The sequence below is a fragment of the Strongylocentrotus purpuratus genome, unplaced genomic scaffold (genome assembly GCF_000002235.5).
Source record: "Strongylocentrotus purpuratus isolate Spur 01 unplaced genomic scaffold, Spur_5.0 spur5_scaffold_4, whole genome shotgun sequence".
NCBI classification, from domain to species: Eukaryota; Metazoa; Echinodermata; class Echinoidea; order Camarodonta; family Strongylocentrotidae; genus Strongylocentrotus; species Strongylocentrotus purpuratus.
The window spans coordinates 25,665,360-25,736,924 of NW_022145610.1; the positions used below are offsets into that span (position 1 = coordinate 25,665,360).

Genomic DNA, 71,565 nt, shown 5'->3' on the forward strand with positions numbered 1-71,565 from the left:
CTGCAGAGCCGGGGGGGGGGGGGGGGGGGGGATCGACATCAAGGTGTTTTCCCCTCTCATTTTCAAGTGTCACGTAGCTTACATTTTCAGATACTTTATTTCCTGACTTATTTTTTAAAAATATTTCTGACCTATTTCGTTTCCGCTGTTGGTCATCTCTCCTTCCCCCTCACTTTATATTCATTTCTGTTCCTTTCATTTTTCGATTTCTCTCCTTCTTCTCCTTTCCCATATGTCATTCGTACTTTTGTAATTTTAAATAAATGTTTCTTTCTTTTCTGTCTCCCATGGTGTCGACAGCAAAGTCGACAGTTAACACAAAATTGTGGGCACTTGCCCTCCGTCCCTTCAACAATGTCCCTGTAAAATGTCCAAAATATTACCGCAGCATCATTCTACTTATTCTATTTATTCCTAGTTAACATGTCATAAAACTGTCTCTTTTTATGTATCTTTCCACAAAACAGCGCCCAAAGTGAGACACAGCATACTTTTTATATGACATTATGACTTATGATTAGTATAGGCACAGCCTCGAGAAAGACACGAGAGGATTTGCGGTGAGTGTCGAAAGACGATTCGCATTTCGGTTTGTGCTCACTTCAAAAGTGACACCAACAGGTGTTAGTGACATGCTGTCAAAATGATCTTTACTATAAATTATATTAGTTTGTACTGACGTCAGTTTATTGATTTTCATATTCAAACACGTCCAAAATATAATAAACAGTGGCTAGGGTCTGATCAGAATTGTGAATTGGGGGAAATGGGAGAAATTTAGCATTTCCTTGTGCATTTGAAGTTTTTTTTTCCTGGGGGGGGGGGGGGGAGGGCATAATCGGCTCGTGCCCCTTGTGAAACCAATGTGACCTACATTGAATGCACAAACGTATATGCCTCCTACATGGGCTCTTATTTCCCTTTGCAAATGTTTGACCCAAAGGCATAGATCTGAAAAGAAAATTTGCATCTTAAACTGAAATATATCAGAACCTGTTTCGAAATCGTGTTCTTCAAAACGAATCAAATCAATAGTAAATATGAAGAGACCTAGGCCTATATACTAATGAAATCAATCAATTTCCTTGTGTGGACATTCTTCTCATTTGCTTTTAACACATTGACTACTGGAACCTGGTGGTCCCTGTATTAAGCCTATGGGAATGTGAGAATCCAGTAGTCAATGGGTTAAAGGGAAAGTCCACCCTGAAATTAAGTTAGTTTTAATAGGAGTAGAAAAATGAGAGAAACAAGTCAGTGAAAGTTTGAGCAAATTCCGATTAAAAATAAGGAAGTTAGGATTTTTGAAGTTGTGATCAATCAAACACAAATTGGCAACTCTATGACGTATCATGCGAGCTCAACTTCCATTTGCTCAGTACTAAAAAAATCTAAAATTTTCATTTTCCCTCAAGAAAAATTTCAACCATACATGCACCCTAAATATAATAATTGCAAATATGTTTCTATACTCCCCCTGCAAGGAACAAATATATATTCCGTCATCAATAACGAAGAAAACATGATTTTATGGAATATTATGCACAAAGCAAATGAAGGAGAGCTCGTATAATAAGTCACAGAGTTGCCAATTTGTATTTGATTGATCACAACTTCAATAATTCATAACTTTCTTATTTTCATTCAGAATTTACTCAAACTTCCACTCACCTGATTTTCTTATTATTCTGCCTCTATCGAAACAAACTTATTTTGGGGGTGGACTTTCCCTTTAAGTATATAAAGCCTAATGCTCACAATTACTCATGCTCTCTCATCAATGTTTACAAACATGAAATCGGAAGTGAGGGATCGACGTAGGATGAGGATGACGATGAGGAAACAAAAAACGTTTAACCTCCTTCTTCGTACGGGCCTACCAAGCCCCTGACAATTTCCGTCACCATAAGCGGAGCAATGAAACCCTTCCGGAATACGGAAACTCAGTAGTGTTGGTTTAGCCATTGAAGGGGGAGGGGGGGTAACGGACTAATAAGGTAGATCAAATCTGGTTTATATCTTCAAATTCTTTACCTTCTTTTTCGTACCTACAAGCCGGGCCTTGACAATTACCGGCATCATCACCGGAGCAATTCGGAAGTGACCGAACACTCAGATTGAGAGGCGCGTATAGCGATGGTCCAGCCATACGGATAGGGGGGGGGGGGGGGGTACTTATGTCGTGAGGAAGGGGGCATCGGACTCACAAGGTAGATGACATTAATGTGAGAATATACAAGGACATTGGGTGAGGGTGGAGGTGAAAATGGGTCATACCATCTTCTTTTGATTATTGTCTTCTCTCACTCTCCCTTTCTTTCGCTCTCCACAAGATAATTAATGATGTTCCTAAAATTACCTCAAGGGCAATTTCAATGCCCTATTTTATAATAACCCGTGTAAATCATACTCATGTTACGTAATATATCACTCTTTAATGTTCACACATTTCACTAAGTGTTGTACAAGGCTATTCAAATTGGAATTTCGAAAGTCCTCACTATTGTGTTTCTCTTTCTCTAACTTTACCCTTTTCGCAATTTGGAGAGGGCACGTGCCCCTGCCCCTCCTTTTGATACACCCCAAACTCTAAGCACGTGCATTGCACGAATCTACTAGCCAACAAGACGCGATGTCGATCGCTGTGTCTTCAAGGCTGGGCGAAGTTGATATCGAGGTGTCCAATTTTTGCAGACCATCGAAAATTATTCTCACTTGTATGAGTCAGTGGTTAGTTAATATACTTCAATCTAGAAGTAAATCAGGTCGAGGTGGAGTAGCAATGTAACACACCTGTATATTAACAATTAAGTACTTCCGGTCGTACGAAGCTTTTCGAAAAGGAAGGGTATGTTGTAATTAACCAAAACATGTGTGCACATAGGCTGAAATCTCTCTACAAACACGAAGGGGCAACTCTTAAATTATTTAATAAGCTACAAAAATGATTAAAAAATGAAAAATACTGTTATATTTTTAAAAAGGGTAATCAGCTAATTCCCTGCACATGTTTACTTATTATTTTTTTTTTTTTGAAAGGGGTGCGATCACATCCACTTCACCCCTACTTATTTGTGAACATGAAAGTTCTCGAGAAACAATTATACTTTCTTGGCCTAGTCGCCGTGCGTGTCCTTGTAATGGGCCTCAAATTATTGTTAATGACTTGGGGTTTATGAATCATGCGCACGGCTCTCAGGGCATCATCTTGCCAGCGCCACCGGGAAATCTTTTGGAGTATTATTTGCCGTGGAGGAAAACATATATTCAGAGAGATTTCCTCCTCCCCTTTTCATCCTTCGGTCTCCGAGCATTTGATTCCATTTAAACACTTTAAAATATGACAGCTGGTTATTTCGATATTTCTTCTTAAATGGACAAATTAATGAGACGCATATGCATTTCAAAGACGACATAAAGTCTCAGGGGATTCAAAATGTGTAATTTCAAATATTTACCTCTTTTACATGTATATTTCTATTTTATGAAATATGTGAAAGCGGTCAAAATTCGGACACTGCACTAGCTCGCTAAATGTAAGAAATATCAAATCAATGACGTCAAGAGAGCCGAAAATAGCTGGAGATAGTCCCCTTGCGATTGCAACCCTGTGTCAGACAGGTAGAAATTGTCAGCATAGATCTAGATAAAGAGAAGTGAATGTGGACATCGCACATGCGCAGTGCTATCTGTTTCGATGTTGAATCATCAGCGAACTGATAAACCTTCACGAAACTGAAAAGGGGATGTCCCCAAAAATGTGCTGCGGCTTTCACAGCTCATTCATTTAAAGTGACAAGGCCTTCACGGTTGTTTGCTTGTGGGTCAGATTAAAGTTTTCAGTAACACTGAACAGACTTTAACTTGTGTACGTCATCGTCATCATCTCCATCTTAACTACTTGATGGTGGTATATGACACTTTAGTCGAGTTTACAGAGCTTTATTTTGTCGGATGTTTCTGAACGAAAGTTGAGCTAAATACAGTTGTTTTTAAGACCGGTTGCATCGCAGTTAAACGGGCTCTACCTTTCTTTAATCTGTTGGATGAAAAGTTTGGATTAATAGATTGAGATACCATACAGCTGCGATTGTGGATCAGAAATAAACCTCTGATATATACATTGACTCTTCCTCAAAAGCAAAGCACTCTTGGAAATGTTAAGTCGATATTTCTGTCATTTCAACTAATCCCTCTGTATTTCAAAAAGGTGTGTTCCCTGAGGTGAAGACACTTAAGATTAACCAATGACGTTATTGAGATAGACAGAGAACAGTGAAATTATCTACCCCCAACAGGCAACGGAATCAATTTCCCGCCAAATCATCGCTCATTTTTTTTGCAGACGATCGCTGTGTGTTAACCCCACGTGCTGTCATCGGGGATTTGGCGCGACGGAAGAAGTGTAAACGAGTTAGCCTGGAGGCTTAAACTCAAGATGCAACGAATAAGCTCAAACTGTTGATCCGTTTCACACCGTTATTGACAAGGTGAACGACGTGACAGTTGGAAGTCCTCTTCGTGGTATTTGTTCGACTTTCCTTTTCACTGTGTAAATTTTTGTGACATTTAGAAGCATTTTTAGAGATTAATTTGATGCCAATGACAGACTCTTAGATGATTCATCCAACCTCCATCAGGAATACATTTCCGTGATCCTCTGCATCTTTTGCTACCGGGTATCATTCCGCGTCTTAGCATCTGAACCGATAAAATAAATCCTCTTCAATCCAGCGACGGTTATTATGGAATGTTGTGCCGACGGACAAATCTAAAGATCACCGAGCTCTGACGTCAATCTCATGTTCACCTCAACGAATTTACTGCAACATTAAATCAACAAAGATCTATGATTTTGATTTCTAATGATGATTTAAGAAGACTGTGATTATAAGGGACGTCGACCCTATATATTTCCGAGTAAATTGGCTGCTCTTCATATCTTAATATTGCTCGTTGGCAACAAAATGAGTCTTTTTGATGCAAATAACACACTGGAATTGGAATCGTCTTTGGAATGACGCAACGCGTCTAGAACTCATAGCATTCACGTCCTCGAGGGTATCTCCTATTCTGTATGAAGAATCGAGTCTTGGTCTGGCGCCTCTGATTGGGAAAAACTGCGGAAATCAATATACAAATTTGATTAATTAGAGTAATCACAGATTTTGTTCGTATCTATATCAAGAGGAAGCGTATAGTTCTCGTGCGGTCGTTGAAGAAAACGAATAACTGTCCAAACGTGCCAAAGACTTCAGTACTATTCTGGAAGGACCTTGATACTTTTCTGGAACGGAACATCGTATCAGTTTTGAAATTTTGTTTTCATTGAAAAAAAAGAAGATTGTGTACAGTTTAAGCTCGCATGGTCTAGTTGCCGAATATACCCTCTCCATATATTATACGCAAATACAATTTGTGATTACCTTATTTTTGCGAGGCCCTCGACAACCGATAATTTGAAACCATGGGGGAAGAGGTGCGCTCTGGATGTGTTGATGTCTTTGTGAAGGTCTTGTGCCTCATTGTACTCGTAACACAAAATGCTCTCATTGATTATTACCTGATCCAGTTTGGAAGCGGGACTGGTTTCAGACGAGGTTATATCTGGATCATCTGTGACAGCCTGGTCTTGATCTTCTGGGCTGTTGCCTTTGTGATGGTTCGAATCCGTGCAAAACAACCCTATCCGGAAATCCCCAAAAAGGAAAGGCATATACCACAGGAGCTTCCCTTTGCATACTGCTCGTGGCTGATATACGCCGGGGTACTCATTGCCAAGTTGGTGAAGATCTATAACAGCAAGGATCACCCGCAGATCTTCTGGTGGCTGTCGTCGTCCGACATGTTGACGATCGCCGTCTCGATGTCGGGTCTCATCTTCATGTTACTCGCCTACAGTCACCACGAGGACGTCGACAATGCGAAGTATCGTCTTCAGATACAGAAGCTAGGCACCGTCGTCGGCCTGGCCATATTGGACACCACTGACCTCCTCGATATGCTGCACGAAGTTGAGTCAAACGCAACACTTCCGTTTCATCTACGGGCCGCCATCTTAGCATTCGGGTGCATCTGCATTGTACTTCCGGTGTTTCCGCTCTTCGCGCTGCGTCTCATTGCTGCCAAACGGAGCGCGCACAAGCGGAACTCGGAATCGTGGGAACAGGTCTTCCTTCTGAAGAACGTCCTGTTCATGCTCCTCGTCGACATCCCGTACTTCGCAATCCGATGTCACCTCTGGCTCGATTACGGTATGTCGGCGTCGGTCTTCCTTACCAAGAATCTCATCATGTTCCTGAGGGGAGCTTTCGATCTTTTGCAGGAAGTTAAACTGTGTAGTAGTACGCGAGATAAAAAGAAAAACAGGCCTTTGTTAGAACTCGGACTGGTCGTTCGATTCAACAAGTAGAGAAGCAATCCTTTATGACAACTATGGACACTATTTTTAACTGATTTGAACTATTTAAAAAATCCAATGTATCGGTTTAATTGATTTTGGAGATTTAAATCACTGATGGTTTTTAAGATGATTCAAGAGACTGGACTCGATATGACATCATTTTCTGGTAGAGCCAGATTACCCGAAGTTCATATCAATGAAGAGATATCGATAGTTGTACCGCTAAAAGGTGGGAAAAGAGTCATGTCTGATTGTTTGTGAAAACGGTCGACGGCAAGACGATGATAAAGAAGGAATGTATAAAACAATGTGCCTCTCTTTAAAAAAAAATCTCGTCACGGGAATTTTAAACTTTACGCTAGTGTTAATCTCTATTTAGAATGATATTGACAGTGGTGTATCCAACATTGCCGAGGTGTAAAATCGAGTTTGATCAGACATCAAATTTCGTTTACCATGTGAGGAGCAAAATACCTTTTGATCGAGTTTCATGAAAATCCCATTGAATACAATAGTTCTACCTCAGTTTACCCTCTATTTTTCCTGCTTTATTTTCATATAAAATGTTTCTTCTTCTTACGTTGATTCTTCTGGTTTTCGAAATACTTTTCAAAAATTGTTATGTACTATGTTCCTTGTGTGTTTCTTGTCAACATGTGCCACTGTGTGAATGATTGGGATGTTTAGGTCTGGATGCAAAAGTTAGGCGTGTTACATTAAAACAAAATCTCAACCCCCAAGACAATATGGAAATTGTCTACAAGAGAAAGTCGTATTTTCCGGTAGGTTACTTTTACTTTATATCTATGTATTTTGATGGTTCATTTCAATTTCAATTTTACTTGCCTTGTTTTAAAAGATTCTCTTCAAATTCCACATGTTCATGCATGTGAGATATCTGCTGTTTGATTATAAAACAATATGGAAAACTTTTGAATGAATGCCAGGTTGCCAAGTTTGTTGGTACCCGATATTAGATTTTCATGACAGGGAAAACTCCCACGATGATTGAGCCAAGTGCTATTTTAGATCATGTTTATTACATCAAATTTGCAATTTATATTAAGTTATGATACACATAAATATCAAATGAGCCATCAAAATACATTTTAAGACCATCGAATATTAATGGAGATTGCCAAGAAAATGTATATTGTATTATGTTTGTAAATAGACGAGTGTGAATATTGAGAGAATAAAACTACGATTTACACTTTAGACATTCTTTATTCGTTTGATCATTATTATATCATTCTATAGATGGTTTTAAAGGCATGACTGTATTTTTGTGTAGAGTGATAGATTACATGTTAATTTTCCGCTCGCATGGCTGCTTTTCTTCCCTTTTATATTGTCCGGTTGCCTCTTTCATATCATTCATTCTTGTCATTTTCTGAGATGAGTGCAAGGCGAACAGCTCTATTATATCTTCATTCACTGTATTTCTTAGATTTCACGTTGATATAATAATGTATCATAATTTTTTGATGACTTATCCTAAAGTTTGCACTTTAGTTTTGTTTTCGAAATCTAGGCATTCTGACAGGTATATTATGTGCCGACTGAGAGCCATACGAGCATTATCTCGTATCGTTTATCAATGATTTAGTGCCCTTTTTACTTACATCACACGATGTAAGAAATATTATGCGCTCTGTCCTGAAACTTTACTAATTTGAAGGGGTTAACAGATTAACAAGCAAATCTCCAAACGATGTCAAATCGAAACGAATATCAAGTAAGGATAAGCGAATGGCACAACAGAGGGAGAAAAAAAAAAGTTGGAACCAAAACAAAAAGTCGAAGTGACAACGAGAATATGTTACGCAATAAAAACAGGTTCAATTGTACAGATGCATGGTTTGTGGTTTACAGAGTTAATTGTGGTATGCAAATCTTGGGACAAAGTTATAACCAAATCATCAGGTTCATGATAATCGAATGCACTTCAACATCATACGTGCAGGTGTTGTGAATGCATTATCGCCATGAAAGCTTTCCCGGGGTAGTTTTTTCTTCTTCTAAACATAAGTGCATTGCGTATCAGGATAGTTACCCTCTGGACAATCACCCCGGAAAATTCTCTCCAGAAAACTACCTCAAAGGACAATACCCCCCCCCGGAATGTTACCCCCATTGACAACCACATCCGAGGACAATAACCCCCTTGAAAAGTACCCCCGTGGACAATCTCCTTCACTCCATTGGCTGATTGTCCAAGGGGGTAATTTTCAGGGGGTGGTAGTTGTCCTCGGAGGGTGGTTGTCCTCGGGGGGGGGGGGGGGGGGGTAATTTTCTTGGGGTAATTGTCCCGCTGGTAATTGGCCGGGGGTGGTGATTGCCCAGGGGGTAATTGTCCTAGAACCAGTGCATGGCGTATCCAGCAGAGGGTTTGGCCGGTGTATGTATGCCCCCGGTCTAGTTCTGCATGCTTTTTTTTTTTTAAAGTTTTGACCTTAACCCCCAATGTTTGCGATATATAGTATGAGGCCTACGAGGACATGTCACCCCCCCCCGTCTTCTTGGCAGAGGCAATTGACAATTTTCTGTTGGAAAAAATTGAATTTTCAGAGCTTCATTGACACATAGCGTAAATTGATGACCCTCTAATTTATTGTTACCGTGTACAGAGACCGTCAAACAACACGTGCTGTCTTTATTTTGCATATTAATGTTTAATGTATTTTCTATCGCGATCAAATCTAAGAATATTTTACCAGGTTTCGGGGTGGGGGCGGCGCCTCATGAATCACTTGAAAAACAAATCCTAATTGCTTTCCAAATTCATAAGAATACAATGGTTCTCATTCATTTCTCACACTAGCATGGTCTATAATTCGTATAAGCCGAACCCTTGAAAATTTTAACACGGGACATAAGCCTAATTCACTTTTAAATCCCCGAAACCACCTTAAAATGAAGCGCCCTAAAAATAGCTCATAACCAAATTATTCAATTTTCAGATGCTCACCTCACGGATATGATTGTACTGCAACACGATCCGAGGGCAGTTATCAATCGTCAAGTTTCTTTTCATCTAGGTACCAGTGACCGCTAATAACACCGTCTTACTTATCTGAGTCAATGAAATTGCCGTGGAACCGGGGAGGGGGGGGGGGGGGGGCTTTACTTCCCCACGATCGAATGTCCACACTCCCACCAAAAAGAAGGGAGGCTACAACTCGTACCCCCCCCCCCCCCCACACACACACACACATATCTACGGAGTCGTTAGCTACGTAGAAGCACTGACAAACTTTTATTTCAATATTATTGCAATTTAGAAATATAGAAAAGTGGCATTTGGGGTCTAAATTTATGCCGGTGGCACAATCATGTGATTTTTTTTCTATTTGTACTCGATCTATACTTAAGATATGCCAGAACGGGCTCTTGCTCGGGGGGTAAATACCATTTTTGCCCCCTCCCCACCCTGGTTCCATAGCAAAAGGACCTTTATTATTCATTAACAGTACACATTCTCATACAATAATATTATATAAACATACATGTATACAAAGAAAAGCAATATGCAAACAATAGAGTAAAGATAAAAATAACACATAAAACTTTGAATATGTTTATGAAAAATTTAAAGAGAAGAACAAATACTGCCGTAATACAATTCCTCGTCGGAGTTTCGTTTGGAAATGCCTTTGTGTACTTCCGAAATGCACCGTACTTATAAATCAAGCTGGGAGTGTAAAATCTCTACGGCTGACGAAAAGATACCTCCGATTTATTCGCTTTCCTATATTTAGCTTCTATGATGCGCACTTCTTCACTTTTCATATCTATATTTTCTTCATGGTTAAAGTAATTCAATCAAGAACCGACAAACGGCTTGTTCCTCCGTAATTATTGAAGATAACCTGGACTTCCGACAAAATTACCGCCCTCGTGAGTCCCCACCCAGTGACGCATCGCCTTTCTGCGTAAACCTACTTCTACAAAAGCTTATAATATCAGTTCTAATTAAACAGACAGGGGAAAGCGTGATTATGAAGTGTTTCCGAATGTCTTATATGCAGTTTTGAATTTCCTTTATCACCCCGGGCTCTCCTGGTAGGCCCATTACACGAAAAATATGACATTTTGAATGTTTGATTCATTAACTATGGATAGCACCTGTATGATATCGCGCAGGTGTTTGGGATTTTCAATCCGACTTCTTATTCGTTAATTTTTTTTTCATTTATTTTGAGGGGAAGAGAAAAACAAGAAGATAGAAGTGAGCACAAACATTGAGCAGAATCAAGTGCGAAACATATAAAGAGAGACATATATCTGCAGAGAGAGAGAGAGAGAGAGAGAGTTATGGGAGGAAGGGGGATGCAGAGAGAGTAATATGAGATTAAGAAAGAGGAAAGGGGCAGACTAGAGAGAGAGAGAGAGAGAGAGAGAAAGAGGGAGGGAGGGAGGGAGGGAGAGAGAGAGAGAGAGAGAGAGAGAGAGAGAGAGAGAGAGAGAGAGAGACCGAAACACAAAGAGGCAGAGAGAACAGGAGAAGAAGATGTCTTAGAAAGAGATAGATGGGAAAAGGATTGATATATGAGGAAGAGTCAAGAGTCTGATGGAGATGTTGAGAGGCTAGGGAAGCGCACATTTGAATAAAGTATTTATGAATAGCTTCATATTCCATGGTACACTACCCCTCACTCTCTCTCTATTGCTCTTACTCACAGCATCTCTGACATACTTAACACCACTAACTTATTTCAAATCTTCTTTTTTCTCTCTCTGTCCTTTCTTACACACAATTTACAAGCTGCAAGTAATGGCATCATCTTGAAATCGACCACAATTCATGTTATACCAATCATCACTTCTTCTTTTTTTTCCTTTTATTTGGTACTTTCTCGCTCTCTCTCTCTCTTCCCTTACTTGCAATTTACAAGTTGAAACTTCTCCTTCTCATCTTTCTCCTTCCTCTTATTTTTCCCTTTTCTTCTTCTTCTCTCTCTCTCTCCTTCCTTACTTGCAATTTACAAGTTGAAAATTCTTTTTCCTATTCTTCTTTTTCCTTCTCTTCTTCTTCTCTCTCTCCCTCCCTTATTTACAATTTTCAGGTTGAAAGTAATGGCACCACCTAATATCCATCATAATCCAATGCACTTAAAGCAATGCCTCTCGCCAGACAGGCCTAATCTAATTCATTTCCTGCAATCATTTTCTAACATTGGAACCAACTTTAAAAATGTCCCGAGATATTCAGGTATTTGTACATGTTGGGCAGTTTTGTCTGAGAAAAGCTACAAGCAAAGTCTTCTTTGTAATCTTCTTGTATTTACCAAAACAAGTACATGTAACATTTAAACATATTTTCTTCATATAGCAAAAAAATGAAAATTAATCTTCTTGTATTTACCAAAACAAGTACATGTAACATTTAAACATATTTTCTTCATATAGCAAAAAAATGAAAATTAATCTTCTTGTATTTACCAAAACAAGTACATGTAACATTTAAACATATTTTCTTCATATAGCAAAAAAATGAAAATTAATCTTCTTGTATTTACCAAAACAAGTACATGTAACATTTAAACATATTTTCTTCATATAGCAAAAAAATGAAAATTATGAATTATGAATTTCTGAGACCTTCGGAGAAAAAAACAAAACAACAATAGCAACTATACATTGAATAGTGAATCAAATGCATGAAAAAGAATTGGTTTTTAATAGCAAATAAAAATCAACAATAGAAAATAATACCTAATAAGTGACCATTGGTCTCCCATGGTCCCCTTTTTCTGAAGTTATTAATTGAGAGCTGATTTGATGAGATAACCACCTGTCAGTGACCATGCAGGGAGGTCTAATCCCTCCTGGTTAAACTAGTGCAGAGGAGCATTAAGTGAACTGGCTTTACATCATCTAGAGGAAAAAGATTTGGAATGATCATAGCACATTGACAGGTAAAAAGTGTGCATGGATTTATTTCACCTACTGGTATCATGACTTAAAACTTGTTATATACTTGGCTGCATGCCTCCATCCCAGAGATGGATAAGCATCTAGTGTATTCTATATACTGGTGAGAACCCTGCCACCCCTACACATATCAATCTTGTATAAAAATCGCTGTGTGGCAAAAATGACATCATTCATTTATCATTAAATCATAAATAATCACTATGTAGGTATTCTACAGTTTTTCTAGTTTGTCATACATTTTTTTGAGAAATAATTTAGAAATGTATTTCTCTTCTTACCGTAATCATATTTTTAAATAGATCAATTTATCACTTCATTTGTCCTGCATATAGGCTTCAACAATTGGAAACCAAAGGAAGGGTCAATTAATACTGCTATAAATCTAACTTTAACACAATTGAAGAGACTAGATTACATTATTATCCAACTTCTCACAAAATGTTTGTGTCCTTCAGAGATATGACTGTTGCCACGGATACAAGTCAACATCAACATCACTTATTTGGCACCTCCTCTTTCTTGCTCTCAGTCCTAAACACTCTGATATGAACAGCAGAGTTGCTTCTCTCCCTCGTATCAAAGTCCCCTTCATCGCACAGCGGTTCAATGTCATCCACTAGATCGACGGTGGAAGTGCTGATGGCCACCTGGAGCGTCCCAAGGCTTCGGGACTCCAGCTGCAAAGCAATGTTCAAGGCTCTGTTGATGGCCGCACCAAGACTGTGGATACACACCTCTTTCTCTCCCCCATCAAAGAGTTTCTCACACTGCTCCATCTGGCTGGCGAAGTTGGACTTGCGCGTCACGTAGATGTCGTTCTTGCGCTTGGGCAGCCTGCGGGGCTGACGCTTGCGGATGTTCGCCGTGGAGGGGTTGATCTTCGGCTTGGGCGACTTGTGAGGGCGGGCTGCATCCTTTTGAGGAGCCTGCTGAGCATCACCAGATGCCATCTTGTTCTGAATATTGTACTTTCAAATGTTAATCTTCTGAAGTCAATCTTTCAAAAGCAGCTCATCCACCATGAAGCGTCGATATGAAGATAATTTTGTCGTTGTTTTGTATCTCGTAATCTAATTCACCCTGCATGAAAATGATCGTGAAATATAAAGCAAACATAATGTACGATTCACTAAAAATATGTTTTCTTCTACAAAATGCCCTTTATATCATTTTATGATAAAAGGAATCAAAATTTGAGGCAAACATACAAAATATAAATACATGTATATAATTATACAACCTTAATCGTAGCATTCAAATTTTGAGTCTCTATTACAGAGTGTAAAGAAAATCAAAGGATTTATGGAAAGGGTCTACCTAGTAGTAATTCTTGAACAAAGCAGTACCCTCAACCAATCACCAATCCCCTTTGGAACATAATAGACTCATTTTCAAAACAAATGATTCCATAATGAAATGTGTGCTAGTATTCTTTTCTAAGGAAATCATAACTAAATCAAATAACATTCATTTTTATAATAAACAGAAGCAATGTCTTACCATTAACTCCCAATCAGCATCATTCACAAGCACCAAAATACCAGGCCTCCTGTTCAGATGAAATGTAATAAATTACACACTTAACCATTAAAAGGTATGCACTTATCAAATAAAAACAAAATCAAGACATCAATATCATTTTGCAGAACAAAAAACACATCAGGGCATGTATTGTCACTTGTGATTACTGATTAGCCTAAATATGGCAGGAACATATACATGTGATGTAAGAAGGAATGATGATGTGGAGGGAGAGGAAGAAAAACAGAGAGGGACAGACAGTGTGACACAGAGGAAGAAAGAGAGAGAGAGAGAGAGCGAGAGAAAGAGAGAGAGAGAAAGAGAGAGAGAGAGAGGAGGGGGGGGGGGGGGGGGGGGGGGGGGGGGGGGGGGGGGGAGGGGGGGGGGGGGGGGGTAAGACCACATCATAGCATAATTACTATATCCAGTAAAAAAGGGGGAGCAAGGAGAGTATGTAATTGAACTTAAAACAACATCTCCCTTCAGTTTTCAGTTTATTGTTTTCCATATATATGATACAAATATTACAATATAAAACAATTCTTTGTAATATTAAGAGACTCCAAGTCTTCAACTTTCAAAAGATAAAGATAAATCTTATATCTAAGGAATAAAAAATGTCTCATATAGATTCATCAAATTACCTGTCCATCTATTACAACACCCCCCCCCCCCTTCACGCCCCACCCCTAGCTGTTCTTGCTACAACGTAAAACAAAACATAGGCTTACACTGTATCTCCTTGGATGAATAATTCAGGTCTCTCCTTCAGAAGATTATCTTTAATCCAAACAAGCAACGTTTTGATTGTACCTAAAATCAGAAAAATAAAAATTTGAATGAAATATCAAGACATAAACAACAACAACAATACAATGATAATCTCAAACATCGTTACTCTGCATAATATTAAGATTTGAAATCTATTTTCAATGATAAATAATACTATAAATACCTATATGTTCCATAGAAACTTAGCATTTGTCCATATAAAGTATTTCTTGAAATAAAGTAGATACTCTCACACTGTGTTACGCATGAATGCATGTATCGTTCCATAGACTGGTGTGACTTGGTGTTTTAATTGTCTACTTTATTTCAAACAATACTGTAACAAAGGTAGGATAAATCAAAGAAAGAGGAAGAAAGAATTCTGAAGAACTGTGTTTTATAAACATGAGATACAGTGGTGTTTATTGTTGTATATAAGGTGTTATACAGTTCACATGCTAAGACTTTAAAGGTATTACAAAGTTTTGGTATGGGGTCATGAATTTGGTTCAAATTAACATATTGGAAGCATACGCGTTCCTACAATATTCATTGATCGTTGTCCCGATTGAAATCGAGTCTAAAGTTATGAAATTATAAATAATAAACTCTTTTTGTTGTATATCTCCCTCGCAAGGTCAAGATATTAATTTAGCTATGAAACAATGTTTCTTGACTAAAATCAACCGTTTAGCTATTCCCGTTTGGAAATTATATATCACAACTACATATTCTGAGATTTTCATGGTCGCAGCTACCATTGTACGGCCGTAAGCGCTATTTGAAATTTATCAAAATTTACCGGGAGCACCGGTAAATTTTTATATTCAATTTTTCTTGAAAACAGAAGTGTTTTAGAGGTTAATTTTTTTAGTGCTTATAATACATCCGCAGGGGCACCCAAATATATCAAAATTGTAAAGATTCACTATCCACCCAATTTTCAAAATTTCCCAAAACTTTGTATTACCTTTAATAATACAGTCTACTGATTAAAATCTTAAAAATGTTAAACCCTACATATGTTTACAAAATCCAATACCGTATGTTTGAGAGTCATGTACTACTACTAAGTTTCAATGTTCACATTTGAAGAAACTTACACTTTTTATCACTGCAGTTTAGAACAGCTTCATGATGCTTTATCTTGCCAAACAATAACTCTGCTCCACCGCTGTAAAGATACAGGCAATTCAATCAATATCATTTTCCTTATCTTGAAAAGTTTCAATTTTCATTCATGCATTCAATCATTTGACATTCTTTAACTTAACAATAGTTTGAAGGTTGAAAGAGCAACAGTTCACACAAAACAATGTGCATGATTTGAATCAAGAAAAAGTATAAATACTATACAACTTTAATAGATAATCAATCATTAACATAGGCTGTGAAAGTGTGAGGAAACTTGACTCTTGAGAAGCTTGAGTGATTAGAAGCAGGGTATAGAAATATACAGTTTGATAAATACATTAGACTATGATAGATGTATCCGGTTGATGTCTGCATAGCATGCAGTTTGATATTAGTCCGTCGTTTTGTGCTAGTGTACTTTTGTATCCATTTTTTTACCCGTAACTCCGGCGTGGAGATAGCCTACTAAAACATACCAAAAATCAACTAAATCTTCATCAATTGTTCAATCATGGTCATGATTTAACAGTCGTTATGTTTCTTACCCCTGTGTCAATTTTCTTATATTTTTTGGAGTATTTTTCCTAAAAACGAAGACATTATAACAGGTTTCACAGCAAACCACTGCACAATTACAATACAATTGCATACAGACGAAAGGGTGCGGGCCAGCGTGCGTGAAGTAAGCGACCGTAAACTTCACGCACGCTCGCCGGCCTGCACCCCTTAGTCGTTATGATATGCAATTGTATTGTAAACTGTGCAGCGGTTTGCCGTGAAACTTGTGAGAAAGTGTAAGACTAGGCCTAGACTCTATATTATTATGTCTTTGTTTTTAAGGAAAAATGCTCCAAAAAAGATAATAAAATTGGCACGAAAGGGGTAAGAAACATAACGACTGTTAAATCATGACCATGACTTGAACAGTTGATGAAGATATGGTATTCGATTTTTGGTATGTTTTAGTAGGGTATCTCCACGCGGGAGTTCCAGGTCAAAAATCATATCGTAGGACGTCTTCCAGATCCAGGCTACCTGCACTTGCATCTGGCAGCAGCGGTTCCGAATTCCGCGAGCTCGCGCTCGACTTGCGGCCCCGATGGCCATGCCATGCCATGCCATGCCATGTACGTACAGTGTACATGCGCTGTGGCCTGTGCGCGAACAGTGTTGCCACTACACTGCACTGCACTGTTTTGTTGGCTGCTTTGGGGATCGAATGACATGACAGCGTATAGTCTACACAAATGATATCCCAATTCATACACTTCATGAACAGTATACATATATCATACAATTGATACTCGAAGTTGCAATCGGTATATACATATTACGCTTCAAAATTAGTGAGATTACCTGAATTCAAGCTTCACATGAATTTCACCAATGGGCGCTGCCATCTTTAATTTACGAAATTCACAGCAAGGTGGCGCTGTTAAATAAGTTTGTCAAAGAGATTCGATCATACACGTATGTCCTCCGTAGGAGGACTAGAGGGCCAACTAAAATCGTGACCTTTGACATTTCATAGGTTTTGCATTGGATGCATTATGGGGTTTTGTCCGATTTGAACGACGGTTTTGGAGGGTCAATGAATATTCATGAGCAATGACGTAAAAAATACGCCAATTACTGTTTGTTGATTGGCCATCGACAAAATGTTTTATGTATTAGGTCATGCATAAAACATTTTTTGCATTCCCAGAATTCCCTACGATTTGAGCAAGAAAATGACGAAAAATGGCGGTTGTATGAACTGCGACTTTGAAGTTTTTCAATTACGAACAAGCACACACTTTTCTTTTAAGTGAATTTCTATTATAATAGAAGTTTGTCAAGTACATCTCAGTGAAGCAGAAAATCTTCAGGCGAACATTGACATCGGAGTGATACCCTATGATATCAAGAAAAGTAAGTAAAGATCCATTTTGTGTGAAGGTCTCTGAAATAATTGTGATGTGTTCGTCATTGCAGTGAGGGGCTCTCCGCATTGTCACAACGTATTATTCCATATCCCATCCCATTTCTTTTGTCTTACCAAAGAATATTAACTGATTGAATTAACTCTAATTTAAGTCGTCGACGGTAATATTTTTAGAAATAATCAGGAGTTTACCGTAGGTTATTTCATTACAGCACATCTCATAATTTTAAGTTAGGTTCACAGCTTGATTACCGATAGTAATCAATGGTAGATGTAGACCTGTTGTAGACTGCGCAAATGGCTCATTGCTAGTCCAAGCCGATGCCATTTCGTCGAGCGGTCTATGATTTTCAATTCGCCGGTGCTAGCCGGCTGTAACACTCCACCAAGAAGCGACTGCGTTTCCTGAGCTGGCGCGGCTATAACTTTACAGTGTAGGCTACACTTTAGTCTTACTGTAAAGCCTAGGCTAGTATTCATACAATCATAGCACAATCTAGCCTGAATTTTCTGTCTCTTTCATTCGTTAGCCTCTGATTTGGGTAGAGTCGGCTCCTCTCTTGACTTTAGCCAACCCTACCCAAATCAGAGGCTAACGAACGAAAGAGACAGAAAATTCAGGCTAATTAAGGCATAGACTAGGCCCTGGCCTAGGCTAGGGTCTAGTCTAGATCTAGTCATGCTAGTGTGGCAGTATCCAGGTCCAGCTTAGTTCGGATGTAGGCTAGATAGACTAGACAAGAACAAAACAAAAAGGGTGTCATTTCCTAGCTTCCTAATTTTACCCCCACCCCCACCACTCTTTTTTCTTGATTGTGCTCTAACTTCTAAGTTATGGCACTGTACCTTGTTTGAAATATTTAGAGGAAAATGACATGTTTAGACTTTAGAGAGAAAGTAGGTTTATATTATTTGCGTATTACTAATGTCCGAATATTTACCTTGTTTACAGTAAAGTTTCAGGACTATATCATATATGCTACCCCCTTTTTATTTGGTATGGCATGGGTATTTCTAACTCTAGTCTAAAGGACATGAACTGATAACTAATGCAAGCATTTGATACTATTACTTGCACGAACCTTACTAAGTTTCTGTTTTCTTTTAATTGTAGATCCTATGGAACCAAGAAGCAGATAATGACCACAGAGGTGCAACAGAGACTACCAGTACCTGATCATCGTATGTTATGGTGTAGATCTCAGGAACAGGACACCTAAGTTGAACTCTGGCAAGGTATGTTTGTATAAAGTTCGAAAATATTTAGGCTGTATAACCTAAGGCTAAGCCCATGCCAACATCGCACTCATCTTGGACTAATAAATAATAACTTAAAATAAATTGGAAATACATCTAAACCTTTACTCTTCTCTTCAAAAAAGGCCCTATCAGATAGACATAAGTTTATCATTTTTTAATAAAATTAAAATGCAAGACCTACAAAAAGTGGGGAGGTACTATTTTTGAAAATCCAATATAGTGCAGCAGTTTTAATCTTATTTGATTTCTCCTCTCTTTTTGTTTTTAATATGCAGGTTGTCCCAAGCTGCATGGTTTGATTCCCAGGCTTCTTTTGTACAAGTCCCTAGTCCACCCTCATCTTGAGATCTGTTCCGGTGTCTGGGATCCCTACAACATCTAAGATGTCCAGGACGCTACTTCACAATGGGGACCACAAGAGAACCAGCAGTTTGACTGAGATGATCAGCACCTTTTAGTTGCCTACTATATCTACAACTACAAGGCACTCTGCAAGAAGACTGGGAATGGTGCATAAGATAGTCAATGGTCTCTCCGCTCTCCCTTGAAAATTTTCCCACTGCACTACTTATAGCTACTTGCGCCCTCTATATAGCAAACAATGCCTAATCGGTGACTGTTGGTCCCCCATGATCCTCTTTTTCTTATATTAATTGAGAGCTGATATGATGAGATAACCACCTGTCAGTGACCTTGCAAGGTGGTCTAATCCCCCTGGTCAAACTAGTACAGACGGGCTTTAACAAATCACGAGCAGGAAGTACCATGACATGACCCTCCAGTTGCACCAAGCCAGAAGCGACATAGACAAGTTTGTATTTGCCCAACACTCTGTCCCAAAGTTAATGGAACTGACTTCCAGCAAATAAAGTGCATGATGACAGTCCAGAGAACTTCCAGGGACTACTTCTGATGCATCTACTCTCCTTATCCCACTTAGAAAACATTCTGTCTTCCTCACACCACTTGTAATTGTTAGGCTACAATGCCTTTTGAAGATTACCAGAAGAAGAAGAAGAAGATATATCGAGGATCATGAAAGTAATCATTTGTTCTTTTAAATGTGTGTACATGGAACATAGTTTTTTTATATTTAATCTTAAGTCAAGTTCTGACAAAAATATTAGGGATGCTGAACTGAATAGTAAATTGAAGGGGGGGGGGGGGGAATAAAATGATGTAGTTCATTAGTAATACTGTAGTAATATAATTAATAACATAATAATAATAACAATATTAAAAATAGTAACAATAACGACAATGATCATGATAATAGCAGTAATAATAATGATAATACAGGTACCGGTAGTAGTAAAAACAACAATAATGTCCTATGTAAGATAAAGTACTAATAAAACTCAGTATATACCTGTGCTTTACATAATAAAATAGCATGTTGATATTATTGAATATTTTTTTCAAAATCTACAGTAAACTTTTACAACTGAAAAATTTGAATTCAAGAGACAGCACCCCCCCCCCCCCATCCATTTGTCATCCTTTTTTGATGTCATGTTGGATTTAAAAAGATCTTAATAGAAACAAATATGTTGATAAATGAGTTCATAAAAGTTAATAAATTAGTTAATACTGCTTAAATCTGTTCTTTCATTTTCTTATTTTGTGAAATATATGTGACGATGCTGGTGATTATGATGATGTAGGCACTCTGTAATGATGATGCTGTATGACTGAGGTGAGATGGGGGCTGATACAGTCTTGTGTAGAATTGAGTATGGTGTTCGACCTTTTGATGTTTGTTTATATCTGGCATCAGCGAGATAGATTTAACCATCTTTCCTAATGAGAGAGAGAGTGGGCAAGACTAATGTATAAATGCAGTATAAAAAATGGTTTACAATAAAGATGAGGTGGGGGGGGGGGGGGGTTAAATAAAGAATAAGTCAATGCCAAAATGATGAAAGCATAGGTAATTGGGGTGGGGATTGGGGGGGGGGGAGTGTAATAGATCCTATGGAAATGTCAATATCAGAAGGGGTCCTTGTATTGAAAATGATACTGTTGGGGGGGGGGGGCAAATTAAAAAAAAAATCTGAGGCGACGAATGCAAGAACGAAAAGAACGAGACAAAATTGAAATTTAATTGGGGATGGGGCACAATATGAAGATCATTGAAGTCGAGGTGAGAATGATTCATTATTTAGACACTAAAGATATGAAAATATCACTTGTTAAGTGGGCTAAATGATCAGTGCAATTTGTCAGATTTAAAAAATATTAATAAGTTAAAGTTAATAAATGAACAAAAAAAAAAAAGAGGCAAAAAATGAATTGAGGTACCACAGTGAAATGGGGTCATTATTTTTGCCTTTTAACTGAACTGAATTTTTTAAAATGTACTTGTGGCCCCAACGAAGTGAACCATTAAAATTTGATTACCCCCCACCCCCCCCCCCCCCCCCGTCCCCACACACACACACCTCCCCAACTCTGACCTTTGTTCTACATTTATCTGGCCCAATTAAGGATTCTGTCGATATAGTAACGCATGCGCATTGTCTTTTTTTCATTGCGATAATATGCTAATAGGTGGAAAAGAGCTCATGAATATTCCAAATTTTAATTTAAATATTTTGCGCGCTGCGCGCAGTCCAAAATCCCCATTTCGCTGGTGCACTAAAAATTTGTCGTCTTCATAGGCTAATACATGAAAAGTGGAAGCAGTGTGCACTTTTGACCCTCCAAAATTTCCCCATGGCGAGACGGATGCAGAAGCGGAGTTGAACCCCCCTGAAGTTTGTCTAGAGTACCTATATATAGAGAGTAGCGACATAGGGGGACCGGAATTTGATGGTCACGTGACTCCTGGCGCCATTTTGTTTCACTCCGCAGCGCAGCGCAACGCACAGCGCTTACCGCGACCGTGATATCAAACGAGCTCGAGCTGACAGTCAGTGATTTAAAGAACACGACAAAATGACGGGTTGTTGCGCCTTCGGGTGCAGCAATAAATCAGAGAAGGGGTACAAGATGTATAGGTTCCCCGCAGATCCACAAAGACGAAAAATATGGGAGAACAAAGTGAGCAGAGTGGGGTGGAAACCAACTTCTTCATCTTGTTTGTGCGAGGTAAGTATCGGTCCCATGTATTAATATCGGTGTATAGGTTATGTATGTAAACTTGAACTTGCAGAATAGGCATGCCTTTCTTCTGTCTGAATTGGTCTACAGAATTCAACCAGAACTGAACAGAATGTTTATTAAACCTTAAAGAACAACCGACTTTTAGTCTTAGAATGTATAAACACATGAATGGTGAATAATAGCAAGAATTCAGATGTTATTGTTAAAAAGCTTGAGAGTGGATTCGAATTTCTGGGTTCTTGCACTGCCACTGCCACTGCCACTGTACTGACTACTGGCCACTGTCACTGAAACGTGTCTGCTGCACTCTTTTAAAACAGACACAAAATCACTCTAACCAAGATTTAATTAAAGAAATTGCTAGGTAACCTGATTCAGGGTCTCTTGAACTGGTCTAAGACAGAGTACAAATTTGAAGTTTCAGAGTTGAAAGTGAAATTAAAAAAAAATATCCTCTCACTCCAGTCTTATGAGCTAACTTAACTTGATTGTTAACGTTAGACTGGCAGTAGAGTTGAAAGTGAAATTTAAAAAGAAATGAATATCCTTTCACTCCAGTCTTATGATCTAACTTAATTGTTAACGCTAGACTGGCAGTAGAGGGGCACGGCCGATTTGGGAGACTGAACAAGAGGACAATAAAAACAAGTCAACACCAACAATAAGGCCCTTTTTCTCAGCCAAATTTTTTCCTCTCTAAAATCATTTGTTTGATGTGGGGATCATGACAAAAAATGTTATGAAAACAAAAGTATACAATCAGGTGTAATTTTTCATGAAGAATCTGCCTATCACATTTTCATTTTGACCCAGTTTTTTTACCAAAAAAAATGTCAAAAAAAGTAATTTAGGCAAAAAAAATGAGTTTCAGAATTTTTTAAACAACAAAGATGTTTCGGTCTTCATGGTTCCGTTTGTAATTCACATTTGAAAATGGTGGCTTTTTAGCGTATCCGCATGTGCTGTTGGTGATGCAACAGAATCAAAACTATTTGATGTGGAATAGTGAGATGTCTGATAAAATCTAGGCATTGGTGCTAATGTCTGGGTCTCAACAAAGAGATTCAGTCATACAAAGTATGCCCTCCAAAGGAGGACGAGAGAAAACTGCTCTCCTGAATTCCGACACTAGCCCTTGTTCATATATGATCAAATCTCTTTCTTGAGACCCAACATAGCACCACTGGAGATTTCATCAGAGATTCTGTATTTGTCAGTGTCACTAAGGTAGTTAGTTAAAGTAGATTAGGGGATTTTGTATTAGAGTAATTATTAGTAAAATTATTAAATTTCAGACAATGAGAAGTTCAACTTTAATATTCTCCCAACTGACCTAGTGATGTGAAGGGGGGGGGGGGGTGACAAGATGCAGTGACATTTGTTGAAATATATAGCACTACCTACATTTAGGACCAGGGAGTAATTAGAATTAACAAAATTGTATCTTCTTTTCTGCAGATTCACTTCGATGAATCACAATTTGAAAATGGAAGAGCAGATGGGAAGAAAAAACTGAAGTGGCAGGCAGTACCAACCATATTCTGCCATCGCAGTGTGCTGAAGCCCAGGCGACCTCTGAAACGCCTTCCCTGTACACCAAACGCTGTTAGTGCTACCAAGAAATTGTGCGTTTCCTTTGACCATACCTACTGTATTAACCCAGCCAACAAAACAACATCAACTTCAAGTTCAGGTACGTACTGAATCAATGAATCATTTTCATCAAACTACTGTCGTTATTTTAACTTCCTTTGTCCAAACTACAGAAGGGCATTTCCATGGTTACTCACGTTACATTTAGAGAGATATTGAGTAACCTCTTAATCTCCTGTTCCTGACTATAGGTGTTTAAAGGTAAAATGATTTTTCACAACACTGCACATACATGTATATATTAGAGTAGTAAATGCAGCTTCAAAACTTCAGAAGTTGGTTACTCACATTCACTATTTTGGACCAACCAGTGGAATTGCCTAGAAGACAAAATGTGTGCCTTCATTCTGTAGGATTGCATGTATGCAGTTTATCGAAAGTAAAGGGGAGCATTTTATGAAGAGTCTTGTCAGTGATTTTCACTAACAAAGTTGCTCTCAGCCAATCAGATGCATGGATTTCAGTAGCTTATAACAGTTGTCACTGAAAATCACTGACAAGACCCTTCATGAAACTCCCCAGGACTGTATAAAACATGTGAAAAATTATTTGTCTTACATCATGGGGGGGGGGAAGACTGCTTTTGTTATACTCAAAAAGCTGCATATTGTTTTTTCTTATTCATTTAGAATGTTCATTGAAATCAAATAGATAAATGCCCCCCCCCCCCCAACACACACATACACACAAATAAAAAGATCAATAATTGTCCATTATTGAGATGCTGTCCCTTAAATCTGTTTGACTACAACTAGGGCCTCTTTTTCATTTGTTGAAAAATACAAGTTTCCATGATTAGAAAAAAATTAGCATTTATTCTATTTGGAAACTGGTATGTGAAATTTCCATTAATTCATGAAATTATGCTCATTCATTTCTTGGAGGATTTTGAGGTATAAAATGCCTCTTTTAAGATGTTCATGCTAGCAATGTGATTTAGAAAAGGGATTAACTTGCATAAGTTTGTCTCAAAATGAAGGGTACAAATTACATTTTGTTCTCTTATTATGTTTATTGTAATTTTTTCTCTCCTCTGTTATTTGTTATTCCAGTTGAAGACACTGCCACAGAAGACGAGAACTACCCCACCACATCAAGTGTACCACCAAGTAAACCAAGAATGAAAATGCAAGGGCGATCAAGGCCTTGAAGACTGAACTTCGGAAAACAAAGAAACAGTATAGAGCTATTCAGAAAGCTAAACTGAAACAGGAATCGCGGACAGCACGAATCTTTGGGAAAGATCAGCTAAACGCTATGTCACGACGGGCTATGAATGGGGTACAGTGGTCACCAGCCACAGTTAAGAAGGCCTACAGCTGAGGTTCTCATGCGGATCTGCAGGATACAAAGTCCTATTAAAACTGCAATACCCACTACCATCGGAACGCACACTTCAGAGGAGGTTACAGTACATGTCTTTTCAGCCAGGTGTATTGACGCAGGTCTTTGAACTGCTGAAGCTGAAAGTTGATGGTCTGACTAAGGAAGAAGACTTTGCTGTCTTACACTAGATGAAATGTCTCTGACACAAAAAGTCGAGTATGATGTCACTAGTGGTCACCTTGTAGGCGATGTGACATTGCCAAGACACTGTGGCAGTGCTGACCATGCGCTTGTGTTCATGCTCGGTGGAGTTACCTCTCGCTGGAAGCAAACGATTGGCTATCACTTTACAAGTGGCTCAACAGATGGAACCGTCTTCAAGGACATCATTCTGGACATCATCAGTCGTGCAGCAGACACCGGCCTGCATGTCCAAGCAGTAACAAGTGATATGGGTAGCGCCATCGGGCTATGTGGAAGTCGTTTGGGATAATATGCGGTAAACATTGCCAGACGGTCTACAGAATCCCTCACCCGCATGAAACAGAAGGTTGGCTGTATTTTCTCGCTGATGTTCCTCATTTGTTCAAAAACATCAAGTCAGCTCTAATAAGTGGGCAGAATTTTGTTCTTTCCAAAGACACCGTAGAGCGCCATCATCTTCGCTCATCCATCGTCAGTGATTACCCCTTCATGACCTTGCATGCTTCCAAGAGCACCACGAGTTGAAGCTGGCACCAAAGCTTACCAAGGCCAAACTTGCACCTTCTCACTTCGAGAAAATGAAAGTGTCCAGCGCTACACATGTGATCAGCCATGATGTGAGCAGTGCCCTCATCTACCTTGCAAACAAAGAAAGCAGGGGTGCAGACCATCGTACTGCAGCTTGGTTTATCGAAATGGTGAACCATTGGTTCGAGATCATGACAAGCCGTCATCCTGTTTTGGCCCTTAGCAAGATGAAGCCAGATAAATACAAGGAAACTCTGTCATTTCTTCAAGATGTCATAGCTGTGTTCAAGGGGATGAAGATAGGTAAAGGTGACTGGAAGCCATGCCAACCGGGGTCATCTTGACTACTACATCAGTTCTTAGCTTAGCTGAGGAGCTTCTTGATGCTGGTCACAAATACCTTCTTACAGGTAGACTAACACAAGACTGTTTGGAAAATCTGTTTCTCTGTCGTTCGCCTGAGGAAGCCGTCCCATCCCCACTAGAATTCAAGTTTGCCCTGAAACTCATCAGCACTGCCCAGTTTCTCACGCTGCCACGTTCAGGGAGTTACAGCCAAGATGATGGCGAATTCCTCGCTGATTTCCTGCAACAGGACGTGCAGGTCCCAGAGGAAGTCGAAGTCTCAGGCATCATCCTGTCAGACAACCCGATGTCAGTTGTCTTCCTCCAGCAGAGCGCGCTAGCCTCTACAACCTTGCAGGCTACTGTGCCACCAGTGTTAAGAAGAACGAGACAACTTGCGAACTTGCATGAGTGAGGTGACAGCTGAAGACACAGAAGACACACATCCTGATGCACAGCTCACCATGCTGAAAGAGTTCAAAACTGGATGCCTTCTTCGTGTGTCAGACAAGACATTCAAGATGATATTGACTGTCGAAGCGATGTTCCGCGAGGCTGAAGACAAGCTCATGGATGAAAAAAATGTGAAGAGTGTGCTTCTAGAGCGAGCGCAAGAGCTAACTGAAGATGTGAAGTTTGCAGACTGCCATAACATCAAAAGGAAACTTCTTGCGAAGTTTATCACATCGCGGCTACATTTCTTTTGCAAGAAGCAAACCGGCAATCGTAAGAAAGAATCATCAAAGAAGTTTAATGAACTGGGTAGCAAAAGCATGACAATGAGGAAGCTAGCCGCAAAAGTGAAGTGAAATGAATCAAGCATGCAATAAGTATTTCCATTCTAGTTTTGAACACTTGAAGGGGTGAATATACATGTATGAGGGCAATTAGGCAATGAATATTAACTTTTATTTGAGCTAAGTACACCATGTAGGTATACACATGTACAGTGTATCCTAATACTGGTTCAGGACAAACAAATGTATATTTCTACAAACTCCTTTTTTTTTAAGTATGCAAAAATATTGTGATACAAGTCATTGATATCACTCTGATTATCTGTTCCCTGAGAGTATTGATACAAAGAGGATGTAAATCTGTACCTTTAATTTTTTACATTATAATTGCTGTAAGAGAAATCCTGATATAGTATTAAAAGGAGTGTTGAAAAATGACATTCTGATGTGAAAAGAATGTTCTTTTAATAGTGCTATCCTAAATATTTTGCAATTCTGATCACATTTTGTTAACTTTTAGAGCAAAAAAAAAGCACTTTCAAGCGTTGTAAGGGAATTATTCTCACAAAGACTTATGGTTGGTTTTTTTTTCCCTGTATCTCAAAAATTATTCTTGTATTTAACATTTTAAAGGTATTCATAGAATATACAGTAAAGGTGTTTGCAGTGGACACATTCCCTTTAAATAATTGATGATAGATATATCATATTTGTAATATTTATTTGCCAGTTCTTTGCCATGAAAGAAATTCAGTAGAACCATCTTTCTCATTTAGAAAGCACAACTTATTTTGGGAACAATATGCTACAACCTCCTTATAAAGAGCACTGTTAAAAGAAACTCTAATTATGAAAAGGTAATTTTGCTGGTCCTGCTTATTTGTATTCTATTCTTTTTTAGCCCTGATATAACAAGGTTTCGATATAAAGAGGTACAGTTAACTTTGCATTAGTCAAATCTGTTGGGATCACAAAATAGTTTGACTTACATGTATGCAAAATTTGACATAGGAATGTAAATAACACATGTTTTGTATAGTTTGGTCAAAAAATTTGATTCGACTTAGGGAAAGTTTGACTTATGTGACTTCGAGTTATGCAAGGTTAACTGTAATTTCCTAGGTCCCAAGGAGTTTGTTATAATGAGGACCCACTGTACTGTACTTGGCATAAACTGAAGTTCTTAGTTTCCAATTTCAAACTTAGCCAAATAGACTTGTTTCTGTTTGTTCATTTTGTGAAATAACCATTCCAATGATGGAAGATTTCCTTGAGCAAGTAGAGATTGACCCATTTTTTGCGCTGTTGCTTGCAAATTGCAGTAGGCCCATGTGTTTTGTTGCATAATTCATGATTATGTACATTTGCTTGTTTAGCAAAGTTGAATTGTACATTTCAGATAAATAATGATACCCATCACATTCCAGTTTTTTATGTTTGGTAAAAAATTTAGTAATTGATGATCCTGACAGTCCCATTGTGTAATGTCTGAATTTCCAATTTTTAAGTTGTTTTGTCATGTCAGGGATGTACATGTAGACATGAGTTTGGAGCTTGCCTGGAGAAAATCAAGTTGATGCAGGGCGAGCATATTTTTATACCGCTTTTTAAAAAAGGCACAATCTATACTGGAATGGTATGGGAGAAGTTGTGCATATCTGGAATTGAAGAAGATGTGCAATGGTATTCAGATTTTCTATTCTAAGTTTAATTGAATCATCACTACGTGTAGAACTAAAGTACATGTTCAGGTAAAGTTGTGACACTGGGCAAGGATAATATGACATGATTTTCATGGGGAAATACATATATCATTGTCTACATTGATCCCCCTTTTTTTCTTACATATCTTAATACCATACCCATTATGTATTGTTGAAAAGGATGTCTTTTCGAGAAGGAACATGTATATGTATTATGACATGAAATAAATTGAAGAAAAAAAGCAACAAACAAAAGAATTGCCCAATTTCAAAGTTACTTTGTGTGAAATTTATACTCGGAGCTGTGTGTGTGTGTGTGTGTGTGTGTGTGGTGTCGAGGGAGGGGGGGGGGGGGGGGGGTGTATACTTCTGTGTCTGGAATTGTGAGTAAACAGATGTATGAGAGGATATGTTTATAATGTGTGTAAAGGTATTGATGTGCATGGATTAAAAAAAAAAAAAATCTCATTTTTATGAGTGAGTTGGGCATTGTCTATGGAAGGGAGGGGGGATGGGTCGGATTGTTTTTGCCAGTGATGTCTTTATTATATGATGTGGGTTATGGTTGCCGCCCCCCCCCCCCCTACCCCTCTTATGAGCAGCAAAACTTTTGGTTTGGGGGATGCAAGCTAGGTTAGCTTGTATATGGACATTCAGCCCCCCTCCCACTTTTCCATGTACGGGGGGGGGGGGGGGGGGTGTTGAGATACAATACAAACAATAGCGCGAGTTGCTTTCTGGCTCGCACAGTTGTGTTTGAAATGTGGCCGACACAACACAGTATATTATGCACTTCAAAGTTTATACATGCACTGCGCGCGCGCGGTAGACCGGCGAGTGAAACAAAATGGCGTCAATGCGCAAGTTGTCGCTACTCTCTATATATAGGTACTCTAAGTTTGTCTAGAGTACCTACATAAGTTTGTCGGGCCGCGCCACCCCTTGAGCAAACAAACTTTTTTAAAATTTATTTTTAAAATAAACTTGATGAAGAAAAACAAAATCACACTCATTTTGTGATTTTACTTGTTATTGGTTCTTTCTTCTTCTTCTTTTGTCATGAGGGGGTCATGAACCAGGGTCTCACATTAATCTTTGAGTTGGCCTCTGCGCGCCGAGTTGTGATTAGAACTTACAAGTATACACAGCCACAGACGATTCTGATTGGTTGAAACTTTCAACCAATCAGAAACGTGCGTTACGGAAAAAAAAAGAACCGTCATAGAAGGCCAATCGATCAAAAAGGAAACAAACAAATAAATGAATAAATAGGTCTAATGACCTCTTGTTATTCGTGGTCATCTCGTTATATATGTATTGTCTATACACAGGGCCGTAGCCAGAGTTTGATGTGTTTTTTTTTTGGGGGGGGGGGGGGGCACATACATGTAATTGATCGACGTCCTGGGGAGGGATCTAAAAAAGTTCAACTGATCTTGGAAAAAAATTTGGGGGCACGTGCCCCCTCTCCGGCCCCCCGCCCCGTGGCTACATGCCTGTCTATACGTGATCTTCATCTAATTCTTTCTGTCTCATGATTTATCTATTATTCTAGAAAAAGGTACTGACAAAATTTTCGTTACAAGCTTCTTTCTGTACATGTATTTATCTTTAACACCTCTCTTTCTCTCTCCCCCTCCTCTCCCCTCTCCTCTCTCTCTCTCTCTCTCTCTCTCTCTCTCTCTCTCTCTCTCTCTCTCTCTCCATTTCCTAACATGCCTAAAGCCCTATGTCCCTTTCACTCATACAGTTCTCTCGGGGCAGTGTGTCATTTATCATGAGTGGTTTGGCCCATTTGTTCCTAAAGAAGCTGATGGTAATTTTGAACAACATGATAACAAATGGGTAAAGAATTCCCAAAAGTCGATCGTCGGACTTAAGTTACCCACATCTTGGGCAGTTTTACACAGCCGTTAATTTTTTAAAAAATTGTAATAAAACTAGTAACAACCCGATCAACATGCATACCCCGATCAACAACCGGTCCGACACTCTATCCCTATAAATTACCAGTTGTGGGGAGAGGGGGGGGGGGGGGGCAAATACCATACTCAACCGACCCTCATACCATATCTACGGGAGTCCTGTTCTTGACTACTAACTTGTCCAGAAGAATATTGTCGAGGAGGCGGGGCGTTTTATTTTTGTCCGACTACGATAAAATCGATAGGCCTAAAAATTAATGATGACGTGTATCATCAGATCATGATTATCTTTCTGCATGTATCATTTTCTCTGAATAAGCCTCTCCTCTCTCACGATTCCATCTCCCCCCCCCCCCCCCTCCTCTCTCTCTCTCTCTCTCTCTCTCTCTCTCTCTCTTTCTCTCTCCCTCTCATTCTCTCTTGGTACTCAGCTCAACTTAATTCCCTCGTCGATCTGCTCAAGTTTTCCAAGTTATCATAATCCCTTTAAACTACTGCAATTTTTAAAATATGAATAATAAATATCTACTGTCATGTCGATCATCCTCTTGTCACTAATTGTATATCCTTCTAAACTGTTTATTCAAATCCTTTTTTGCAACTCTTGTTCTTTTCAATCGGAAACAATAATGCAAAAGGCTAAAGAACACTCTTTTCCTTCTTGTTAGTATACTGGAATGTGTCATGTCGGCATTCCATTGTAAAAGACACACATTTCAAGTGACCCCGCATTACTAAAAGTAATCTGTATCTGTTATTTTCATCATATTACTTTTTCTTGAACACAGAGCATCATTAATAAGTGTCTTGCGTTTATGTGGGCTATGCTCTTTCAATATTTAATTTTCTGTCAGTGTTACATATAAGCTTATCATTAAAAAAAACGGTTACTTTTATAGATCTATAAATGACATCAAGGCTGTGTATTTCATGATTTTCTAGACAAATATCAATAATTCCATCTATATTAGTGAATTCTCAATTAATATATATCCCGAATATCTCAATGACTGTTATTGCTGCTTCAAAATTTTTAGTCACGTTTCAGCAGCGCTGAGAGATGGCGTCCTACATGTAAGACGTGGCATTAGCGTGAACCCGTTGTCAAAACTAGAGCTGTTTTTCGTGTCCCCACGCATATGGTTGTATGTGTGTACCGCATTTCTTCTGTTCACTTCCCGATCCCATCCATGTGTTTTGCTAGTGGTTTTTGAAACTCAGCTGCTAGCACAATAACTTCGACGACTGACGCGGCACTAGAAGCTCAGCTCATCGAAGGAGGGAAATTTCTCATCCAGTGAGCTTTCTTTGGATTAGAGGATCAACAAATTAAGGCAGATGGCGTCCCAAAATGAACTTGTCGGCAAAGCGGAGGATGTTGCAGATCGAGTAAGAATGAATTAATGAATGAATTGAATTGATTTTTCTGTGTTTATGAATCAACATTGATTTAAATTGACTCTTGATTGAAGTTGAAGACGGGGATTTTGTTTGTACACGCATCGGAATTTTGTATGTGTGTTGTTGTTGACTGAAATACCATTTGGAATTGATAATGATAATTGTTCTGAGCTGAGTCTGAGAGTGAGAGTATCCAAGTTAACGCGTTTTGATTTAATGATATGATTTATAGACCCCTGGATCTAAATAAATTGTTCAAAAGATGTGTAAACTGTCAAATCTGAACATGAATAAAACTGGAATTAGTCTAATGAAAATAGAGTCTAGAAGTTTTATAATGATGATGTGTAAAGATTCACAGACTTCAATTTCAAAGACAAAGTCCATGCCAATGCCAGCATATGGCCATTTTCGCGAGTGGATCGAGATATGAATTATGATGATCAGATGATTAATATGATCATGTTGATTGATACATGTACATAGAGCTGAATTTGAAAGTTGTGTCAAGTTAATGTAATGGATGAATGCATAGTCAGAGTATTCTAAAATGGGTCTAGGGTCTAGATCTACATGTAGTCTGAAATTAATGCGAAATTAGAACTAGAATTTTACAGAAAAGTTGACCAAAGAAAGCCAAGCAAAGAAGAAGAAGAATAATTTAAGCAAAAATTTTTTTTCTTCATTTAATCATATAAAATGCTCATGATTTAATACAGCAAAATTATAACAAAAGGCATGACTTGAATTACATGTACATGTAAGTCATGCCTTTTAATGTTTTTTTTCCATACAATACCTTCAGGAGATTTAGCTGCCACAAAGTACAAGATGTCTTTGAAAGTAATTAAAACATTTCCTTCGTTGGTACAGGAAGAGCAACAGTATGTTGAAAGTTTTAAACTTGTAAATTGGTACACAAAATTGATAATTTTGACATTTTCTATATGTTGTCATTCGCAGGATTTTTCACAAGGAGCAGTGAGGAACTGAGGATTATTTTGATGGGACTAACAATCAAAAGATCAATCAAATTACCAAATTTGGACAGTTTCTTGAATAGGTTAATAGCTCTGAATAGGTTAATAGCTCTGCTGTTTAGTAGCCTGTTATATATTTCAATCTATATATTTTGTTGTCCAGGTCCTGAGGAGAGCAAGCACATCCTCCCTCATGTAGCCCGCCTGTGTTTGATCAGTACATTCTTAGAAGATGGCATTAGGATGTGGTTTCAATGGACTGAACAGAGGGATTACATCAACCAAGCCTGGGGCTGCGGTTGGCTTCTTAGGTAAGTAAAGGAAATCAGCGGGTCAGTTTCTCAAAACATCTAAGTTCCTGGACATCTAATAGAAATGCATGATATTATAGAATTATTAACATACATTTCACTGGGATGTTCATGAACTTAGATCTATAACATTTCCAAGGAACTGGTCCCTGGGTCACAAAGCGTGCATGTGATGCGATATTTGCTTCATTGTTCTTCGTTTTATTTCACTTGTGATTCAGGTTTTGTGTTGCAGTTGGGTTTTAGGTTAGGTTTAGGGTTGGGTTATGGTTGGGTTATGGTTATAATAGTTAGGTAAGTTGTTTAGTTCACTGTTGATTGTTGAAGTTTGGAAGTCAGTTAGTGTAGGAAACTGGCATTTGAGCAACTCTCGCTAGTGCATGTGTCGTAGAACCAACTTGCAGGCCCCAAACTGGAAATATTAAGACAAGGTCATGTATCAAGCTGTAGATTGCCCCCATAGGACCTTTTTTGTAGTTGCCAAACATAATTGTGAAATTGAAATCACTTCAAGGCTTTACTCCAAACACTTTTTTCAACACTTTGCTAAATTGATATCAAATGATCCATTAACTTCATTAATCATTTACAGTGTAGATGAAATTTGGCTAGCTTCTCAATAAATTCAGGTCCTTTACATGTAGTTTGAATAGGCTGTCAGCCTGTCAAGTTTAATATTTGTGATGTACTTGTTCACTGTATACTTCAAACTTATTAACTTGAATGTGATCCCTTGACTTCCCTTCCCTTTGTTCACTAGTGGCTATACCTTTTTTATTGAAAGTTTGTTTGTTTGTTTGTTTTGTTTTATTTCCACTTTTTCATATCAATACAAAGAAACATACAAATAAATATGATGAATAACATGTAAGTTTGACAAAATTTGTTTCTAGTTAAAATAAAAGTTTCATACAAAGGAAAAAGCAGGAGACCACATGTCGTAAGCGTAAATGCTTGAACATGACCGTGGCCTCTGCCGAGTTAACAAAATAAAAGAACAACCCATGCAACTGCATTGTATTCAATGTTAAATAAGATATAATTGAAGTGATTAAAAGTGAGCATGGCTGAATTAATTTTGAGCGAAAATAACAAAACAAATTTAGTGAAATATTTCGTGTTGAGAAGTGCATTTGTGCAAGGTGCAAAAATTTAGCTTGGTGGAATAAAAAGAGACTAATACCGTGATATTAATTGTGTGTTGGTTTCAGTTACGGGTGATAATATTAAATGTATGCAGGGTCCATTTCTGTTGACAAACAAGACAGGACAATTCAAGACATAACAAATTAGATAATTTTTAAATTTCTATGTAAGATCTAGTAAACTATACTGAGTTAACAAATATGCTTTCAAATAAGCTTTAAAAGAATACAGGGAGGTCCTAGTTTTAATATGGTTTGGTAAGTTATTCCAAATATCTGGTCCATGGTGTCTAATTGATCGTAGGGCTAAACTAAGTTTGGGATTATTAGATGGTAATCATGAGCATGTCGAGTTAAATATGAGTGTACGTTTACATTTAATAAATAAAAGTTTAAAAAAAGAAAAAGTACATGTATGTATCCTTGAAAATCATTCAATCTTTTGTAGTGAATGTTAGAAAGGGTAGTCTGGTTGTGCCAGCTGAATAACAGACATCTTGGCATTATACCAGCTTTAACCGATTTGCTGAATTGTTTTCTTTGTTTAAAAAGAAGTTTGATTACCAAGGCAAACATGACTACTTTAATAACAAGTATTGGCAACAAGCATCAGAGAAATTACAACTGACCTTATTAGTCAATAATTTTAGATTGTCTTTACCAAAGCCTATTCATTACCAAAGGAACTGTTCAAAATTATTGCCAAGTCTGTCAGCCAGTTGATATGAATGAAATGTCATATTTTCCTTTTGCAGCGTGTCTTTATTCATGAAAGGAGGAGGTTCATTATAAAATTATAATTATTTCTAAATTAAGCAAAAATGCTTCATCAGCATATTCTAGGATTTCTTCTGGAAATGCTAGGAGTACCGGTAATTCAGATGTAATAAGCATTGCATAAAAGATGTATACAGATGTTTTGAGATATTTGTTAATGAAAATAGAGTACCGGTAGTTTGATAATGATGATGTGTAAAGATTCACAGACTTCAAAGACGAAGTCCATGCCAATGCCAGCATGTGGCCACTAAGTTTGTGATTATTCTACATTAACATATTTTCTTCAAGTTTCCAATGATCTTTTCATTCAATTGTTATTAAAAACAGTGTGATATACGTGTATCGTACATTGGAAGCATCCATCAGATTCAAGGGGTGAAAATCAATTATCAGTGAAAATATCCCCCCCCCCCCCCCCCCCCCCCCCCCCCCCCCCGTTCACAAGAGCTGTACAGAAATAGTGAGATTTCCATGCAGCGCTTTCCCCCTCTATTCCTATTACCCCCCCCCCCCCCCCCACCCATATCCCCTCCTTAGATGAGGCAATTACAACAGCTCTTTGGGAGAGCTCTTGCAAATAAACCCCTCTCCACTACCACACAGTTTTTTTCCCTGTCTAATCAAGTAGTTATTGATTATGTTAAGTTGTATGTTATGTATGATCCTCTCATTTTCTCTGTAGTACTTTCTTTGTCCTTCTGTCAACCTTCTGGGTCAATACAAAATAGCACAGATAAGAAGTATCTGCCTCAAATCAATATTTATAAATGTATTTTTTTATATACACCTGTTTCTCTTTTTTCTATTCAGTACGAAGTACCTGCCTCAAATCAATATTTATAAATTTATGTTTTGTACATAGATCTGTTTCTCATCTTTGCAATCAGTACGAACTACCAGCCTCAAATCAATATTTATAAATTTATTTTTTATATACACCTGTTTCTCTTTTTTCTATTCAGTACGAAGTACCTGCCTCAAATCAATATTTATAAATTAATGTTTTGTACATAGATCTGTTTCTCATCTTTGCAATCAGTACGAACTACCAGCCTCAAATCAATATTTATACATGTATGTTTTGTGCATCTGTTTCTCTTTATTCTATTCAGTATGAAGTACCTGCCTCAAATCAATAGTTATTAATTTATGTTTTGTACATAGATCTGTTTCTCATCTTTCTAATAAGTAAGAAGTACAGTGTACCTCCCTTAAATCAATATTTATAAATTTATGTTTCGTGCATCTGTTTCTCTTTTTTCTCTTCAGTACTATCTTTGTCCTGACAAACCTGGTTGGTCAAGTAGTAGGATGTATCATGGTGCTGAGTAGACAACAAGTACCTGCTGCTTGTGGACTTTTATTTTTCATCATTGCTCTTCAGGTAAGAACTGGGCCCCATTTCACAAAACTTGTCATCAGTGACAAATGACAGTTTTTGTTATAAGCTACTGAAATCCTTGCTTCTGATTGGTTATCAGCAGATTTGTCACTGGTTTTTGTCATTTGTCATTGAAAAAAGGCTTTGTGAAACACCCCCTGAACTAAGCTCCTTCATTGTAGTCAAGACTTGCCTGTAACATGGGTCCTCTTTACCCTGGCATCATTACATGAAAGCGTCATAAATTCTTCAAAAATTGATTTAACACACACACACACGTTTTAACGGGTTGTCACAAACTTGTACTTATGACGGTTTTGTGAAACAAAGCCATGGATCCCTAAAATTTTTACGCCAGACACTCAAGATATTATATTTATTAATGGTTGCCGAGTGCTAATGTACCCACAATATTTTGATACAGGCCCCTAGAAGAAAGGTTGTCAGAGTGCAGATCCCTGATGTTGCGCTGCCTACTGATTATTGTAATTTGACAATTTTTAATTGACCAGGTTGTAATTAAATCATTGGATATTTCATTCCATAGTCACAGTTACATGTATATCTCAGTTTATAGTGTTCATTTTGCATGCGTTATAAAGTGATTTGTGAGTCAAGTCTGATAAAATTTGGGATATAATTTACTTTTGTTTAAGAAGTATATTTGTATACTGCGAGGAAGCTAAAGATTTTTCCAAAACTGGTCTATACCTTTAAACATCATTTTCATCCATAATTTTTTCATAAAGATAATGAACAAGCTAGCTGTTAATTTTTTTAATCAATTGACTGGAACAAATTTCAAGCAGATATTCATTAATTAGAAAACAGTGAAAGATGTACGTATGTACATGTAGTTTATTTTTCAAAGCCTCTAGAAAAAAGAAATTGACAGTTTAAGAGAACATGCATTGCATCATGATTTTTGCTTAGTGTTAGTAACAAGAAAATGAAATGACTTCCCTACATATGTCTAGCAAGTGGATATCGTAGAGATCTATTGAGGGGAAACTTCCCTTTTGTCTTAGCTGCAAGGACACATCTCACATAATCTATGATGAAAAGAATGATTTCTTGAACTTCAGAGTGACGTTCAGAGTGACGTGTTGTTTTGAAACAGACCAGGCACTGCACTTTCAGTCGCATCCTGGGTTGTTCAAGCTCTGTATTAACTGATTGTTGGGATGATTCTCGGAGATGAAGCGGGATGAGAATGATAAGCCGAAGGATTTCTGTTGACTTGGATTATTAATCTTGATAGTTGTACAGAGATCACCTTGGATAATCGAAGCATTCAGTGAGTGTGTGGCTGTGTGTTAAGTGGGGCGAGTGAGTCACTCGTAGGAGACAGGAAGTGAAAGTCTTGTCAGTCTAATCAGAGGAAGAAAAGCTAACCATGCACTATTTTATCTTCGTTTGGGTCATTATATGTTACATAAACAATTAATTAATTGATGAAAAAAAGGAGGATCCGTATACGGTCAATATTAGGGCAGGGCAAGCTTGATCATCTTTGCCAATTAAATTGCATGATCAAAATAAAATAAATATCAGAATATGAAAAGTTAAAAGAAATATATATATGTACAACATAACAAGAGGGTAATTGATATTTCATAAGAGAAAGATATAATTGCTACATTTACAGTATGTATGCAACCAATTTTCATGAATGTTGAGGCTAATGTTCATGACTTTAGGAACTGCATCAAAGCATAATTATGGCAACGTCCTGATCATACATGTACATGTACATGTAAGATTGAATATTTAGAGGAATTTTATTGGAGGCAGGCGAGGGAATGGGGAGAGGCTTATGGGTATTGATGAATGACAAACTGTCAAGTTAGACTAATTCATACACAATTATGAAAGCATCTTTTATAAACATGCCATATTATTTTGCCAGGCCAGAGCATAATTATTGAAATATGATATATTCATGTCAGCTTAAAGAAAACAAAAGAAAAAATTATATCACCTGTTGACGAAAAGAATAACAACTATTGTCATATATCCAAAATGTTGATTGTGACTACGGTATGTGATATTCTTCGAACATTCGTAGCAATAACTACTTCCACTTGTGATATTAGTGTTTGTTTTTCTTAATTTGGCAAATTTTAGTTGATGTAGAAACGTTACAATTATGTACATGCAAAATACTTACAATGAAACATTGATCATTGATTATTGCAGTATTTATACTGTCAATATTTTGATCAGGACACAATTAACTTGTAATATTTAAGATAAATAAAAGATTCATTAAAATGCATCAATTGTATGTTTCAATACAAAAACAAGATTAAACAAGCTACATGTAATACAACAGTACCGAAGATTGCACAAATTTGAATGAAAACAATGTTTTTCAAAATCATTAGTTTAATTGATGACCCTCTGATTTTATGTAAATTTTTAAATAACAATCTTATTTGTATCTATCTCTCTCTTCCTCTCTCTCCCTCTCTCTCTCTCTCTCTCTCGCTCTCTCTCTCTCTCTCTCTGTCTCTCTTTCTCCATGCAGACTATAGCCTACAGCATTCTGTGGGATGTGAAGTTTCTTATGAGGTGAGAAATTGTCTTTTTCATTACAGGAACTACATGCTGTGTCATTTTTCCCCATTAGATATCCCTTTCTTATACCTGATAAATTCTTCTAAAAGTATAGCAGTGTCTTTTAGTTCAGTGGTTTAAACACTTGATTAGGAATGCGAAGGTCATGGGTTTGAGCCCAAGCACAGCATGGTACTTGTTTGTCCTTTGGAAAGATATTTATGTACATTTGCCAATATTCAACCATTGATAAATGGGTACGCAGTAGGATGCTAACATTAATATGGTTAGATTTGCATGTGTAAATGGTGCATGGCTAGAGTACTCCCCAAGGAGCGGAGCATGCGCACCACCATGTGCAGATTAGGTATTGAATTCAATGACTGGGGTAATAATAATTACAATGTAAATTGCATAGAAACGTAGCAATAAGCACTATAAGTGTTTGTACTAATTAGTATTGATATAAACTACGATAAACCTGTAAAAAATAAAAAATAATATTTGAAGAACAAGTATTTTTGTTGTTGAGAATGGAGCTCAATGAAATGACCAATGAAATACATGTAGGAGGTTTTATCTAAATTATCATCTATTTCCCATCGTTCAGCAAACTATGCATGTAATATGCATCTCTGTTATTTGAATATATGATACAATCTTTTAATTGCATGCTGCAATAAATAGTATTAATATTAAAAATATTAATCAAAATATTCAATATGTACAAATTACAATATAATTGCATGTATTAATGTTTTCTGATTAGATAATGTCTTTACCGTTCGTTTTATTCATACAGGAATATAGCTTTGGTTGGCGGTGTCATACTTCTCCTCGCTGAGTCAAGGAAGGAGGGAAAGAGTATGTTTGCTGGTGTTCCCGACACAGGCTCCAACAAGCCAAAGACGTACATGCAGCTGAGCGGTCGCATCATGCTCGTCCTCATGTTCATGACGCTGCTTCGCTTCGACTTCACGCCTCTCCAGATCACCCAGAACCTCGTCGGCTCCGTCCTCATCGTCCTGGTCGCCATCGGTTACAAGACGAAGCTCTCCGCCCTCATCCTCGTCCTCTGGCTCACCATCTTTAACTTCTACGTCAACGCCTGGTGGAACATCCCCGCCTACCGGCCAATGCGAGACTTCCTCAAGTACGACTTTTTCCAGACGTTCTCCGTCATCGGGGCTTGCTACTCATCGTAGCGCTCGGGCCGGGAGGGGTCAGCATGGATGAGCATAAAAAGGACTGGTAGTATACGTACGTCTCCAGTCAGCATTGGGAATATATAGTGTATTATAATGCAATCGCAGCAAACCATGTCTTATCTATCATTGTGTGTATTTAGAAGTGATGCTGTCATGGCACTGAGGCAGACGGTTTCAGAATGACTTTTTCAAAGCCTCTTTCATTCTTGACATGCTTAAATGTCTTTAAAAAAACTGCCTTTGCAAAAAAAGAAAAAACGAGGAAGGATGACACAAGGTTAGTGCGCTTCACGTTTCTGTATCTTGGAGCTTACAGATGAATAGGTATATGTGTGTTTAAGTTTAGGGGCAATTGTTGCCAACTGCTACTTTTTCTTCCCCCCAGTTTGACATTCACTTACGTTTTTCTAGGCGGTGTACCGAATCATGTCTGAACAAGGCTTGTGTCGCACCTTTTTCTTTTTTCACATTTGCACGCATTCTACCTTCCACCATCATTCTCTGCCACTTTGGTATTCTTGTCCCGCGAACATGGCGGCAGAAACCAAAGAAATGCCTCTGTGACTTGACAGTAGTCCTTTAAGTTTGTACAGTATATGAATTCCATGAGACAGCTCCAGTTATCTGTCTGTTATGTAGTTATTTTGCAAAAAAGAAGAAAAATGGATGTTGATGTTTTTTTTTATAGCAAACAGACATGATTGCTTGTGGCATTCAGGGTAGGTATAATATTTGAGAATTTGTTGTGGACAACATTTAAAGCTATTAAAGCTGGTAACCATTCTAAATCATACTTTAATTGACATGACATTATACTCTTTATTAAAAATAATACACTACATGGAAAGTTGTTTTCTTGACATTGTACGCAAACGTATGAATATTATCGGTAAACTACTTACCCTCTATCAGAGACTTGTACAGTGTAAAAGTTACATGTATCTCTCGCCAAAAAAAAAGTTGTTTTCTACAGAAGTGATTCTTCAAAGGCTTCTTCGCTACAAAAAGATTAAATATTAAAATAGAAGAGAAGTGGATGTACAACAGTGCTACAAATTAAGTACTGGACCAAATATTTTACATGTATTGAGTTATGTAACCCTTGTTTTGTTTAGGTGATATTTTTTTGCAAAAATACACCATGTTTGTAAATATCACTATGAATGTAAGGTAATCCAATCCAGCAATTTGCCACAATTTTGCTGCGAGGTGCTGCGAGACCGCAAAATTCTGTTCAATGAAATCCCTAAATTACCATGATTTTGTTTTTCCCCTTCAAATTTAGGTATTGTTGCCATGGCAAAATGGATGATTAATTTAACAAAAAGCAGAAACCAAAAGAAACAAAGATTTTCATTTTTTAGAAGTACATTGAGATACATGCAATAAGTATCCACTGATTCTGAGATGATATTTATATTTTTGCATCTCAAAGAATTTAATTTATCCTCTTAGGGAATCACTTTGTTTTACTTTGTTGTATGTTTCTATTTTTTTAAAGGATTTATTCCTCTTTCTTTTCTTTTTTTGGGATTAATGTGGTACTAACGAGCACACCTTAAAGTAGATAGACGCTACAAATTTGCTGGTTGATGATATTTGCATTAATATAGTTTGCAGTAAACTAGGGAAACAACATAAACCATGCCTTATACTGTGGATATATATGTGAGAGGTTCAATGTATATGCTCGTAGAGTTTCGCACATGATGTATGTACAGCACATTTTAATTCATAAAGAAAGTTTCTAGTTGTATTTCAAGCTCAAATGGATGATGTGTCTCTCAACTGGTGCTGGGCATGTCAATTCTAGAGAATATCACTCATCTTCTAAAGATGTCTGTTCACCTTTTTTGTCAAGTTAGTATGTACTGATTGTCAAGGCTTTGAGCTCATATAGGCCTTGATAATGTTTCCAGACTTAGAGATGGTTCTCTCCATTTTTCTTTTGTAGGGCATGATAGATACATGTATGTCTTGATCACTTCAACCAAGCTTTAGCTCCCTGCTGCCATTACCAGTGCACCATGTATTTTTTAAAGGAATAAATCCTGTCAAGTACCTATTCATAATATGGAAGGAGAGGCACAACTGTAGGTACAATGCCTCGTCTAAGGATATATCACATATGCACCTGGCACAGATTTGAACCCTCGACCTTGTGTTTCAGAGTCTTATGTTGCTCCCAGGTCTTTATTCTAGTATTTCTATCTTGCCTTTTGATAGTATATTTCATTATTTTTTTTATAGGATGGTAGAGGGATTTTCTCTTTTCTTTTTCATGTGTGTAGTTATTATGAAAAAGGGCCAGATGTGAAAAGTTAATTTGTCTCTACTTACCTTATTTAATGGAGATAGCTCTCGTAGGCAGTTTCCTTCATTAAACAAATTAATTGAATTTGATCCAGTGTTATGTATTGAATGTATGTGTATGTTTACCGGTATGTATTTGTTTTTAAATCTTTATTTTTTGATATTTTTTGGGGAGAAGTGATGTTAGATTAGCTTGATGCAGAAACTCAACTGTATGGTGGTTAACAAGTAATAAGTACATGCATTTTCACATCATGCTTTTCCTTTTTTAAAACAAATATTGATGTGCACTTACTTTGCGATAATACTTAGAAATAGATGATTACAAAATGTTGATTTCTAAAACGTTGGTTCCTCTTGGTAAAAATCTAATTGTCAACAACATCAGAATGTGATTCTAAGAACCATTTTCCCCTACTAGACTTACAGCAGTGAAATGATATTTAATTGTGTCTACTGTCTTATATACTAAATATGAATATTTTTTCACTCAACCTATATATATTTTTATTTTTTAAGTTATCCTTACTATTGCGGTCACACTAATTTACAGGTTTAAACACTTGATATTGATTTTGGGGAAATTTGTACATTTCCTACCAGCATAAATTGAAAGATATTTTTAGAAAAAAAAATCTTCAAATTTCTGGAACATATTTTCGAAGTATATGTAGATCAACAAATGATGATAGTTAGAACATGTAGAGTTATAGCCATATCCAATTTTATTTTATCTTCGATTTGGAAATCTGGTTTGTAATTGTTACAAGTGTTGTGCGGTTTGTTCATTTGTAAGACATGTTGACTTCATGTACATGTGTGGCATAATTGATGGCCGAATAACAAATAACAAAAAATGTCACTCTTACATTTTATTGGAATTTACTGTATTGGAGAAGCATTTTGAGTATCTCTCTGTAAGTGATCATTATTTTCGTACAGATTTGGGAATCTGAAGGAAATAAGGTTGATGGTGGGAGAGACGGGAGAGAGAGCGGAGGAGGGAGAGAGAGAAAGAATAAGAGAGGTGGAGGGGATGAGAGGTTGAGAGAGAGAGAGAGTAGGAGGAAGGGAAAGAACAAGAGGAGGGAGGGGGAAAAGAGCAAGAGGAGGGAGGGGTGAGAGAGAGAGAGAGTGGGGGGGGGGGTGAGAGAGAGTGGAGGGGGGGGGGGGGGAAGAATTTGTGCTCTCTGGCTCACCATAGTAGATGATACAATAAGAGTTTGAAGAGGGACCAGATGCGGCGGTGTATACATAGGTACTATCAAAAGGCTGGTGAAATATGAGCAGAACGAAAAAAAAGTTTAAATTTGGAAAGTTTTTTAAAAAAATGTATGAGAGGGGGAGGAAGAAGATGGAAGACAAGCACTGAGAAATAATTTCAAACAAACTAACGAGAGATTGAAAATTCTTGATTTTAGTCGCACATTGAATATTAATTTTTTGCTCTATGATACCGATCATCAGAACTATTACGTTTACTGTTTTCAAGAAAAAGATGTTGAGCAAAAGTATTTACTAAAACTATTCAAATGATGAAAAACAACAGCAAATTTTGAGGATGTAATACCTTTTTCTTCCCTTTGCATTTGAAGTTACAGGCAGCCAATACCCAGTCCGATACTTCCCTCCCTCTCTCCACCCCATCTCTCCATTTTCTCTTTACATCCTTTTTCCATTTGCTCTCCAACTCCTTATCTTTTTTTCTTACTTTTGTTCATTCTTTTCCTACTTGCATCATGTATCCATCTCCCAAGCCACACAATTAAAAAAAAAAATCTCTTCATCCCCCCCCCTTCCCCCTGTCTCTCTCTCTGCCTTTCTCTCTCTCTTATACATGATTAGCCTATACACAATACAAAATAATCAATATGGAAACAGCTATTTTTGTGCATTAATTTGTAATGTTTCTTTTTATATAAATGGCATTGTTTTATAGATAATTGAAATAAAATGCTACAAATGACATATACACAGTTTCTCTGGATATATCAATAGTATTAGAAGTAGAACATTCTATGAAACTATTGATATTTCACGTAGAAATGTAAGTAGGTAATCTACAAATATTTAGACAAATATATTTCCCTCACAATATGCCCCTTACAATGCAATACTTGCTACAAGTAGAGATTACTAACCTCAATTAATATTTTGGTTTAATGCAAAGGTAACAATAGATAGTGGTTATGTCCTATATTTCTCGCTTCTTTGCTAAGTTTTTCCCGTGATAAAGAAAATGAGAAATAAACAACATCTCAAGTCATGTCTGTAACTAATATTAAAACATAAAGTTATTAATGTTCATTATGATACTTTAAAAAAAAAGAGCATAATCAGACATTCATTTATAGATTTGAACCAACATGCATTTTTAATAAATTTGGATCAAATTTTCAACTTGCTTCAAAGAATTACGATATATGCTAACAAAAGTCTTCTAGCAAACTTATATTCAATATATTTTATGAATTAGATCATTTACATGATAAATAGGCCACTTTTTGTCCTTCCAAATGATAAACCTCTCCTGATTTCAATGCCTGCTCATTCAAATGAAATTTATGGGTGCCTCAAAAAAAAAATGCCAGTTAAAGATAAACTTGAGTTCTGGTAAAAAAAAAGAAAATGAACTCTCACAGAATCTAACAAAACTTACACTGAATGTTCAAGATTACAAATAAATGTCATGTGCCAAACAATTTTGGAAGAAAATGTATACTGGCTGAGTAATGAGCATAGAAAGATAAGGAAATCAGGGTGGTAGTACCAGCCCCGACACCATGTGTGTTGTCCCATATACATCTTTCTGTGTAAGTGATTGTTACTTTACCAAGACTCTGCCAAATTTATGATGATTTTGATGACTCCAGAACCTTGCATTACACACCATTACTTACATGCTATATGATCAACTTTTCTGATCCATTCTACACCTTTTCTTTCACAATGCAATCGCATTACCAGAACTCAAGTTTATCTTTAACCTTTTCTATTTAAATACTGTGATTGCATACCGGTACATAATAGACAGTGTAAAAGACATCTGTAGTCTGCTGTGTTAAAAAAATGCTGTATCATATGTAAATTGGGACTATGATCTAATTCCTTACTATAGCCTTACCCTAAACATAAGTGGTTAAAACCCAATTGCAACCCTTAACATTGTTTATCTGCGCTGAAAACATGCCTGGAGCAAATAAATCAACAGAGAAAATGGCTCATCACCTTGCAGAGAATATTAATCTTTCGTTGCAATGTGGGCTATCAATTCAAATCAATATTTTGTTTTTAGAACAACCTACCCGAAATTCAATCTTATACTGTTCTACAGAATCCAATATATTTATGGTGCCATATGATTGAGTGAAGCGATCACAGCTAATGTCCAAAAGGCTAAAAAAATGTCTTTTGATATGACTATACAATGTGAGTCGTAAAAAAGGAACCCCATGTTCAACTCTAAAGATAGTTGTAATCTGGTGTTTCCAAGTAGTCCATGTAGCCTATGATGTAGATATCATGGAATAGGCTGGGATTTCTTGTTTTCTGACTCACACTGTACTTAACTTAGACCTACTAAACATAAATGCAGATGGAATGCATACTAAAGAATGAAAGGAAATGTGGCATTACAGATCCACCTTACAAAACTCGACATTTGTAATTGTGGCACGTTTGTTGACTAGAATCAGGTATATAAAAAGATCAAAATATACTAGTCTGAAGCTGGAAATAATCAAACCCCTTTCCTGTCGGTCAATACTCGGATGATTGAGCCTACACCACCAACTGCATATACCTGAATAAAGGGAAAGGAAATATTAGTTAATTTGTTAATTGGGTGATTCCAAGCTAGAGAAAAAGGAAATTCTCATAAAAGTTTACAGCCTTACAATATTGATATTTAGCTGTTATATAGCGCTTAACACATCAACAATGTGTTAAAGCGCTTTACAGATATATTATCACCCTAGTCATCGGATTCAGGCTTACCCAACATAATGTATGCACATCCTCCACTTCCTGGGGAGCTTTCCAGCCAGGCATCATTATAACTCTCTATAACCACATTAACTCTCGCATCCTACTGGGTATCCATTTAACAAATGGGTGGAGAGTGGCAAATGTAGATTAACATCTTGCCAAAGGACATTAGTGCCGCGGTGGGACTCATACCCCTGTACCTTGAGATTTGCAGTCGGGTGACTTATCCACTAGACCACAACACCTCTACCTCTAATAGCAGGGCTCCACACTCACTACTTCCATAGGGGGTGACTGCTCGTTGTCATTTTAAGGGTCTGTAGTTCTGTACACGTGAGGCCCCATCATGTTAAATTATCTGAATTATGTGGGTCTAAACTTTAATTTCAGGCACTACTCATATTATCAGCAAAAGACATACATGAGGCAGTGAGAGATTTAGCTCTAGAAACGTCCAAGAGGGCTCTGGTAAACCAAAAAAAAAAAAAAGAGCTCAGGTAAAAAATAATGACATACATTAAAATCAATGTAACGGTGACAAAATCCCAATCTTATAAACAGTGGATTTGTATGCCTAGATGCATGTACAGACAAGCAAAAAGGGTAGGGGACTAGGGGCCGACATGTACTGTATATCACACATGGGTATCAGACACATAGGTGTCTGATACTCAGACACCCATGTGTTTCATCCTTTTATCCTTATATTTCATGAAACTTACGTTAGTAGAAAGCAAATTGATTCAATTAAATTTCTCTCGCCTCTGGACTGGAGGCTTCAAACACAATCCTGCCTTTGAGGTCGTCTTTACATGTACCGTTGGCAACTGGATGGACATGTGCTACCTTTTGAGGTGATGTCTCTTATTTTTCTTTGTGAGGGCTAATTTTGGATTAAACAGAGCCTGAAAAAAATCCAGATGACCTTCTTTGTTTAGTTTGTTGTTGTTGTTGTTGTTGGATTTTATTTTTTTTTAATTTTAAATTTAATTTTTTTTTTTTTTTTTTTTTGGGGGGGGGGTGAGTTGGTCTGAAAAATGTTTGAGTAAAAAGGCAAAGAAAAATCGTGATAAACATTCGTTTGGCCTGTCAGCAAATTTTGGAATATTCTGCCCCCTCTTTTACAAAATCCTGCCCCTTGTCATTTGTGTGTAAGATATTCATAAACTAATCTCACCTTTTCATGCCATGTCAGGCAGACGCTTGCACTTTTCTCTGAGGGTGCTGCAAACTCTCTGTAGATGTACTTCATCAGAATATCGATGGAGTTGCTATCTAATGAGTTCACCGCATCGCCGACCTCTGATGCTTTGAACATTGTGAGTACTCTGATCACAAGTTGGTGTGCCTTGTCCTGTGCACAAAATTGGACAGAATAATGGAAATAACATTACCTGTTAATAAAAACTTTCTGGGTACAAGGAAAAGAAGGCATATTGTTAAAAAAGAATTCCACAGCGAAATCTGGAAATAAGCCTCTTTACTTTAAAGAGTATGCATATATCTCATTCTCAATTTTGCAATTTTACACTCTGCAATAATTTGTATTGCAACCCTCACTACATGTATCAGTTATCTTTTATAGCCTTGTGAAACGTGGTGGTGGTGGTTATTTTACCCGACTGCTAAGAAAGCATAAAGTTTGTTAGTAAGCAACCAGAGGACCAACAGCTTTAGGTCCTCTCTGAGGGACCTGGTAATGAGGATTATTGCATTACCAAAGGGCACTAGCGCATCGACTTGGTTTCGAACCCGGGTCGCCGGATTACGAGACCACTGCTCTACCAACTGAGCTATCGCGTTGCCTCACTATTAAATTTGTTCCATATTTATGTGAATATGATATTGTTTACTGTTGTTACCTGTATAATTGCTTTTCCTATAAGAGTAACAGACTTGTATTTGACTGTTTATGGGTTTTACAGTATGTTTATCTACCAGGGCAACAACATAAACTTTCCTGGATGACGATACAATGAATTTGCACAGAATTTACAGCAAAACACGTTAATCTACCAAGACAAAAATATAAACTTGATGATGATACAATGAATTTGCACATTTTGACACATCTTTATGTACCTCACACCTGTGTCTCCATATTTTTATCACTCACTTTATCTACTTGGTTCTTTGACGTGATTGGTGCGTTTCGCAGAAGAAGCTGCAATGCATCAACATTCTTCTTACTGTTGAAAAAAGAAAAGAAAAGAGAGAGAGAAAAGGAAATTATAATAAAGGGGAAGAAAAAAGGTAAGACAAAATACTTTATGATTGGGGGTGGGGGATGAGGTATGTAAACTGTTTCAAAGCTTCTTTTTTAAATCAATGATTTTAGTAAAATTATTTTGTTAACCTTGTTTCTGCATACTCTGAAATCGAAGTTAAGACAAATTAGGACGGATAAACTTAATGCATATTTTGAAGTTGAACTTGATTTAATTTGACTACAGTGACAGGCTCAGCTCAGAAGGCTTTTAATATTACTCCAATCAATACAGAGTAAAATCTCCCCGATGGTTGGTTTTACTGTTCAGAACTTCAGATAGCAAAATTGTTATTTACAATGTTTTTACATAGGTCTAGATATACCTTGTACAAAATTCTGAATTTGAAACAGTAACAAAAGGAACCTCCCCCCTACCTCGTTCATCATCCGTCATCATCTTTATTGAACTTTCGTCATCATTTCTACTTTGTCGTAAGCTTTATTTATTCACTGCATTTATTCATGTCCATCTCATTTATTTAGTACATGACCAATATATCTCCATCTCCGTGAAATATAATGTTTACTTGTTTCTTATTCGTGACATCATGATTTAGGGGGAGCGTTGACCCTGTTGAAGCCCTATTTCGGTATATTAAATTTATGATGTGTTTTTTATTGTCTGTACTAGACCGAAAGCTTCAGTCTCTATACCGTCGGTTGTTCCACTGAGACTACGTCTGGCTCCACTAGACCTCCGGTTATAGAGACAGAACGACTGCCTATGCCAGCCTGTGTTGAACTTATTCCGCTAGATTTTAGCCGCTAGGCCCCTCCCACAAACTTGCCACGGCCGTATTGTTATGCCCCCAAAATCCCCCAAAATGTCATTTTACCTCGTCCATATCCAATTTTAAATTAGGCCTAGGCTATAATACATCGGTTCCACTTACTAATTTGATGGAAATAATCCGTTTAATGGTCCCTTTTAAGGAAATTATGGGTCAAAATCGACATCCATGTTGAAAATCTTGCAAGCCGTGTTAAACTCTCGTTGCCGTCAATCTCATCCCTTCTAGTCTACGCCGAAGGCAAAATGATTATGAAGGAAAAAACTGTGATAACGCCATTACGAGCGTGTAGATGGCGCACAGTTTTTCCTTCATTATCATTTTGCCTTCGGCGTAGACTAGAAGGGATGAGATTGACGGCAACGAGAGTTTAACACGGCTTGCAAGATTTTCAACATGGATGTCGATTTTGACCCATAATTTCCTTAAAAGGGACCATTAAACGGATTATTTACATCAAATTAGTAAGTGGAACCGATGTATTATAGCCTAGGCCTAATTTAAAATTGGATATGGACGAGGTAAAATGACATTTTGGGGGATTTTGGGGGCATAACAATACGGCCGTGGCAAGTTTGTGGGAGGGGCCTAGCGGCTAAAATCTAGCGGAATAAGTTCAACACAGGCTGGCATAGGCAGTCGTTCAGTCTCTATAACCGGAGGTCTAGTGGAGCCAGACGTAGTCTCAGTGGAACAACCGACGATTATAGAGACTGAAGCTTTCGGTCTATGTCTGTACGTGCAACCTTGCTTCCTCGTAGCTAAAATAAAAAATAGAATTATGTTGTGTGAATAGTGAACACTCATTATAATTTTCATTCACAATCCATCCACACACTAAATAACAGTGGCACTACTCGCGCAGCTCAGCTTTAATAGCAGCACCATCAGCCATCCCGGGCGAGAGGGGCCCTTGCCTAGACCTGCCCCTGCCCTGGCCTTCCCGGCCCCGCTTGGGCGTGTGACTGAAAAGTAGGAGTAATTATTACAAGTCTATTACCTGTTCAGTAGTCGTTCAATTTCTTCTTCGGCTGGTACAGCGACTTGATCGGCCTCTACCACTTCATCTTGGTAATTATTTTCATCAAATTCATCTATATTTACTTTACGAAAAATTGTTGTACTTGTACTTTTAGACATTGTGATAGATATTATTGGTCTCCTACTCCCTGATCCTTTTCTCTCGCACTGGATGTTCTTCCTGATTAGTAGGCGTATTGCTGTAACTCAGCTACTGAGATAAGCTCTTGAGCGCGTGTATTACGACATATCACTTACAGGGTGAGCACAAAGATATCACAAGGCGGAAGTAAACCCTTTCAGTGAAACGGAAGTACAAGTGTATTTTAGTACCAACGACCTTTTTGGCATCTCCGAGGAAAATCATAATGGTACGACCGTAGAAAGAGTATTTAAAATCCCTTAAAATCTCTTGAATTACTCCATCATCCATACTTTAAAACAAATAATATGAATGAGTAATCTGTATAAAATTATATTTATGTACTTTTAGATAAATGTTGAAGTTTTTCTTCTTGATTTCCCCCCTTTAATCGAAATGAAATATATTTTTATAATTTCCACTCTGTCGTAGTCCCATTCGCTTTATTTTTTGTCTGCAGTGCACCGAGTGCGAAAAAGAAAACAAAAAACCAAAGGTCTATATCTAGATCTAGGGTCAATTCTGTTCTGCACTTATCATACAATAGTTATTAAAATTTATAAACGTAAAGTTATACCAGTTTATTAAAAGAGAAGAGAAAAACGAGTGAGAATGTGACAAAAGTGAATGACATTGACAATGTTGGTGGGATTTTGATTTCGGCACTTCACTGTCTCGAGCGTATTTGTGACTTGTTAGAAAAATGTTGAGACACCTTCGGCTCAGAATTCACTGAAAATCGGAACTTTAGTGACACTTGATGACATGTAACCAATAATTCCACAGATTTTGGCCAGATTAAACATCGGTAGGGCTGCTGGTTCAAGAATATGATTATGAATCGTCCGCATAAACGGGGATATCCTTGACCGAACAAATCACATTGGCGATGCGAGAAACGATGATGCTCCATGATGCACTTCTCGCTTACCAGTGGCAGTAGGAGCGCTGATCCAAGAAAATAAGGATCGTCCACATTTTTGCTGACAATTCTGATTTCCAATTGGCAATGCGAAAAAACAGATTCCGCAATGATATTCTTGATGCAATTCACATTGACTTTCTAGAGACTTTCATGTTATGAGCGATAAATCCTCGGGAAGATAGACCACTCACAAAAGTGGACGGTGAACTGGGGGTATTTTATTACGCGGGATACATTTCTAGCAATTTTAGCTCGCGGATCAGGAACCCTAAACCCCCAGAGCGCCGAAGAAAAAAACATCCGCGAAAATGTGGAAGATTCTTATTTTTTAGGATGCGATTTGTCAGCGTTTACGAGAATATCCTTGTTTGTTTGGGTGATCCTCATACTCTGACCAGCGCTCACTCCTAATGACTAAAAACTTCAAGAACATTCTAAATAAGACTAAAATGACTTACAAGGATACTAAAATTGATCTAAAATACCTTCTTGATGCAGAATAACTAGTCCAAGGTCAACATTGAACTTTGAAGCTTATTTGGTCGAATCTGATGCTTTTTTTTATTAGGACAATGGGGTCAATTTATTACTTTTTCTAACAGTTTGTAGATCTATGTAAGGCAGCTGAGCAGTGGAGGTATATCGATATACATCGATAGTAATGAGTGTATAACTATTTTATTTCCAGGCAATTTTGTTAATGATTTTAAAATATTTTATCAGAAAGGAAAACCTAATAAACAATTATAGAATATAAGTTTCCAATCTAAAAAAACCTAAATAATCATTCACATACCCCCCCCCCCCCCAATACTAATAATAGTAAACAAGAGAGAGAGAGACACAGAGAGAAATATATCATTTTGGTTTACAACCCAATTCACAAAAAGAGAACAAAATAGCCTGGAAATAGAATAGTTGTGCACTCATTCCTTGACAGGAGCCTCTGATCTGGCAATAGAACCCCGCTCCCAAATGGAAGACATTCACTTCATTGTGCATGCACTTCTACTCAGAACTGCTTGTGGCAGAGCTCTGTTAAGTTGATATTCTGGGGATTTTTAAAACTATAGCCTTGCCTTTGCCTTTGAAATCACTTTTTAGATTGCAGTTCAAGTTTAGTAATGTACATGTATTTCTTTGAATGTATTTTCCACAGTCACGGATCAAGGCCCATGAACTTCGAGGGAAGAAGAAGGAGGAGTTGGAGGAGAACCTCAACAAGCTGAAGCAGGAATGGGCTCAGCTTCGAGTTGCTAAGGTGACCGGTGGCCAGGCATCCAAGCTTGCTAAGATGTGAGTCAAGAAGCAAATTCATATAAATTTCCATTAGGTGCTCTTTTTCTTATGTTAATTTAGAGCTGATTTGAGGAGATAACCACCTGTTCGTGACCTTGCAGGAAGTTCTAATCCCCCCCCCCCCCCGCCAAACTAGTACAGATGGGCTTTAAAGTTTTGAAGAAATCTAGAATTTTAGAAACACTTCTCAAGCTGTGACATGATTTTTGGGGTCCATACCTGTTGATCACTATGTCGGGTGACTGTTACAGTAGGGTAGATTAACAGCACCCCCCCCCCCCCCCCCCCCCCCCACCGGCAAGGGCTCCTTTTCAATTTTTCAGCTCACAGGTCAACATTTTTCAATGTTCTCCATCGTTCCTGACCGTTCCATTTCGGGTATTTCAAAATCAAAAATCACCCTGATATTTTGCAAGACTGTCGTATAGCATGTTTTGTCCCCCTTGTGCAATTATACAAGCTGTTTTTTAAAAAAGATTGAGAGTTAGGGGATATAATTAATGTGCCTTCTTTTGTTTCTGCAGCTGTGTCATCCGTAAGAGTATTGCCCGTGTGAGGACCGTCATGCACCAGACCCAGAAGGTGGAGCTGCGCAAGTACTACCGCAACCGCAAGTTCAAGCCCCTGGACCTCCGCCCCAAGAAGACACGAGCCATCCGCCGTGAGCTCAGCCGATCAGAGCTGAACCGCCGTACCAGCAAACAGATCCGCAAGGCCAGCATGTACCCCATGCGCAAGTACGCCGTCAGGGCGTAAACGTGATCACATTGCAACTCTCAAAACTATTTCAGAAACTTGTTCAGTACCAGATTGCTTCTGTCCTCATGGGATCCGTTGTAATGGCTTAGGCACTCCGTGAGAAGTGCTTGGACATCACACAGAGGAGGGAGAACCATCGCCGATGGATTACAAACACTCACAACAATGGGCAAAGAAGATTAACCTCAAACTCATATAGATCGAAGAACGTCAATGCCAGATTAATAAAGTCTGTTTTCAGCACATAATTGCTACGAGTTTCATTTTGTTTTTTTGTGATGCAGTGTTTTATTCGGCTTTCTTGGTGAAGGAGTGTTGAATTGAAATTCATTGAACTAAAGTTGTCATTTTAATTTAATTTGAACTGGTTTATTTAATATAAGACATACATTAAAATACAATACATAGAAAGATAGATAAAATACAGTAATATGCACAATAATATACAAAGTAGAAATAACAGACATGTTAGGATAAACATTGAAATTAACAATAACGACATAATTTCAACCAAATATAATGACATGAACTGTATTTGTGCAAGACAAGGTATTTTGTCACATGTTACCAACAACATAACTGAAAGACCAAATACCATGAACTTGCCCACTACAGCTGAGAGACTGAAGTATTATGAGGTGTAATGTATGCATCTATAAAAGGTGGTTTGAGAAGCTGTCAAAAGAGGGAGGAGGGTGAGGAGAGAGAGAGAAAAAAGAGGAGAGGGGGTGGGGAGAAGTGATATAGGAAGAGAAAGAAAGAGAGAGAGAGAGACTGCAAAGAGGAGGAGAAAGAAAGAATACTGCTGTAAGTGAGGCACCAAGTGTAGCTATTGTAACCCCTAAAGGCTCTTTCAGATATGAATTGGCATTTTTTGTTTAAATGTGTAAATGAATGGAAACTGCTCAACAAAAGTGCTACACATATTCATTAAGGGTTTTGCGCTTAGGTCATAATTAAAAAAGAAAAGAAAAAAGTTTACCGTGCCATATCTGAATGAGGAAATGAGATAGATATAAATCTTTTAGGTACCATTTTCAAAATGGAAACTGCACAACAAGAGTGCTACACATATTTTGTCGAGCTTTGTGCTCTCAGATCCTGTACTCTCAGATCCAGAAGAGTGAAACATATTGTTCCCGTTTTCACGAAGTGACGGTAAGTGAGGAAAATCGCATTCAATTTGCGTGACAATTTTTCTCACTACTGTCACTTCGTGAAAATAGGGACGAATTATGACACTTACAGTCTTACATCATACTAAAAAAAGTAAAACTGCAGTTTACCACATCTGAAAGAGGGAATGAGATAGATATAAATTCAATGATGTACATTTAAAAATCTTTTGAATTGAATTTATTTCCACATTTGCATTAAAATAATACAGAAACACAGTTAAACAAACATCAAATACATGTACATGCAAATTAAGAAGATAAAAGGACAAACTTGCACGACTTGAAAACCATACAATGTAAATGTGGCAGGATCAAAGAAAGTTTTTGTAAAACTTATGTCCATGATCCCATACTTTTAAGAAGCATTTATACAAGTCTAAAGACACAATAACACGATATATAATGATGTTAATAAAATGCAAGAATGATTTTGCATTCACCATCTATTAACAAAAATTACTCTTATACTCTTTTAGTCTATTCTCATATTTTCATGTAAAAGTTAAAATCTTTAATAAATTTTGGCAATTCATTCCATAATACAGGCCCTCTACACTGAACGGTACTACGTGAAAAGGAAGAATTACCATAAGCAACACAGTAATCAAATTTAATACAAGTGTTATAATTATGTACTGCAATATTACGTTGAAATAAGAAATCAAATGATTTCTGTAATAATTTCTTAAGAAATAAAAACATGAATATTCCTACATTATAAACATACATTTCATAAATTGGCAAGACTTTCAACTTTTAAAAGTAGGCATACTATGTGAGCGTAAATTAGAATGTGACTCGTTTTTTATAGTTTTAATAATCTATCTAGAAGATATATATTGCACGATCCCCATATAATGTTACCATAATTCAAATGAGGTAAATCATTTTATTGTACAACGTCAATAAAACATTTCGGTACAGTATCACTCAATCTGTTTATAGCTCCGATGCTTCTGGATATTACATTAGATATCTTGTTAACATTTGATTCCCATTTCATACCTTCATCAATAAAAATTCCCCAAAATTTAACAGTTTTGACTCGTTGAATCGAGGCATTGTGCATGTATATATGTTCATGATCATCATCAATATTTTTAATTCCAAATACCATAAAATTAGTTTTTTTTTAACATTTATTACTTATTTACATGCTAAAAACCAAAGTACCCTTGTTCCAACTTCTCCACAAAAAAAATGTTTTATGACCTTGAAAGGGACAGCCATTGTTGCACTTCCAACTTTAATCTCCCAAAGTGCAAAATCTTATTCAGATTTTGCCTTTTGGGCTTATATATTTGTTTATTTGTTTATTTATTATTTTTGTCAAATAAATCATTTGTCTGTTCAAGAACACATGACTGATGAAAATCAACATTCAATGCCAATCATTGAATGAGAAGTAAAAATATCTATTCTCTTTGTTAAAAAAAAAAATGTGCATGAAAATTACTTCTATCACACATTTCTTTCTTCTGAAGTAAAATGGAAATGCCTTAGAAAACAAAGAGATTCGATCATACACAGTATGTCCTCCGTAGGAGGACTAGAGGGCCAACTAAAATCGTGACCTTTGACATTCCATAGGTTTTGCATTGGATGCATTATGGGGGTTTTGTCCGATTTGAACGACGGTTTTGGAGGGTCAATGAATATTCATGAGCAATGACGTAAAAAATACGCCAACTACTGTTTGTTGATTGGCCATCGACAAAATGTTTTATGTATTAGGTCATGCATAAAACATTTTTTGCATTCCCAGAACTCCCTACGATTTGAGCACGAAAATGGCGGTTGTATGAACTGCAACTTTCAAGTTATTCAATTACGAACAATGAAACATTTTTCTTTTAAGTGAATTTCTATTATAATAGAAGTTTGTCAAGTACATCTCAGTGAAGCAGAAAATCTTCAGGCGAACATTGACATCGAAGTGATACCCTATGATATCAAGAAAAGTAAGTAAAGATCCATTTTGTGTGAAGGTCTCTGAAATGATTGTGATGTGTTCGTCATTGCAGTGAGGGGCTCTCCGCATTGTCACAACGTATTACCCGGTTAACCCCCTACCCCATCCTCTTTTCTTTCTTCTGACCAAAGAATATTAACTGATTGAATGAACTCTAATATAAGTCATCGACGGTAATATTTTTAAAAACAATCAGGATTTTACCGTAGGTTATTTCATTAGAGCACATCTCATAATTTTAAGTTCAGTTCATAGCTTGATTACCGATAGTAATCGGTCGTAGATGTGGACCTGTTGTAGACTGCGCAAATGGCTCATTGCTATAGTCCAAGCCGACGAGATCTCGTCGAGCGGTTTATGATTTTCAATTCGCCGGTGCTAGCCGCCTGTAACACTCCACCAAGAAGCGACTGCGTTTCCTGAGCTGGCGCGGCTATAACTTTACAATGTGTTACTGTAAAGCCTAAGCTAGCTGCCTACATAGCATAGTCTAGCCTGAATGTTCTGTCTCTTTCGTTCGTTAGCCTCTGATTTGGGTAGGGTCGGCTCCTCTCTTTAGCCGACCCTACCCAAATCAGAGGCTAACGAACGAAAGAGACAGAAAAATTCGGGCTAAGCAGAGCCTAGCCCTAGGGCTAGGCCTAGGTTAGGCTAGGTCTAGTCTAGATCTAGCACTTAGATCTAAGTATAAACAGCATTTAACCCCGCATCTAGTATAGGCCTAGATCTAGGGCTAGATTCTAGGCCTAGCCCTAGGCCTAATGCATTCTAATTTTTAAAAAAAGACTAAATAAATGCCTGGTTTAGGTGGGTCAATGTGGGAGTAATGGAGGGGGGGGTGCACAATCATTCTGTGCCCCCTTATTCAGATGTGGCATAGGGACGGGTCTAGATCTAGGTCTAGAGCCCCCTAGGGTCTACTAATAGGCAATAAGATCTAGATCTATAGCTTGTGTTATGCCATAGCCTAGCAAAGACTTCCATAGCCATGGGTCTAGTCTCGTTTTGCTCCACTACTACTACTCGTGCGCATGTGTCATTATTGTGATCCAGGTCCAGATTCAGCTTAGTTTTAATGTAGATCTAGGCTAGATCTACCAACAACAACAAAAACAAAACAAAAAAGGTATCTCCTCCCCCCCCCCCCTCCCCCTCCCACTTCCCCTGATTTCGCTCTTAGTTATGTCATTGTGCCTTGTTTGAAATAATTAGTTTATTTTCAGGATTTTATGCCACCCCTTTTATGTTGGTGAGAATTCTGGATCCAACCCTACATATGACATGGATATTTCTTTCTCTAAAGGACATGAACAAAGTTATAAACTGATAACTAATGCATGCATTTGATATTAGCAGGAACCTTACTAAGTTTCTGTTTTCTTTTAATTGTAGATCCTATGGAACAAAGAAGCAGATAATGATCACAGAAGTGCAACAAAGAGCACCAGGACCTGATCATCAAATGTTATGATGTAGATCTAATCAGGAACAAGACACCTAAGTTGAACTCTGGCAAGGTATGTTTGTATGAAGTTCGAAAATATTCAGGCTGTATAATCTCGACTTGGACTATATATACAAAGATTTGGGGAACTGTCATCTTGTGTTGCATTATATCTTGTAATTCTCATTTATTCTCTAGCTTTATTTAGGTGACAAACTATGGTGTTGCTACAGTTTATTCTCTCAGCATATTAAAAGACATACTCAAAGGCATTGTTTCCTAAATATTACATTATATCTAACAAACTTTTGTTCACAAAAGTCTAGCAAATAATAACTTAAAATAAATTGGAAATTACTTTAAAAAATAATTGGAAATACATCTAAACCTTTAGGCCTACTCTTCTCTTCAAAAAAGGCCCTATCAGATAGACATAAGTTTATCATTTTTTAATAAAATTAAAATGCAAGACCTAAAAAAAGTGGGGAGGTACTATTTTTGAAAATCCAATATAATGCAGCAGTTTTAATCTTATTTGATTTCTCCTCTCTTTTTTTTTTATTATTCAGGTTGTCCCATGCAGAAGGTTTGATACCCAGGCTTCTTTTGTACAAGTCCCTAGTCCACCCTCATCTTGAGAACTGTTCCGGTGTCTGGGATCCCTACAACATCTCAGATGTCCAGGACGCTACTTCACAATGGGGACCACAAGAGAAGCAGCAGTTTGACTGAGATGATCAGCACCTTTTAGTTGCCTACTATATCTACAACTACAAGGCACTCTGCAAGAAGACTGGGAATGGTGCACAAGATAGTCAATGGTCTCTCCGCTCTTCCTTGAAAATTTTCCCACTGCACTACTTATAGCTACTTGCGCCCTCTATATAGCAAACAATGCCTAATCTGTGCCTGTTGGTCCCCCATGATCCTCTTTTTCTTATATTAATTGAGAGCTGATTTGATGAGATAACCACCTGTCAGTGACCTTGCAGGGTGGTCTTATCCCCCTGGCCAAACTAGTACAGACAGGCTTTAACAAATCATGAGCAGGAAGTACCATGACATGACCCTCCAGTTGCACCAAGCCAGAAGCGACATAGGTAGACAAGTTTGTATTTGCCCAACACTCTGTCCCAAAGTTAATGGAACTGACTTCCAGCAAATATAGTGCATGCTGACAGTCCAGAGAACTGCCAGGAACTACTTCTGAGGCATATACTCTCCTTATCCCACTTAGAAACAATCTGTCTTCCTCATACCACTTGTAATCTTTAGTATTAGTTCATCTTCGTGATAGGCTACAACGCCTTTTGAAGATTACCAGAAGAAGAAGAAGAAGATATATCGAGGATCATGAAAGTAATCAATTTGTTCTTTTAAATGCGTGTACATGTAACATAGTTTTTTGATATTTAATCTTAAGTCAAGTTCTGACAAAAATATGAGGGATGCTGAACTGGATAGTAAATTGAAGGGGGGGGGGGGGGAATAAAATGATGTAGTTCAATAGTAATTAAGACTGTATTAATATAATTAATATTAATAATAATAACAATATTAAAAATAGTAAGAATAATGACAATGATCATGATAATAGCAGTAATAATAATGATAATACAGGTAGTAGTAAAAACAACAACAATAATGTCCAATGTAAGATAAAGTACTCATAAAACTCAGTATATACCTGTGCTTTACATAATAAAATAGCATGTTGATATTATTGAATATTTTTTTCTTCAAAATCTACAGTAAATTTTTACAACTGAAAGATTTGAATTCAAGAGACAGCACCCCCCCCCCCCCATCCATTTGTCATCCTTTTGTTTGATGTCATGTTGGATTTAAAAAGACTTTATAGAAACAAAATATGTTCATAAATGAGTTCATAAATGTTAATAAATCAGTTAATACTGCTGAATTCTGTTCTTTTCATTTTCTTATTTTGTGAAATATATGTGACGATGCTGGTGATTATGATGATGTAGGCACTAGGCACTCTGTAATGATAATGCTGTATGACTGAGGTGAGATGGGGGCTGATGCAGTCTTGTGTAGAATTGAGTATGGTGTTCGACCTTTTGATGTTTGTTTATATCTGGCATCAGCGAGATAGATTTAACCATCTTTCCTGATGAGAGAGAAAGCGGAAATGTAACAAGAGAGTGGGCAAGACTATGTATAAATGCTGTATAAAAAATGGTTTACAATAAAGATGAAAGGGGGGGGGGGTTAAATAAAGAATAAGTCGATGCCGAAATGATGAAAGCATAGGTAATTGGGGTAATAGAGCCTATGGAAATGTCACTATTAGACGGAGTCCCTGTATTGAAAATGTTACTGTTGGGGGGGGGGGGGGGATTAAAAAAAAATCAGTGGCGACGAATGCAAGAATGAAAAGAACGAGACAAAATTGAAATTTCATTGGGGATAGGGCACAATATGAAGATCATTGAAGTCGAGGTGAGAATGATTCATTAATTGGACACTAAAAATATGAAAATATCACTTGTTAAGTGGGCTAAATGATCAGTGCAATTTGTCTGATTTAAAAAATATTTAAGTTAATAAAGGAACAAAAAAAAAGAGGTAAAAAATGAATTGAGTGAAATGGGGTCATTATTTTTGCCTTTTAACTGAACTGAATTTTTTAAGATGTACTTTCCATCCTGGTGACGGTGAAGTTTGTGGCCCCAACTAAGTCAACCATTTAAAAGTCTTCCCCCCCCCTCCCCATCCCACACACCTCCCCAACTCTGACCTTTGTTCTACATTTATCCGGCCCAATTAGGATTCTGTCGATATAGTAACGCATGCGCATTGTCTTTTTTTCATTGTGATAATATGCTAATAAGTGGAAAAGAGCTCATGAATATTCCAAATTTTAATTTAAATATTTTGCGCGCTGCGCGCAGTCCAAAATCCCCATTTCGCTGGTGCACTAAAAATTTGTCGTCTTCATAGGCTAATACACGATAAGTGGAAGCAGTGTGCACTTTTGACCCTCCAAAATCTCCCCATGGCTAGACGGATGCAGAAGCGGAGTTGCACCCCCCCTGTTAGAAAAGGGAAAGAGCGCCCTCAACGCCTTGTTTCATGAAGGGACTAGGTTTTTAGTTGTGGATAGTTTGTTTACTTTCAGCTAGGCCAATCAAGAGTCTGACGCGAACACATTGTAGGCTTTATACCTAGGTTTCATACATCTTACATATATTTGTTTTCATCTCTTGGAAATTTTAGTTTTCTCGTTTTCTGACCAATCTTATTTTCTTCCCCTTTTTGAGATTTCCTTCTTAGTCTTTCCATTCATTAAATGCATCCCTCTCCATCTCTCTCTCTTTCCTCTTCACATTCCCCTCCCTCAGTCCTCTTTCTTCCCTTATTCTCCCCCCACCCCTCCCTCTATGACTCGCCTTTTACACTCTTTGTCTCCCTCTCTGCCCTCCAAATCCTATCCTAAAACCCAATGACAACCCTACCCCTAAACTAACATCTTGGAAAAATATAGCCTTGAGTAAATGTTGCCTGAGCAAATGTTGGTTTCATCTCTTGAAACATTTTTTTTCCTTCAATTTATTACCGATATAAATGTTCTTTCCCTTTTTGAGATTTCCTTCTCCATTCTTATTCAATTCTCTCCATTCATTAAATGCACGCTCTCCATCTCTCTCTCTTCATATTCCCCTCTCTTCCTCTTCCCTCCCATCTATTCCTAAACCGATCCTAAAACCCAACGACAACCCTACCCCTAAACTACAGGTAACATCTTGGAAAAAATACAGTCTGGACTAAATGTCACCAGAACAAATGTTGGATGACCCATTATCTTCGTTTCTGTATGTCTGTCTGTCTCTTTTTTTCCCTCTCTCTCTCTCTTCTCTGCATGTCTTGTTCAATCAATATACATCTATGTTTATAAATAAATAGAGGAACTAATCATTTTAAACAATAATAATATTTAATTTTTATATAGTGCTTAATACAAATGTCTTTAAGTGCTTTACAAATATACTATTACCCCGGTCATTGGTTTCAGTGCTTGCCCGCACACAATGTGTGCACAATCTCCACTCCCTGGGGAGCATTCCATCCAGGCGTTACATGACGCTCAAAAACTGTTTGACCAACAATGACGGTCGCATCCTACCGGGTACCCATTTAACACCTGGGTGGAGAGTAGCAAGTGCAGGTTAATATCTTGCCAAAGGATATTAGTGCCGTGTTGGGATTCAAACCTTCGACCTTTGCATCTCCAAGTCAAGCGCCTTAAACCACTCGACCACTATAAACTACATATATATTTATTTAATTGTATATTTATTTACTTATTTGCACTTTATCGAAGATCACATAATTGAACGTAATGTACATGGTAATACCGGTAGTTATGACAAAACATACAATCATAAGTACCATATGTACATACAATGAAAAAGCTAAATAAAGTTCACATAAATAAAAATAAAAAAGCTAAATAAAGTGGGGGATCTACTATTTAAAGCAAAGCTTATTATGTAGGTCCCAGTTATTAATAGGTTTGTATATAGATTAGGATATCTGAATAAACACAAGATAGTTACAAAAGCATATGATTATACAAGGGTTATCTATTAGTGACCTATTTTTACTAAACATAGCGTAAACAATTGAGAAAAAAAAGGGAAAATTTCTGTGCTTTCCTCAGCATAACCAAATGTATATTGGTTAAATATATTTTAGATAGAAGCACATTTCATACAGCCTACATGACAATATTAAACACACATTAATTTCCATGTCTAACTGTATACAATATCATATATAATAATGGTTTATCAGAGATTCTCTGGACATCTACACCAAGCAAATATGTGAAATTTTAAAAGACTGTTAATATCATCCATTTACCTGTGCTATCTAAAAAAAAATTGTTTGCTAAAACAAGACTGCCGGCTAAGATTACCCCCCCCCCCCAAAAAAAAAAAAATCCTATTTTAGGAGATCTCTATGAAATGATATTTCCTATATAACTTCAGAGCCCGTTGTGTTTGTATTTACAAACACTGCTGCAAAAATTTAAAGAAGAAAGAAATGTAAATTGTTTATGAAGCAGATCAAGCGTGAGTTACTCATTAATTAACTAAATTTGAGGAGTTTCTCATTCTTTTATGCATTTTATGCAAGTAACGGCAATGCACTGCATACAAAATGAGTGAAAAATGTGTGCAACCCAGTGCACTGTACAGTCTGAAGCCACTAGGTAAAGGTCATAGAACCAATCACATCATAATCATTTTTACTACTTCTTGAGTTTTCCTGATAACATTTTACTTAAGATACAAATTACAAAACTGGGTCAGTCACAATAATCAAAACATTATGTCATCAATATCTAACATTTTAAAAATGAATGAGTTATATGATCTATCCGTACTCGTGTATAGGCTTCGAAGTTCGCTAGTGGATGCCGAGAACCTGGGTTGAGTGTGGAAAATGTAGATTAATGTCTTGCCAAAGGACCCTCGTTGCTGTGCAGTAGGGATTCAAACCTTGTCCAGCAATATATCCACTAGACCAAAATGCCTCTATGAATCTTAGTCTTAATTGGACCAAGTGTGACAAAATTCCTGCCAGAGCACTGAATAACATGGATTTTCACTATCAATTATCTCAGATTACCGTATTTAACAAAAGAAAATGCTCTCAACCCATACCTATGATAATTCTAACAACCCAGCTATTAATTAGTTCCAGACTTGACCAATGTTTGCAAAGTCATTGCAAGAAAGAATCTTTCCATCTGTGTGACTTTAGACCATACAGATGCACTGGGTTATGCACACTGCTTCCACTCCAACCTACTTTGTCTGAAAGATTCATGCTATTCAGTTTTGCAATGTCTTAAACCGTGCTCGTGTCTGAAACAAAGGAGTCTGGATTGTTAAAATGGCCCTTAATTCATATTTTATACCTCATTCACTCTAACACAAACAATATACATAATATATTCTCTATATTTTTGTGGTATTTCCGAGAAAAGGAATATTTCCATCCTTCAAGAATTAGAACAAAGAATGATAGTAGACTTCTATGACCTCTACCAACACATTGCATTACCTTTACATATCATTTCCACAAAAAAAACACAGAAGAGATGTCTAGTCGTAGTCCAGTCTAGATTCCGACTACAACTTTATCCCCTTGATAGAAATATATTGGTATGATCCTGGAATAGGATCAACATATCAACCATTTCCTATGGCCAGAAAATTGCCCCAAATTACACAAAATGAAAGAAATTATATCTTTCATGATATGATTGAAAATCTTTCAAATTCGCTTTTCACTAGTAAATTTGGTAAAAATCTAATATTGAGAAAAAAAAACACTGAAAACAACAACAAAAAATGGGGGGGGGGGGGAAATATATACCGGTATATACGTGAATATAATGCAGATAATAAGTGCAACAGTCTATTTCCACCGGCGCTTAAAATAAATCAACCCTTTAGGAAATAAGCAAAATCCTTGTAGTAATTTTTTCAATTTATGTTCACTTTTTATAAAAAGTTTCTATTCTAGTAATGAGGAAAAATACAAGTATATATATACAAAGAAGGTTTAGAGGCAACAAAAATATGAACAATCATAACAGTCCCTTTGGATATCAAGTTTACCAGATGTTAGCAGATTTTGGTTTTCAACTTAATGTACAGGAATAAAGCTGATGATTCACCGGTAATAGAAGTTCTAGACAGTTCTACACGCAGGCCTATTTATGATTATTATCATAATCCACGGCCCCGTCGATCGAAACTGCAGTATGTACATGTACAGTGTATATACAACATTTTAATAGAAGCAATGATTAAGAGAATTCAATTTCCCATATTTACAGCAAATATAATGATACCGGTATCTCTTTTCCTTTCCTTTACATTAAATTGGAAATAACAGAGACCGCGACGCGAACGCAGCTGCTGATCGGTCTCCAAAGATATTCTTCTCTTACAATAAGAGAATAAACCTTGAGGCGTTTGAATAACCAGTGACGTCGGGTTCTGTTATTTCACTTCTGGTTTTACTTGATATCAGGGACATCAGATGTCTGAGAAATGATCTTCAAGTAGACGGTGTTGTCTCGGACAAACCCTGACTTTGGATCCTCAATTATCTGGATCTTGGCAAACAGGGGGCATCCTGCTCCGATGTTCTTCTCTGTGGTAGGTTTCTTGAACGAAGAGCTTGCAGGATCAGGTCTGAAGGCCTCTACGATACTCTTGTTGATAGGATCGTCTTGGTTGACTAGCTGGAAAGTAATCCTCTCCTTGAATGGCCAAGGCAGCACTGCATCAAACGAACCTTTCATGATCGTTAGAAACAGTGAGATGTGCGTGCCCTTCCCTACGCCATCTCCCATCAGGAAAACTCGTCCACAAAGCTTGTATCCGTACTGACTGGTATAGAACGGCGGCGAATAGATCGACTTGACGTTTGTATTCATAGCATCCCTCTTCTTCTCGGTGTAATTTGCAATCTTCCAGACAAAGACTCCGCTGTAAGAGGTCTCCAACGTCAGCAGTCTCTCATCTATCTTTTCTCCATACTGACGAAGAGACGCAACAGATCGCTCAAGCTCTTGGAATTTCTTCTGCAGTTTGTCATAGATTCCCGGATCTCTGAAGTTGGGCGAAAGATTCAGCTTGTCCAACCTAGTATGAACTGCCATCACGTCTTTGTTGAACGTCGCCAAGACCCCTTGAAACAGCTCCTGTTTGTAATAGATGGATGCAAAAGCTTTGGGCATATCCTTCATTTCCTCCAAACGCTCTGAGAGACCTTCAATATCCTTCTTTACCTTTTTAAATTCTCTATCTCGATCCTTCTCACTTGCTGCTCCACGTAACTCCTTTTCCTCAGAGGACTCAAGATCATCATCTTGGAAACGTGGGAAGTAGCCATTCGAAGCTCCCTTTGCTGCTGATGCCCCTGGACTTAGGATGGCTGATGATAACTGTCTGCCTAAGGACTGTCCATCTGGTTGGTCATCGGGACTAGACCTTCCGCTGCTTCCATTCTGTCTTGGTCTTACCTCATTGCTCTCGCCAGATCTAGTCTCGAATTGGTTACTATCCATAGATATTGAATCGCTAGGACAGCCGGATTCACTCGTCTGATTTGCAGCGTACTCATCATTTTCCAGCGTGATTGGCACTTTGGGATCAAGGGCGCTGAAGACGAGTACCAACCTCAAAATCAGATTTCTCACAGATGGTTTATCACTTCTGAGGACAAGCCCACAAGTCCAGTCCCACGTTTCCTGTAAACAGAAGGAAAAAAAGAGAGAAGCATAAATGAACAGTTAGGAGATATAGAGTCAATCTGTTGTTAAATATCATAGCGTCCAGATCGTTTTCTTCCAATAGAATTTCACAAGTTTCTGCTGATTTATTTTCTATTTGTGACTAGCAACAGAACATGTATGAAACTTCACACCAAACAAAGACAATTTCAAACTAGATTTTAAATCGTCACGAGGACGATTAAGGTGGTCTGTTTTCAAGTCTTATGATAGATTATAATATTTTGTATATTGAGAAAGGGAGAAGTTATATAGACATGTAAAGAATGATCATCATCATGATGATCATGATGATGATGATCTTGATAGTGATGATGATGACGATCGATGATGATGATGATGATCATGATGATGTTGATGATTATCATCAACAGCTAGACCATGATGACAGACTGAAAAAAATGAGAGAACATTTAGATAGTATATAGTCTCAGCTTCAACATACTCAAAAATCAACAAAAATCAAGCCAAAATAAAGGCGATATTGCTCGCAAAAGACAAGAATGTAGAGATTTTGAGACAAAGTCATCTCCCATAAGGATTACACGCAAAAAGTAATGGATCAAGTGATAATAGGGTAATAATAAAGTAAATATGGTTGTTTATTACATTATTTGCGATATACGTGTTAATATTCAAAGGAGATGGTACAGTGAAAGGTCAAAAAGAAAAAGAAAGGGAAGAAGAAAAATTGTTGGAGACGCCCGTGATGATGATGATGATATAATATATTGATGATGATCATGATCATGCTGACATCTGATTGAAAAAATGAGGGAGACATGCATTTAGATAGCATATAGTCTCAGCTACAAAATACTTAAAAATCAACAAAAACCAAGTGGAAATAACAGCGATATTACTCGCAAAAGAACGGAATGTAGAATCCAGATTTGAGAAAAGTCATCTCCCATATAGAGAAATTAAGAGAGAAATTATATAGACATGTACATGTAAACAATGATGATCATAATGATGATGAAGATGATGATCTTGATAGTAATGGTGATGATGATGATGATGATTATAATGATAATGTTAATGATGATGATGATGATGTTGATGATCATGCATGATCATGATCCTGATGATTTTGATGATGATATGATGATGATGATCATGATGGTATTGATGATGATCATCATGATAGTGATCGATGATGATCATTCATGAGCGTGATCCTGACATCTGATTGAAAAAATGAGGGGACATTTAGATAACATATAGTCTCAGCTACAACATACTCAAAAATCAACAAAAACCAAGCAGAAATAATGGCGATATTGCTCGCCAAAGACAGGAATTTAGAATCCAGATTTCAGACCATGATGATGATGATCATCATCATTAAGATAATGATGATCATGAGCGTGATCCTGACATCTGATTGAAAAAATGAGGGAACATTTAGATAACATATAGTCTCAGCTACAACATACTCAAAAATCAACAAAAACCAAGCAGAAATAATGGCGATATTGCTCGCAAAAGACAGGAATGTAGAATCCAGATTTCAGAAAAAGTCACCTTCGGTAGGCATGACACGCAAATTACGAAAATTCTGACATGTCGCATTTAATCGAAATTTTCACTATGATGACGTCATCAAAATGAAAAATGGTGAGATATAAATAAAGAGAAGGAAAGAGGAAGACGGTACGTTATAGTCATGTAAAAATACATGAGCTGGACAGAGGGATGAAAGATCGAGGAATCAGAAATGCGCATATCTTGGAAGGAGAGAGCTAGCGGGAGATCGAGGATAAGGAAATGGTGGTAGGTATACGCACGTGAAATAAGAATACAAAGCTAGCCAAAGCTAGGCAACGGAAAGAGCTAGAGAAAATTAAGGAGCAATGGAATAAGGCCAAATAAAAAATAAAAAAATGTTTAGCGTCCTGTTTTTAGGAAAAATAGGAAGGGGGAGGCCCTTTTTTTTTTTTTTTTCTTTCAAAATGGCCGCTCAAAATGGCTGCTCGGTACATTTTCCCTGTCAGTCGGGCTACTTTTCAAGATGGCCGCCGACATTTTATGTTTTTTTTCTCTAAAAAAAAAAAAAAAATCAAAAAAAATAAATAATAATAATCAAAAAAATAATAGGAGGCGGCCCCCAAAAAGGAAGCGGGCGGGGACGCTAAACATGTATATTCTTTTTACATGGCCTAAACGACAAGGTATCAGATATCCATTGTTTTGACATTCCTTTTCCCTTAAACACGCAAAATCATGCATTTCGTGAGAAATTATATGCGCGAGAAATATACTGGGCGAATTGTCTGTAGGGCGAATTTAATCTGACCAAGATTTTGGCCGATTCGAATTGCATGCACATTCTCATGATCATGGTCATATGAGTTCTGAGTACTGCTGTTTTATAGTTGTGCTGTTGTGCTGATTGCTAGCTTAGTTTTGGTAAGAATTCGGTTGTTGCTATTGTATTACTTTATCGTGAATCCTTTCTTATTAGTTTGTTGGAGATTTTGCGTTATCGCATAAGTGTGTGAGTGTATTTAAACTTTTAAAGGCATTGACTTTGTTTATAATATTATGTTTGCAGTTTTAGTACAAATCAAGTCTGAGATGCGATACATATTACGTATACCGTACATGTATATAGGGTCTGCGTGTTATCATATCAGCTCAGTGAGCTGAGTAGTGAGTGTGATTGTGATTGAATTTTGAAGCCCTACGAAAAACGAAAAGGAAGTGTTTCAAAAAAGTGAAAATCTTTGACTCAGTTTGACTTTGATTGACCGGTTTTACCATACTCATTTCCCCCAATAGAGTGTAGACCGTAGACCTGTCCTAGTCTAGATCTAGATCTAAGTCAGTGTTATAAATTAAAAACCGTAAGTCGGTAGGGATCTAGGCCTACTAGATCTAGATACTAGGCCTATATCTGACTATAGGCCTAGATCATAGATCTAGACTAGACCTAGATCTAGTCTAGATCTATTAATTTCTAATTCCAATCATAAATATCTTGATAGGCTAGTTGATAATTAGACAGGTCACAGCTGACAGGCGATCGGCTTGTAAAAGTCATGGGATAATAATTATCCCCTCGCCAAAGAAGGAGGGGATCTAGACCCCTGTATTATGCTACTCGCTGTCGAAGCCCGACCTTCCTTCTGTGTGCATTAACAAATCTGGTTTAAAATCAATAACTTTAGTAATGTTTGACGGATTTTAATGAAATTTGATATGAAGGTAAATGGTATAAAAACACCGCATAAGTTCAATTTCGGAGTAAGTAGGTCATAGGTCATAGCTCATTAAATATGCGAATCTGGTTTCTGTTCGATAACTTTAGTAATATTTGATGGATTTTCATGAAATTCGATATGAAGGTACAGGGTATAAAAACGAGGCATAAGTTCAATTTCCGAGTATGTAGGTCAAAGGTCATGGCTCATTGAATATGCGAATCTGGTTTTTCGATCGATAACTTTAGTAATGTTTGACAGATTTTAATCAAATTTGATATGAAGGTACATGCTATCAAAATACAGCATAAGTTCAGTTTCGGAGTATGTAGGTCAAAGGTCATAGTTCATTAAATGTGCAAATCTGGTTTCTATTCGATAACTTTAGTAATGTTTGACGGATTTTAATGAAATTTGATAGGAAGGTACATGCTATCAAAATACAGCATAAGTTCAGTTTCGGAGTATGTAGGTCAAAGGTCATAGCTCATTAAATATGTGAATCTGGTTTCTGTTTGATAACTTTAGTATTATTTGATGGATTTTCATGAAATTCGATATGAAGGTACATAGTATAAAAACACAGCATAAGTTCAATTTCCGAGTATGTAGGTCAAAGGTCATGGCTCATTAAATATGCGAATCTGGTTTCCGATTGATAACTTTAGTAATGTTTGACAGATTTTAATCAAATTTGATATGAAGGTACATGCTATCAAAATACAGCATAAGTTCAGTTTCGAAGTATGTAGGTCAAAGGTCATAGTTCATTAAATGTGCAAATCTGGTTTCTATTCGATAACTTTAGTAATGTTTGACGGATTTTAATGAAATTTGATAGGAAGGTACATGCTATCAAAATACAGCATAAGTTCAGTTTCGGAGTATGTAGGTCAAAGGTCATAGCTCATTAAATATGCGAATCTGGTTTCTGTTTGATAACTTTAGTATTATTTGATGGATTTCATGAAATTCGATATGAAGGTACATGGTATAAAAACACAGCATAAGTTCAATTTCGGAGTATGTAGGTCAAAGGTCATAGCTCATTAAATATGCGAATCTGGTTTCTGATATCGATAACTTTAGTAATGTTTGACGGATTTTAATCAAATTTGATATGAAAGTACATGGCATCAAAACATGGCCTTAGTTTGATTTCCCAGTATGTACCCTGCGAGGGGATGCTATGCTTTGCGTTGACTTGTTTTATTTATGTCATTTAGCATTATGAATGAGGGCTCATTATTTGTATTTATTGTAATATATTGATATTGGTATTTTATTAAATGTAATTTTTTGTTTTGTTTTGTTTGTATTTTAGGTTACTGAGAGTTGAAGAGAGAGTTGCAGAAAGTAAGTTGATATGCTTAGAAAGGCTGAAGTCAAGTAGTTTTTAAATTAAAGCTATGATGGAATGAAACAGATCCGCATAATTGGGAACAATTGAATGCAGAATACGAAAGCTATGGCTTTAAGAAATTTTCTATATAACTTTTTGACACTACCAAGTTACTTTTAATTATGTCAGTAAAGGTATAGACCAGTTTTGGAAAAGCCCCCTCTCAAAAAATGAAATGGTACCTTTTTTTAACAATCATGTGAAAGAATATGTTTTGACTAATAGCTGATGATACAAATTTTGATACTAATTGATATATTTGGTAAATTATTA

General features: G+C 37.3%; 7 protein-coding genes and 3 long non-coding RNA genes across 10 annotated transcripts in view; 7 read left to right on the forward strand and 3 right to left on the reverse strand.

Annotated features, from left to right (window-relative positions):
• The first annotated feature begins 5,407 nt into the window (after positions 1–5,407).
• On the forward strand, positions 5,408–7,540 carry LOC753558 (transmembrane protein 121B-like). Its single transcript, XM_001182643.2, has one exon. It carries the CDS (start codon positions 5,468–5,470, stop codon positions 6,410–6,412), a length of 945 nt encoding a protein of 314 aa, XP_001182643.1. The 5' UTR covers positions 5,408–5,467; the 3' UTR covers positions 6,413–7,540.
• A 4,520-nt stretch (positions 7,541–12,060) lies between these two features.
• Positions 12,061–17,169, reverse strand: LOC584273 (ribonuclease P protein subunit p20). The gene is made up of 5 exons (XM_011678464.2): positions 17,126–17,169; positions 15,739–15,809; positions 14,596–14,677; positions 13,844–13,892; positions 12,061–13,423 (listed from the first exon to the last, which is right to left on the reverse strand). Exon 5 carries the CDS (start codon positions 13,291–13,293, stop codon positions 12,838–12,840), a length of 456 nt encoding a protein of 151 aa, XP_011676766.2. The 5' UTR covers positions 13,294–13,423; positions 13,844–13,892; positions 14,596–14,677; positions 15,739–15,809; positions 17,126–17,169; the 3' UTR covers positions 12,061–12,837.
• A 204-nt stretch (positions 17,170–17,373) lies between these two features.
• Positions 17,374–20,140, forward strand: LOC115929366. The gene is made up of 3 exons (XR_004066445.1): positions 17,374–17,680; positions 18,808–18,929; positions 19,229–20,140. It is a non-coding gene; the product is annotated as an uncharacterized LOC115929366 (long non-coding RNA).
• Positions 20,141–21,710: 1,570 nt separating this feature from the next.
• Positions 21,711–24,861, forward strand: LOC115929095 (THAP domain-containing protein 2-like). The gene is made up of 3 exons (XM_030997262.1): positions 21,711–22,043; positions 23,517–23,751; positions 24,764–24,861. The coding sequence occupies exons 1-3, from the start codon at positions 21,891–21,893 to the stop codon at positions 24,859–24,861; spliced, it is 486 nt and encodes a 161-aa protein (XP_030853122.1). The 5' UTR covers positions 21,711–21,890.
• A 6,705-nt stretch (positions 24,862–31,566) lies between these two features.
• On the forward strand, positions 31,567–43,447 carry LOC575846 (surfeit locus protein 4). Its single transcript, XM_030997422.1, is given in 6 exon segments — positions 31,567–31,868; positions 33,032–33,171; positions 36,366–36,480; positions 39,008–39,051; positions 39,839–40,218; positions 40,221–43,447. Coding segments are annotated over 6 exon segments (801 nt in total). The 5' UTR covers positions 31,567–31,817; the 3' UTR covers positions 40,292–43,447.
• A 2,377-nt stretch (positions 43,448–45,824) lies between these two features.
• LOC762971 (actin-related protein 2/3 complex subunit 5-B) lies at positions 45,825–50,827 on the reverse strand. The gene is made up of 4 exons (XM_001198802.4): positions 50,605–50,827; positions 48,661–48,733; positions 47,722–47,898; positions 45,825–46,359 (listed from the first exon to the last, which is right to left on the reverse strand). The coding sequence occupies exons 1-4, from the start codon at positions 50,742–50,744 to the stop codon at positions 46,297–46,299; spliced, it is 453 nt and encodes a 150-aa protein (XP_001198802.2). The 5' UTR covers positions 50,745–50,827; the 3' UTR covers positions 45,825–46,296.
• Positions 50,828–50,891: 64 nt separating this feature from the next.
• Positions 50,892–53,997, forward strand: LOC591809 (60S ribosomal protein L35). Its single transcript, XM_791360.5, has 3 exons — positions 50,892–50,995; positions 52,851–52,987; positions 53,515–53,997. Exons 1-3 carry the CDS (start codon positions 50,993–50,995, stop codon positions 53,744–53,746), a joined length of 372 nt encoding a protein of 123 aa, XP_796453.1. The 5' UTR covers positions 50,892–50,992; the 3' UTR covers positions 53,747–53,997.
• A 2,841-nt stretch (positions 53,998–56,838) lies between these two features.
• LOC115929373 lies at positions 56,839–59,590 on the forward strand. The gene is made up of 3 exons (XR_004066451.1): positions 56,839–56,888; positions 58,292–58,416; positions 58,913–59,590. It is a non-coding gene; the product is annotated as an uncharacterized LOC115929373 (long non-coding RNA).
• A 2,877-nt stretch (positions 59,591–62,467) lies between these two features.
• On the reverse strand, positions 62,468–67,220 carry LOC594165 (TNF receptor-associated factor 1). The gene is made up of 2 exons (XM_030997263.1): positions 67,206–67,220; positions 62,468–66,642 (listed from the first exon to the last, which is right to left on the reverse strand). The coding sequence occupies exons 1-2, from the start codon at positions 67,218–67,220 to the stop codon at positions 65,404–65,406; spliced, it is 1,254 nt and encodes a 417-aa protein (XP_030853123.1). The 3' UTR covers positions 62,468–65,403.
• Positions 67,221–68,774: 1,554 nt separating this feature from the next.
• Positions 68,775–71,565, forward strand: part of LOC105443847 — a 15,354-nt gene continuing 12,563 nt past the window's right edge. The window contains exons 1-2 of the long non-coding RNA XR_004066376.1: positions 68,775–69,096; positions 71,215–71,246. This is a non-coding gene — a long non-coding RNA (uncharacterized LOC105443847). The remainder of the gene's footprint in view (positions 69,097–71,214; positions 71,247–71,565) is intronic.

Coding starts and splice junctions, on each gene's coding strand:
- LOC591809 (XM_791360.5), top strand. Junction 52,988..53,514: donor GCATCCAAGCTTGCTAAGAT/GTGAGTCAAGAA, acceptor TTGTTTCTGCAG/CTGTGTCATCCGTAAGAGTA.
- LOC584273 (XM_011678464.2), bottom strand. CDS start 13,293: ATGGCATCTGGTGATGCTCAGCAGGCTCCTCAAAAGGATGCAGCCCGC.
- LOC115929095 (XM_030997262.1), top strand. CDS start 21,891: ATGACGGGTTGTTGCGCCTTCGGGTGCAGCAATAAATCAGAGAAGGGG. Junction 22,044..23,516: donor CTTCATCTTGTTTGTGCGAG/GTAAGTATCGGT, acceptor TCTTTTCTGCAG/ATTCACTTCGATGAATCACA. Junction 23,752..24,763: donor AACATCAACTTCAAGTTCAG/GTACGTACTGAA, acceptor TTGTTATTCCAG/TTGAAGACACTGCCACAGAA.
- LOC753558 (XM_001182643.2), top strand. CDS start 5,468: ATGGGGGAAGAGGTGCGCTCTGGATGTGTTGATGTCTTTGTGAAGGTC.
- LOC762971 (XM_001198802.4), bottom strand. CDS start 50,744: ATGTCTAAAAGTACAAGTACAACAATTTTTCGTAAAGTAAATATAGAT. Junction 48,734..50,604: donor ATTGAACGACTACTGAACAG/GTAATAGACTTG, acceptor TTTTTTCAACAG/TAAGAAGAATGTTGATGCAT. Junction 46,360..47,721: donor GCCTGACATGGCATGAAAAG/GTGAGATTAGTT, acceptor CCCTTTATTCAG/GTATATGCAGTTGGTGGTGT.